We start from the raw sequence: 72,089 nt of genomic DNA, 5'->3' as shown, positions 1-72,089 counted from the left end.
TGAAATTTCTCTATGGCAGTCCTCCAGCTCATTTATCTTTAAGCTCTCGTAGCTCCCCACTGCTCCTCTTGTGTATACCTTAGCTGTACCTTTCCGAATTGATTATTTGGTTCCAGTGGTGTGCGGCCTTGTCTACTGTCCACACGGTTACCGTGCCTGTTGGGTGGGTAAGCAGGGGCCTGGAGGTTCAGGGCAGGGCTCCCCTCTCCTTTGTGGTTGCAGGTTGTCCCCCACTGCTCTGTGGGGCCTCTCTGTCTCTCCCTCAGGGTTATTTTTTTACATTTCTCTGCCATTTCACTTTAGCTGCACAAGCATAGCCCCTCAGTGTCCATTGGTACACTCCTGTTGCAGACCGGGTGTTGTGGCGAGGCCGGCACACGTCCCTCTTCCAGCCGAGGGGGCCCACACCTCACCACCTGATCCCAATATTGGTGTCATCCCTCCTTCCATGGGGCATAGGACCTGGTCGTCCCCAGCAGGCCCCCTTCTGCAGGCCACCCTCCACGTGGGTCTCACCCAGATCACCAATTTTATTTGGGCCGGTGGTGCACTCATCCCCTCGGGATGGGGGCTCTGAAATCCCTCTGCTCCGCTTGATCATCGCCTCTCCCCCTCTCTCCATGCCCTCAACACACGGTGTGTGGGGCCACAGGGGGGGCAAGTCCTACATTACTCCCAGCCTCACTGGTGGCTTCTCCTGGGTTCCAGGCATCTTGGGTGGACTCTCCTTCTTGACACCGTGCCCTCTTTCCCTTCAGAAGCTCAATCTCTACCTGTGGGGGCTTGTGGGCTGCCCTGCTCACTCCCGTCATCTATGAACCCCCTGGCGGGGGGCACACCTCACTCCCAAGGTCTGCCCAGGCCGCGGCTGCCTCACGCGCCTCCCTGCTGTTCATCCCACTCTCTCTGCTTCCTCAGGGTGGGGGTATCTGGTGCATCATGGTGCCCCCGCCGAGGGGCAACACTCAGCCGATGTGGGCCATCACCAGGGCCCACTCCATGAAGGGCCGACTTAGGCTCCTCTGCCCATGTCTCCTCTCTTTTGTGTGGCCTATGAGCCATCTCCTCTGCCTGGCTCTTCACATGGCTATCTCAACCGTAACAATGCCAATCCTCTCCAGACTTTGGTTGGAGGTCCCCCAGGCCATCAGTAGTGGGGGGCTATTCTCCTAACTGCTCAGAGGGACTAATGGTGGGGCTCAGTACCCCTTTCTATGTCCGGGCTCGGGAGCTGATGAGGCAGCTAGCCGTCCGCCACGCACCCCTGGTGGCCTCTCCGAGTAATAATATTTCAACGTCCTTAAGTATTGACAGTCTATTTCACCCATGACTGAGGCTGATGTACCTTCTGAGTTGGATCCAACCAAACACGTGACACAAAACTCTGTAGTAAAGACACTATTAGCTCTGTCAGGATGGGACTTGAATACACTCCTATGCAGGCTAGGAGTTTATTCACAACTATAAGGGATATTTATCTCCTCGAACAATCTACATAATTTCATAATGTCAGGATTGCTTAAACTATATGGAGCCAGGGTCCCTATTCTAATTGGGATATCAGTTTCCCTTAAATTATCTTGGGCCTCATCACGAGTCTGGCGATAACCCTTAAATGCGGCGGTAGTGCTATTACCACCGCACTTAAGGATCTGCCAGACCATGGTCTTGTTGGATTTCCCCCCAGCTCTAAACTGGAGGGAAATCCGCTGCTAATTTGCTGATTTTCAGCGCTATTACCGCCAGCGGAAAATCCACCGGCGGTAATAGCGTGAAATTTCCCCATTGGTCCCAATGGGGAATGAGGAATTCCCGAATGGGCCCAATGGGGAATGGGCACTAACCGATCCGCCAAACCCGTGATCCGGCACTAATAGCGCCGGGGTTTGGCGGTAGGGCTAATAGCGCTGGCGGTAATACCACCGGCATTACTGTCCAACTCGTGATGAGGCCCCTAATCTAATACAGAACCTCTGGGTACAGTTCCCAGCATGCTTCCTTCTCAAATTTATCGTCACATGACTATAGCATCAGGCCACTGTTTTGCTTCTTCATATGCAGCCACAGTTCTACATCACTGTGAGGGGGTAGCCATGTGGGCTGCTCAAAGGGGCTAACACAAAGTTAGGTTGCACAAACAGAAAAATATTTAATTTGTTCACTGCAACAACAAGGACATAGATGGAAAGTGCCTTAGTCTAGAAGCAAAAAGAATGCCTCTTCCAAGAGGTCCAGGATCGTAGGACGTCCTCTCCTGCCTGCAAGTCTGCATGATAACCCTGGCCTTTGTCTTTGGATTGTGGGTTTCACAGAGTTCCCATTTGAATTACAGGATCATATTTTCTTTTTTTTGGTGACTTGATGTTTTCTGACATAATAGATGATCGCTCCATTTGCTAATCAGATAAAAATGCCTCAGGACAGTTGCAATCAGTGAATTAATGTAGTTGTCCATCCAACCATCCTCTGAATATTGCAGGGTATACCATATCCTATTTCAGGTGTTTGTTTCTTGCCATTTCTTTCGCTTTATCAAAGGCACGTCTTTTGTCCAAAACATCTTTACTCAAATCAGAAAAAATCATTATCTTGTGGCCTGCCCATGCCAGATCTCTTAATTCCTGTGCTTCCCGCAGGATCTGCTCTTTTTCTGGAAATCTCAGCAATGTCACTCTGAAGTGTCTGGGTCTCTGGCCAAGGGCTGGTTTAGGCCCTAGAGAGTGATGGCCTCTTTCAATCTCTAAAGACAGCTTTGAATCAAGGTTAAGTATTTTACTCAGATTCTTCTATAAGAAATCCACTGGGTTACACTTTTCTACATATTCAGGGAATCCAGCATTGCATAGGTTGTTCCTCCTAGAGAGGTTCTCTTGTTTAAAGATCTTGTTGCTTATTTCTAATGTAATAAAAGCTGTATTTTTTATACACTGTGGCCCTTAGTCATGGAAATATTTGCGTGCAAAACAGGGATTTGCGTGCCATTCTGCCCGCAAATCCCCATTCATCAAACGGGGATTTGTGGGCAGAATGTCACGCACATCCCTGTTTTACACGCAAATATTTCCATGAATCAGGGCCTGTGTTTAGTTTACTTTATTTTCCTGAGAGGGCAGAGTATTGGTGTACGATTCCAATGTTTTGCTTTATCCACAGTAAAGATGATTGTGGAGTGCCTGCATTCTGTTGTCTTTGCTCCTCTCTGTATGAATTAGGGTGCACCAATGGACATGTATGTTGCTGGTCAAGCGAATAGACTAGAGGCTGTAGTTCTGTTCAGTGATGCATAATGGGAAATGTATGAGAGTTTCTCATGGATCGTACATAAAATAAACATGTTGTAAGAGTTGCCATTATATTGGAGTACAGATGTTGAGCAGGCCACCCTGCCAAGTCTGTACTCTGCTGATAAAAGCTTATCCAAAGTTTGCATTTACAGGGGATTCCAGCCCCCACTGGGGGCAGATGTTCACTGGTGGCAAAGCCCTTGCCCACTGTTAGCCCTTATGCAGCAGGTCACCCTACCGATTTGGAAGATGCAAGTCACCTGGTGGCGACACCACTACCTTCGACGTTTGAGATAGGGACGGGCTGCTCCCCATTGGTTGGCCACCCCGCTGCCCTAGTATCACCCTCTCTCAAGCCCTTCTCCTCCCTAAACTAATGTTACGGGTCTGTCCTTCCTCCACTCCCCAACAACTCATTCCCCCTTCATGGCAACCGTCTCTACCCACAACCTCCTCCTAAATCTTTATCTTCCTACAATGGTCCTCCTCTTGCACTTCCTAACTATTCACCTCTTTCTGATGACACTTCTCTTCTTTTTTAATCTCCTCCACTCTCTGAGAACTCTCTACCTTCTGATAACCCCCTCTCTCTCTAATATCCATCCTCCAGACTTTCCCTCCAGCCTCTACCTGTCAGGGCTGGGACAATTGGCAGTGTTTTGGGGGTTTTGGGAGGAGGTAAAAGGGCCCTGGGGAGTCCCATCACCTTGTCCAGGCGTGTTCTCCTTCCGTTTTGCAGGTCAAAGGCCTTTTCGGGAAGGAGAACCGCCCAGGGACGACATTACCCAGCAGGCCGAGCACATCACGAGCCTGCTAGGAGGAAAAGGATCACACGCGCGCTAATGCGCATGCGCGAGCCGCACCCAGGGAGCAGCGCTCGCAATCCTGGCCATCGGCGAGAGAGGACGTGTTTCCCTCGAGCTCCTGCAGGCACGCCTACGCGGGGCACCGCCCGCCAGCTCTACCCCCGGCCCCGCGTACATGAAAGAGCTAAGTACAAGTCTTTTACTTAGACAGCTGATTTCTCCCGTGGGGAGTGAACGTGTTGCACGCTGAGGAATTATACTGTTGACGTTTTCGGAAGCACGACTTTATTGCATGCAAAGCATGATACTAACCCAGAGTTGGAGTTAGCTTGGCGGTGAAGCAACCGCACCGTTAACAGATCTTTAACCCTTTAGGGAACGTTCCGTTGGAACGGCAATTTCGCACGCACGTGCACTGACTTTGTTTTGCTATTTTCAGCTCATTTGTTTGATCGGATCGGTGAGACATATCACGCCTATCAACCCGAAAAGGCCGAAGGACCTAGAACTCCACAGAACATTGAGCTAAGTGCTTTAGCACCTCGTGTGCATGTTATTTGTCTGTTGCTACTTTTGCACAGGGTGTGGTGGGAAACACGTAATCTGCATATTGGTGTGCCTTCATGAAGTAATGAGGGCATAGTTCATGTTTGAGAAGGCAGTGTGAAAATCAGTCATCACTAGAGAACACTGTTCTAGGTGCAAGCTGGTCAGAGGCTCCAGTACAAAGGCCTCCAAGGAGAATTTCCGTGAGAGTGATGTGAGTGAGAAAGTGTGTGTGCGAAGTCAACGCCTACAACCATCCGCAAGAGGAGCCTTGGAGCCGAGGAGCATGTTTCCCTGAAACCCCCTTTCCCATCCATTGTGATACCCTAAACCTCTCTCCGGTTATCCTGAACTTCCTCTACCCATCCATTCAACGAACCCTAACCCTCTTTCCCCAGAGGGTTGCGGTGGCCTGCGGTTTTCATTTCCCAGGTGCCAAGACCCAATGGGGAGGGAGGAGTTTGTGCTGCCTCTGCGCCTGTCAAGAGGAGTGAGGATCTGACATTACCTCTTTCCTTCTGTTCTCCTCCCAGTACTCTTCTCTGTTACCACTCTACACCAAACGTCTTCCTCCAACACCCACTCAACCTCCCTACACTTCCAGACTGAACTGACTGCATGTTGCAGTAGGATTTCCCCTCCCCAGGGTGCTATGGTAGGAGTCACAATGGAGACTAATTACTTTGACATCCATGTCGAAGGAAAAAAATGTATTTCCTTGCTCGTCAGGGATTATGAAGTATTGTAACATTGTTCCTTAAAGTGAGAGGCCCTCCTTCCAACGTGGGAGTCTTGGGTATGAGTAGGATGCTTGAATGGCTCCCGAGGACATTCTCTTTATAACCAGGACTTTCTCGGATGGTTATGAACGTCTGCCTCTCCCTGTTCTGGTCACTGGTAAGATCAGGGGTGGGGAAGGGATTGTGGGTGCTTCCGTGAGTACCCTCTTCTCAGTCTGGTTTACAGGTAAGGTTTATGGAGGCTTTACTTCCCTGTGGCTGTCCCTGTCTTAGTGTAGCAACCCAGGGAGCAGGGTCTGGAGTCTGTATACCACCTTTGGGCCCAGCTTCCATTAGCTCAGGTGACACCCAGCCCCATTGAACATCCCACTATTGGTTCCCAAGGTGAGGGAAGGGACTTCGTCACAAGCACCCAGGTGTTTCTTGATTCTTAATAATATCTAAAGGTTATAGCACCTACCTGCATCACCAATTCACCTTTGAAAAGATGTAGCGTCAGCTCATCATTTGTAATCTGTCCAGGAAGATAGTGCACGGCCCACTGCTTTCTGCTCCAGGGTTACACTGACCCCATACATTCTAAGGGTACAGTTCCTGATGTACTTCTAAGGGGTATGGAGTGACGCTCCCTTTTAAGGAATATAGTGCCCTTCCCAATTCTAAGGGGTGTAGGACTCTTCTCACTTGGTCATAGGGCCTCATTGCATGTTTGCAGGTATCCCGCCGGTACCGGCATTTACCGTCAGATTCCAAGTGGTGGACACGCTGGTAAATCCCTTTTCCATGGAGTCCCTATTCCATGGAGTCCCACAGGACTCCATGGGGGGATTTGCTGGTATTACCAGCACTGGTATTATCAGCCCAGTAATACTGGCAGCTTTATGCTGGTAGGGTGGTGGATATACACCCAGCTCAGCACTGGAGGTAAATCAGCCACCCTACAGGCAAACTTGGATATATTAACTCATCTATTTTCATATATGTTATTGTTCATTTATAGCAAGCTTAATACCAGCGCGGGATCGGGATTCGAACCTGTGTTGCACATGTTGTCTTACATCAAAGACAAATGCTCTGCCCCTGAGCTATCCTTCTTAAATTATGTTAATGTGCTGCACAAATTTCGAATGCGCTGATTCAGCACCCATAGCAGAACATACGCATATCGAGAGAGATCTGGCATAATATAAGTGTGTTTAATTAATATTATGTTTAATGAGGTATTGCGATCACCAGAAACTTCATGGCTGTTAGATGTTTAGTCACAGTGTGCGATATTAAGGCGTGATAGCACAGCTCCCTAGAGCGGGTCTGCAGGAAGGCAGGGCACATGGTCAGAAGAACAGGAGATGTTAAGTCACAGTAATGCAGCTCTCAAGGAAGTGAGGGCACATGGGGAGAAGCGAGGGAAGGGTCAACATTATGGCCATGAGTGGACATGAGAGTGTCTAAGGCCTGGGGCTCTCGACTACGACTCCCAGGATACCTCACTATTGATTGTGCTGGCCAGGGTTGATGAGAGTTGTAGTTTAAAACATCTATAGAGAAGTATCCTTTGGGAATGCTGGGGTCTTCAACAGATTGCTGAATGGACGCCGTACTGCTGGGTCAAGCTGTGCACCCTCTTAAAAGGTCTTCCTAAAAAGATGGGACTATTGGGCCTTGTTCAATGGTGGCAGCCCCTAAGTCTGTGGTCAATTGAAGACGGAAGCCAACTCCCAGATTCCTTTTTTAGTCTGTGCATGTCGTGTCCAGGAGATTTTGATGGGAGGACGTCAGATTCCATAGAGGTGGTAGAGTTAAGACTCTATTACTAATGTAGGTGAGGTCATTGTAGTGGTATTCATTTCAAACTTGCGTACCAGAAATGTGATCTTTAAATCCATTAGCACTGGCCAATGAGCAGTCGATCAAATCAGGTTTTCCAAAAGACCAAGAATATGCAAGACCTCTCCAGCAAGATTCATTTTTATGATTCTATATCTCATATGTAATCAATGTGTGTCTCCTGAACACCTTGACTGATACGATCCTGTGGTCTACCTACATGGGAAATTGCCACAGAACAGGTGATGCAGGTTGGTGAGGTAGCTCAGCATGTCAGGATCTTACTTTAGAAAGTGCAGGTTTGAATATTGGAGAAAAGACCTCACCCTTATCCCTACTGATTTTGATCAATTAAGTTTCATTTAGCTGAGTAATATGCGAATAAAGGAGCAAGGCTAAAGATCGAGTTCCTTGATAAGGTCATGGGATGCTGAGAAGACTTGCAATATCCTTTTGTATTCACGACTAGCTGGGATACCCGGCGTTGCCCGTGTCCTGATCGAGTGGTGTCTCATGTGCCCTGGAGACCGTCGCTCTTGTCCTCATGTCAGCAAGTCTTGCTTCAGTTTGCTCCGGTATGTCATTTGCCCTGGAGGATGTCGCTCTTGTCCTCATGTTAGCAAGTCTTGCTTCAGTTTGCTCTGGCATCTCATTTGCCCTGGAGGATGTCACTCTTGTCCTCTTGTCGGCTAGTCTTGCTTCAGTTTGCTCTGGCATCTCTTTTGCCCTGGGGGATGTTGCACTTGTCCTTATGTCAGCAAGTCTTGCTTCAGTTTGCTCTTGCATCTCATTTGCCCTGGAGGATGTCGCTCTTGTCCTCTTGTCGGCTAGTCTTGCTTCAGTTTGCTCCGGTATGTCATTTGCCCTGGAGGATGTCGCTCTTGTCCTCATGTTAGCAAGTCTTGCTTCAGTTTGCTCTTGCATCTCATTTGCCCTGGAGGATGTCACTCTTGTCCTCTTGTCGGCTAGTCTTGCTTCAGTTTGCTCTGGCATCTCTTTTGCCCTGGGGGATGTTGCACTTGTCCTTATGTCAGCAAGTCTTGCTTCAGTTTGCTCTTGCATCTCATTTGCCCTGGAGGATGTCGCTCTTGTCCTCTTGTCGGCTAGTCTTGCTTCAGTTTGCTCTTGCATCTCATTTGCCCTGGAGGATGTCGCTCTTGTCCTCTTGTCGGCTAGTCTTGCTTCAGTTTGCTCCGGTATGTCATTTGCCCTGGAGGATGTCGCTCTTGTCCTCATGTTAGCAAGTCTTGCTTCAGTTTGCTCTTGCATCTCATTTGCCCTGGAGGATGTCGCTCTTGTCCTCTTGTCGGCAAGTCTTGCTTCAGTTTGCTCCGGTATCTCATTTGCCCTGGAGGATGTCGCTCTTGTCCTCATGTCAGCAAGTCTTGCTTCAGTTTGCTCTTGCATCTCATTTGCCCTGGAGGATGTCGCTCTTGTCCTCTTGTCGGCTAGTCTTGCTTCAGTTTGTTCCGGTATGTCATTTGCCCTGGAGGATGTCGCTCTTGTCCTCATGTTAGCAAGTCTTGCTTCAGTTTGCTCTTGCATCTCATTTGCCCTGGAGGATGTCACTCTTGTCCTCTTGTCGGCTAGTCTTGCTTCAGTTTGCTCTGGCATCTCTTTTGCCCTGGAGGATGTTGCACTTGTCCTTATGTCAGCAAGTCTTGCTTCAGTTTGCTCTTGCATCTCATTTGCCCTGGAGGATGTCGCTCTTGTCCTCTTGTCGGCTAGTCTTGCTTCAGTTTGCTCCGGTATGTCATTTGCCCTGGAGGATGTTGCTCTTGTCCTCATGTTAGCAAGTCTTGCTTCAGTTTGCTCTTGCATCTCATTTGCCCTGGAGGATGTCGCTCTTGTCCTCTTGTCGGCAAGTCTTGCTTCAGTTTGCTCCGGTATCTCATTTGCAGTGGAGGATGTCGCTCTTGTCCTCTTGTCGGCTAGTCTTGCTTCAGTTTGCTAAGGTATCTCATTAGCCCTGGGGGATGTTGCACTTGTCCTCATGTTAGCAAGTCTTGCTTCAGTTTGCTCTGGCATCTCATTTGCCCTGGAGGATGTCACTTTTGTCGGCTAGTCTTGCTTCCGTTTGCTCTGACATCTCATTTGCCCTGGAGAACTCTTGTCCTCTGGTCGGCAAGTCGTGCTGCTGTTTGTTGTTGTGTTTCAGAACCTCTTGCTATTGGTTATCGCTTTGCATCAGATGGAACTTTTCCAAGTGATGTTTGTTTTTTGTGCGCCATGTTTCAGCCACTCAATGGCTTCCGCACATTTGAGAAAATGTCCAAGAAAGATTGATTGAGGGTGCTCTCTTCTTGTGAATGAACTTAGGTAAACTATAACCTTGCCATTTTCCATATTTGGAGTGGCGTGATAAAAATAATTTTAAATCTTTTTTCTATTCTCTTAAAAAAATGCTTCAATAAACACTTCCGAACTGTATACAGTAGTAATACATTTTAAAGAAATAACCAACATATTGAACATTTTCCTTCAGACACTTTTCCCAAATTGTGCCTCCTTCTAGTACCTACTCTAGTGAATCGGGGTGTGCATCAGTAAATAAGGGTGTCTACGGAGTACATTTTTTGCATCCAAACATAGACTACCATCTTGCCCAGACAAAAGAGGAATCCATGCAAGATTTGGTAGCAGTGGGTTCAACGGCGTGGATTTGTATAGCCGAAAAAACATCTCACATACATACATTCAGCTTTATATATAAAGAAGAGAGAGGACCGTTCATTCCTTAAAGTATGTGGATGCCCCACCATACCCTCTAATACCTGATCGCTGGCTTACTCTAGGGCAAGAGTTCCTTCAGTTGGTTACACGTCTGATCAATGTAGAAGCTAGAGAAATAAAAACGCACTTCTGTGTGCAACTTTTAATGTGTTGCACCCATGTGCGTTGTGCAGTTTAATACATTTCTTTAAAAATATGTTTTGTGTTTTTGAAATAAGGGATGATACGCAGATCATTGCTCTTGTTATCCTGAATTAAGAGGTTCAGCACTGGATAGGATTAACATACTACCGCCAACATTTCCTTATAAACTTGTAAATGAGTGTCACAGAATGAATCTGAAAAGCTCGCCACAGCTCTTTAATGAAGTGGGCTCGCGGCAGCTTCTATGCTTCTCTGGTGGCTCTAGCAGCAGACATTGGGATGTCATAGTGCAACTGTAATGAGTTATTACAGTTATGGTAGTGAGTTCACTTCCTCATGACAGTTGAGTAGTGATGTAATTACTTAACTGCAATATACATGATAAAGTGTTCCCACCGTACATGACAATGAAATTGCAAGTCGCAGAGGAATATTGTCCCCAAATAGAGGAACACATTCCTTTATAAATTCCCAGGGAGGTGACTCGCAATATCCTTTTTACGTATGGGAGGGGCTATAGTATTGCTTATAATACAAGGCCACCCTTTTTCCCCCCCATACTATTTTGTCTCCTGTTTTAGTTGTTGATAGTTCTCATCAATACAAAACCAGTACGCATAAAAAAAAATAATTAAAAAACACACTAACATGTGACTAATACAGAGTTCCAGTAAATATTGTCTGCATTCCATTCCAATGCATTTGAAAGCTGTTTTGTAGTTCAAAAGAAGTGATTGCATGGAGGTTGATTTGAGCTCTCCTCTGTTGAATTCCAGTAGTGCACAAAAGAAACAGCTGGGTAGACAGTTGCTTGACATTGAATGGCTGTACATTGTCAGGGGAAGGCCCTTTACAGCAATGGAATCTGGAAAGCTAGTCGCTACTTTCATTAACAGCTCCAAGAGCTGCGGTAGCAGCTGGGACTAGTTCAAACAGCAGGCACTGCGACCACAGAGACATCTGTAATAACCTTTTACAGTTGTGGTAGCAATGTCATTTTCGTATTGAGGACAGTAGTGATATGACTACTATATTTAAATATGGAAAAAATGTACAGGCTTGTATACAGATTTTACCTGCTGTAATGTTTTACATACGTTATAGGGTGGTGGTCACCACCCTATGGTTAAGGTAAAACCTATGAACCATTGACTTTTGCAAATTTTCCATTGCTAACAGGTTTGACTCGCTGGATGGATATGGATGAATATTTTGGAAAAGAATGCCTGGCTCAGCCCTCCCCAGACCAAAAGATTTGGGGAAAATTCAATTAATTGTAGAAAAGGAAGCGGTTAAGCCCATTCATTTTTCCCATAGAGAAAAAAGGTCATTCTATAGACACGTGCAGAGCGAGAACAGTGGGATGGATTTGTGGGAAATACAAAACAAGTTGGGCACAAAATGGTAGGGATGTTCTCTTTGGTTGTTTTGCTTTAAGTAGCCTTTTCAACATTGGATGGAAAAGGGAGTGCACCGGTTCCACACAAATGTATATATTTCCCACGAGGCATTGCTTGAAGCAAACTTCTCGTCTCACCTTTGATGTGCACAAGGATTTGCTTTTGAAAAAATGGGAAAAGGAACTACAGCAGAGAATGTATGTTATTTTGAAATCTAAAATCAGTGGTGTGCTGAGGGAGAAGTGGCAGGCGGCTGTGTATTTCACAAAGCAGCTAAAACCACAGTTGCAATAGTGTTTTCTTCTAACGTGTTGATTGTTCAAGAGGCCATGTCTCGTCTTATTACACAAGTCCTTTCACAACAGATGGCTGCACAACCTCCGAGTTGTATATTAACTAGTCCAACATACTATTTAATGTCGAGATTTGTATGCTGCTCTTTGGAATGATGTGCAGGTATTTCATTTCTTACATTATATATATTGTACACATAGAAGCAATTGTTTCCAGGATGGATACACTATACGGAACTCCTTTCAGTGTGATGTGTGTTCCACAGGAAGTGTTATGGGAAGTCCCCCGATTACCCCATCCTCCCTCTTCCTCATCTCTGTCCACCATTACCCCCTCCTCATCCTCCCTTATTCCCTCATTCATTACCCCACCTCCCTCTTCCTCGTCCCATGCCCCATTAGTAATCCATTACCCCCACCTCGCTCTTCCTCGTCCCATGCCCCATTAGTAATCCATTACCCCCACCTCGCTTTCCTCGTCCCATGCCCCATTAGTAATCCATTACCCCCACCTCGCTCTTCCTCATCCCATGCCCCATTAGTAATCCATTACCCCACCTCCCTCTTCCTCGTCCCATGCCCCATTAGTAATCCATTACCCCCTCCTTCTTCCTCGTCCCATACCCCATTAGTAATCCATTACCCCCACCTCGCTCTTCCTCGTCCCATACCCCATTAGTAATCCATTACCCCCACCGCTCTCTTTCTCATTCTCGTTCTCCATTATTAATCCATTACTATTCTCATACGGTATTCTCGTTAGATAGTAATTACCCCCACCTCCTCATCCCGGTCCCCAATTAGTAATCCATTTGTTACAATTCCATCTTCATCCCAAAAAGCCATTAGCAATCCATTATCCCCAACTCCCTCTTCCTCGTCCCAACACCCCAGCAATAAGATATTACCCCCCAACTTCCTCTTCATTGTCCTGGATCCCTAGGAGTAATCCATTACAGCTGAGTACCTCTTCCTTGTCACGGTACCCCATTAGTAATCCATTAAGCTTCTTTGCTCTACCTTCCACTGGTCCCCAATTAGTAATCCTTCCCCCCTGCCTCTGTATTCCTCATCCTAGCCCCACAGTAGTAACACCCCCTGCCTATTCCTCAGTGCATTACTCTATTATTACTTCACCAACCCTAGCTCCATCTTCCTTGTACTGTACCCCATTAGTAATCCATGACCCTATCTGTCTCTTACTCGTTCTGGTACTCAACTACTAATACAGTATTACAAGCTCCTTCTTCCTCATCCACTAGCCCAATTGGAAATCCAGTACCCCCACTTCCATTTCCCTTGCCTGGTACTCGATTAGTAATCCATTACCCCCACATCCCTCTTCCTTGTCCCGATACCTCATTAGTAACCCAATTACCTCTTCCCACTTCCAATACCTCATGAGTAATCCCATACCCCCACCTCCCTCTTCCTCGTCCCACATTCTTGTTCCGATATCCTATTAATACTCCATTACTCCACCTTGTGCACATCTCTGTCACTGATGCATCCCCGGCATAGACCCTTGCACACATTCCCCATTACAGTACCTCTTGCACATCCCCCTTCACAGCCCCTTGAGCACGGCACTGTGACAGACCCTTGTGCACACGCCCGTCACAGTCCCTCGTGTGCATCCGCTGGCATTGTCACTCAATCGCAAACATTGCTGCGGTCCCCCGCATGCATCTTCGTCACAGTTCCTCATATGCACCCCTCCTCTTAGCCCTCACACACATCTCCATCACAGTCCCTCAGGGGCATCCCCATCACAGTCCCAATGCTCCTCCCCCTTCATGGTCCCTTACACGCACCCTTGTCACAGTCTCTCCTGTAGATTCTCATCACAGTCCCTCTTCCTTGTCCCATTCTCTTCTCCTTTGCATGATCAGGTGGCAGTTCAAGGGACGGGGCATGGTGAAAGGCTTGGATCCTGGAAGTTACTACCGGCCACAGCTGTAAGCCATATCTCCAGGTCCCTGCACCATCAATGGGGTGATCAGATACGTGGCTTCCAAAAATAGTTACATTTGTGTATGACATTAAGTGTGGTAGCGGCATGGAAACCCTTAGTGTTGCAGGTGGACTCACACATAGCATAGCAGAATGCCTGAAAATCAGTGAAAACACATTAGTTATGCAACAGTTAAGGTGAATCAGCTCAACACAACACAACCCATGAAAGCCATGAAAAACCTTGTGTTAAAGTCGTGTTAAGGTGTCAGTGTAATGCAACAAAACACCAGAAATTCAGCAGGTGGTGGATGATGACATCACTGGAATCCATGACACACTGATGGCGCGGCCCTAGGACGTGTGCAACTGAACATGTAGGCAGAGAGACAGACAGGGAGAGCCAGAGGGAAACGGCGGGTGTCAGGCAGCGAGACAAAGGACAGGAGACAGGAAGAAAGAAGGAGAGTCGGTGAGACATGGGGAGAGACAGAGTGAAAGAGAGAGACAGAGAGAGAAACAGAGAGCCAAGTAAAGAAACAGAGGGAAAGAAAAGCCTGCACAGAGAAAGACACACACAGAGACCAGAGGGACAGGGAGAGGGGGGGGGGAGAGAGGGAGAGAGACAGAGACAGCCAGCGGGAGTCAGACAGTGGGAAACAGAGGGTGTCAGACAGAGAGACAAACAATAGGAGACAGAAGAAAGAAGGAGAGTCGGTTAGACATGGGGAGAGACAGAGTGAAAGAGAGGGACAGGGAGAGAAACAGAGAGGCAAGTAAAGAAACAGAGGGAAAGAAAAGCATGCTCAGAGAAAGACACACACAGAGACCAGAGAGACAGTGAGAGGGGGGGAGAGACAGGGAGAGAGACATGGAGACAGTGACAGCCAGCGGGAGTCAGACAGTGGCAAACAGAGGGTGTCAGAGAGACAAAAAATAGGAGACAGGAAGAAAGAAGGAGAGTCGGTGAGGCATGGAGAGAGACAGAGTGAAAGAGAGAGACTGGGAGAGAAACAGAGAGGCAAGTAAAGAAACAGAGGGAAAGAAAAGCATGCACAGAGAAAGACAGACATCGAGACCAGAGAGATAGGGAGAAGGGGGGGGGACAGGGAGAGAGACAGAGAGACAGTGTCAGCCAGCGGGAGTCAGACAGTGGGAAACCGAGGGTGTCAAACAGTGAGACAAAGGACAGGAGACGGGAAGAAAGAAGTAGAGTCAGTGAGACATGGAGAGAGACAGAGTGAAAGAGAGGCAGAGAGAGAAACAGAGAGCCAAGTAAAGAAACAGAGGGAAACAAAAGCATGCACAGAGAAAGTCACACACACACAGACCAGAGAGACAGGGAGAGGGGGGAGAGACAGGGAGAGAGACAGAGAGACAGTGACAGCCAGCGGGAGTCAGACAGTGGGAAACAGAGGGTGCGAGACAGAGAGACAATGAATAGGAGACGGGAAGAAAGAAGGAGAGTCGGTGAGACATGGAGAGAGACAGAGTCAAAGAGAGCGACAGGGAGAGAAACAGAGAGCCAAGTACAGAAACAGAGGGAAACAAAAGCATGCACAGAGAAAGACACACACAGAGACCAGAGAGACAGAGAGAGGGGGGAGAGACTGGGAGAGAGACAGAGAGACAGTGACAGCCAGAGGGAGTCAGAGAGTGGTAAACAGAGGGTGTCAGACAGAGAGACAAAGAATAGGGGACAGGAAAGAAGAAAGAGAGTCTGCGAGACATGGAGAGAGACAGAGTGAAAGAGAGAGACAGGGAGAGAAACAGAGAGCCAAGTAAAGAAACAGAGGGAAAGAAAAGCATGCAGAGAGAAAGACACACACAGAGACCAGAGAGACAGGGAGAGGGGGGGAGAGACAGGGAGAGAGACAGAGAGACAGTGACAGCCAGAGGAAGTCAGACAGTGGGAAACAGAGGGTGTCAGACAGAGAGACAAAGAATATGAGACAGAAAGAAGGAGAGTCGGTGAGACATGGAGAGAGACAGTGAAAGAGAGACACGGAGAGAAACAGAGAGCCAAGTAAAGGAACAGAGGGAAACAAAAGCCTGCACAGAGAAAGACACACACAGAGACCAGAGAGACAGGGAGGGGGGAGAGACAGGGAGAGAGTCAGAGAGACAGTGACAGCCAGCAGGAGTCAGTCAGTGGGAAACAGAGGGTGTCAGACAGAGAGACAAAGAATAGGAGACAAGAAGAAAGAAGGAGAGTTGGTGAGACACAGAGAGAGACAGAGTGAAAGAGAGAGACGGAGAGAAAAAGAGAGCCACGTAAAGAAACATAGTGAAAGAAAAGCATGCAGAGAGAAAGACACACACACAGACCAGAGAGACAGGGAGAGGGGTGGAGAGACAGGGAGATAGACACAGAGACAGTGACAGCCAGAGAGAGTCAGACAGTGGGAAACAGAGGGTGTCAGACAGAGAGACAAAGAATAGGAGACAGGAAGAGAGAATGAGAGTCAGCGAGACTTGGAGACAGAGTGAAAGAGAGAGATAGGGGGAGAAAAAGAGAGCCAAGTAAAGAAGCTGAAGGAAAGAAAATCATGCAGAGAGAAAGACACATAGAGAGACCAGAGAGACCGGGAGAGGGGTGGACAGACAGGGTGACAGAGAGAGAAGGAGCCAGCGGGAGTCTGACAGTGGGAGAGACAGACAAAGGGAGACAGAGTGAAAGAAGGAGAGCCAGTGAGACATGGAGAGAGACAGCGTGAAAGAGAGACCAGGGAGAGAGATACAGAGAGACCAGAGGTGCGGGAGAGAGATAGGGAGAGAGACAGAGACCACCAGAGGGAGTCAGGCAGAGGGAAGCAGATGGTATCAGACAGAGGAAGGGAGACAGAGAGAAAGAAGGAGATTCAGTGAGGCATGAAGAGAGATACAGGGAGACACAGAAAAAGAGTGGGAAACGGTGAGAACTGGAGAGAGACAGTGACCGGGAGAGGCAGGGAGAGAAAAAAAAGAGAGCCAAGTAAAGAAACAGAGGGAAAGAAAAGCATGCAGAGAGAAAGACACACACAGAGACCAGAGAGAGACAGGGAGAGGGGTGGAGAGACAGGGAGAGAGACAGAGAGAGACAGTGACAGCCAGAGGGAGTAAGACAGTGGGAAAACAGAGGGTGTCAGACAGAGAGACAAAGAATAGGAGACAGGAAGAGAGAAGGAGAGTCATCGAGACTTGGAGGAAGAGTGAAAGAGAGAGACAGGGGGAGAAAAAGAGAGCCAAGTAAAGAAACAGAGGGAAAGAAAATCATGCAGAGAGAAAGACACACACAGAGACCAGAGAGACAGGGATAGGGGTGGACAGACAGGGAGAAAGAGAGAGAAGGAGCCAGCGGGAGTCCGACAGTGGGAAACCGAGAGTGTCAGACAGAGAGACCGCGAAAGGGAGAGAGAAAGAATAGGAGACGGTGAGACATGGAGACAGACAGAGGAAGGGGCACGGGAGGAGAGAAACAGAGAGAGGGTCTGAGAGCCAACTGAAGAAACAGAGAGTAAGAGAAGGAGAGAGAGAGAGAAAGACATGTTGAGAAACGGGGAGAGAGACAGGGAGGAAGGGAGAGAGACAGCCAGAGGGAGTCAGAAAGAGGGCATGAAGACATGGAGACATGGAGAGAGACAGAGTGAGAGAGACAGGGAGAGAGACACAGATAGACCAGAGGTGCGGGAGAGAGATAGGGAGAGAGACAGAGACCACCATAGGGAGTCAGACAGAGGGGAGCAGAGGGTATCAGACAGAGACAGAGGAAGGGAGACAGAGAGAAAGAAGGAGAGTCAGTGAGGCATGAAGAGAGACACAAGGAGACACAGAGAAATAGTGGGAAACGGTGAGACATAGAGCGAGACAGAGTGAAAGAGAGAGGCAGGGAGAGAAAAAGAGAGCCAAGAAACTGAGGGAAAGAAAATGAGACAGAGAGGGACACAGAGGGAGGGAGAGAGACAGAGAGAGAGAGAGAGGGGGGGCAGGTACACAGCTAGTGACATCTACCATTATTGTCTTTAGGAGTGGGAGCAGGTGGGCTATTAAAACCGTGTTCCTATGAAAATATGAGCCCAGGGCTTTTTGTCCATGGTTGACCGAGCTGATTTGTAATTGGGTATTCATTTACCACATTCGCTCATGCACATGGACACGCGCGCGCGTGCGCGCGCTCGCGTGGACACACACACACACACACACACACATTTCTAGTATTGGCTCATAGCTGTAAATAACCCAACGCATTGTTTGCAAGGACAGCTTTCACACAGTACTTTTTGTTCTAAGGTAATTGCGTAATATTTGCAGAGCCGAGTGCCAAGGACTTTTTCCTCTGTCCAAATAAGATTACAGCGCGGTACTGTAAAAAGGGGTTTAGCGAGGGCGGGGGTCAGAGCGAAAATATCAGGCCATGAACAATGGCCGATCCCATCCGATAAACATGATTTGTGCTCCGAGACTGCAGTCTGCACCTCAGCAGTCTACTCCGCTTTTGCACATCTTCTTCCCAAACTCCAAGCACCAAAGAGTGTCCCTGGAGATCTCTCTGTGACCTTGGATATGTCACGGCACGAGAAGCTCGTCCACTCCACATGTCACCCACTCCTCAGCAGGGCAGCCTCCGATCTGATGGCGAGGACTGCCAGCCCGAGCCCCGACAGATAAACCTTAGCGCTGCCCCTGACTTCATCCTCTGAAGCACTTTCCAGGACTGCTGCATACTCTGCGCCGCTCATCTTTTGAGCCGGTGAAAAACATGAGGATCTTAAACATTGTTTTTTGTTTACGTTATGGATTTTGTGTTTTTTTGTTGTTTCTGACTACGCAGTGGGTGGGGTCGCATGTCAGAGGGCCTTTGTCAGTGCTTCATTTTAATAAATGAAGCAAGGGACCCTACATGCTTCTTAGGAGGGCACTGCGCATCACATGGCATGTTCACAGTACTAGTACAGTGGTATGGGGGAAATACTCTAAATGAAGCGAGGGACCCTAAACGCTTCCTAGGAGGCTGCCTGTGCATCACATGATGCAGCCAGCACTACTGGTCCAGTGGTCAGGAGAACAGAGCGCTAAATGAAGTGCAACACCATGAATGTTTCTTGGGAAGGTACCCGTGCATCACATGATGCAGCCAGCGCTACTGGTCCAGTGGTCAGGAGGGCAGAGCGCTAAATGAAGTGCAACACCATGAATGTTTCTTAGGAGGCTGCCTGTGCATCACATGATGCAGCCAGCGCTACTGGTCCAGTGGTCAGGAGGGCAGAGCGCTAAATGAAGTGCAACACCATGAATGTTTCTTAGGAAGCTGCCTGTGCATCACATGATGCAGCCAGCGCTACTGGTCCAGTGGTCAGGAGAACAGAGCGCTAAATGAAGTGCAACACCATGAATGTTTCTTGGGAAGCTACCCGTGCATCACATGATGCAGCCAGCGCTACTGGTCCAGTGATCAGGAGAACAGAGCGCTAAATGAAGTGCAACACCATGAATGTTTCTTGGGAAGGTACCCGTGCATCACATGATGCAGCCAGCACTACTGGTCCAGTGGTCAGGAGAAGAGAGCGCTAAATGAAGTGCAACACCATGAATGTTTCTTGGGAAGGTACCCGTGCATCACATGATGCAGCCAGCACTACTGGTCCAGTGGTCAGGAGGGCAGAGCGCTAAATGAAGTGCAACACCCTTAATATTTCTTAGGAAGCTGCCTGTGCATCACATGATGCAGCCAGCGCTACTGGTCCAGTAGTCAGGAGAACAGAGCGCTAAATGAAGTGCAACACCATGAATGTTTCTTGGGAAGCTACCTGTGCATCACATGATGCAGCCAGCGCTACTGGTCCAGTGGTCAGGAGGGCAGAGCGCTAAATGAAGTGCAACACCCTTAATATTTCTTAGGAAGCTGCCTGTGCATCACATGATGCAGCCAGCGCTACTGGTCCAGTGGTCAGGAGAACAGAGCGCTAAATGAAGTGCAACACCATGAATGTTTCTTGGGAAGGTACCCGTGCATCACATGATGCAGCCAGCACTACTGGTCCAGTGGTCAGGAGAACAGAGCGCTAAATGAAGTGCAACACCATGAATGTTTCTTGGGAAGGTACCCGTGCATCACATGATGCAGCCAGCGCTACTGGTCCAGTGGTCAGGAGGGCAGAGCGCTAAATGAAGTGCAACACCCTTAATATTTCTTAGGAAGCTGCCTGTGCATCACATGATGCAGCCAGCGCTACTGGTCCAGTGGTCAGGAGAACAGAGCGCTAAATGAAGTGCAACACCATGAATGTTTCTTGGGAAGCTACCTGTGCATCACATGATGCAGCCAGCGCTACTGGTCCAGTGGTCAGGGAGGTAGAGCTGCAAATGAAGTGCAACACCCTAAATGTTTCTTAGGAGGCTGCATATGCGTCACCTGGCGCGGCCACCGCTACTCATCTATAGCTCTGAGGGACAACACTCCCTGTTCATTTCTAGCTCATAATCGAATGTCTCGATTACACTGTGTTTAATAGTTACATATAGATTTAAATGTCCTTATTGCTTTCAGATAAGCAGAAATGAAAACATTTGGGAGAAACAATTGATGATGGGGGTTTGTTGGCTCCCTCCAATGCATTGTTTGGAAACGTTGCAAGTTTAACACGCGTTATCCCTCTTTGCCTGCCAAGATAGACGTGGCACGAAAGGGAACGGAGATCCGAATTAGTGGTGGCACAGGCAAATGCCCTCTATCGGAATGACATTAAAATGATGAAAGAAACTCACGAAATGACCCAAAGTATTAGTGAATATTCGGCATATTTCCAATAAAATTCGCCAAATATAAACATCAAATGCCCATTAATACATTCTGTTTCACACTTGGTCACCATTCAATGTACCCCCAATAATCCACGCTTACCACAAATCGTACGTTTTAAATGTCCACCAGAAAGAAGGACCCCGCTCAGAACATCGGCATAGACTTGAGCAATCCTTCTCGATTCCTCACTGAAAGAAGGACCCCGCTCAGAACATCGGCATAGACTTGAGCAATCCTTCTCGATTCCTTACTGTCGCGGTCTATAGCTATCTCTCTCTACGTCTGTTACCGTCCAGTCCCTCCCGCCAAGCCTTTCTCTCTCTTTGCCTTACTCTCCCTTCCAAATACAAATAGTGGACTATTGATTGGGGCCTGGACCTATATAGGCTGCTCATGCAATGACGCAAGAAAGCATTTAGATGGGATTTTTGCACTAACCTAGAATTATTGAAAAGATAATCCTTGACTCAGGAAACAGTTAAAGAAACGTATGCACCTGGCAAACCTCAGCTGTATTTACTGCAATGTCCAGGTCCCAGAGTGAGAAGGTTCTTCATGTTGGCTAGGATTCACAAGCTACCCAGCTTGAGGGTAATGGGGGCTCGCTTGAACATACCTGGGGAGTCGAGAGCATGTCGTTTATGTGTAGATGCTAATAAAGCAGAAACACTCAGACATATCCTTACTCAAAGCCCAAGGTTTGGAAAGAAACGTGCAGAAAGAATTGGTCCTTTTGTCCACAGTAGTTCCACTATGGCGTCTCCTTATTTTTAGGGTAGATGCATGTTTGGGACCGCTCTACCCTTGATACTTGCTATTAGCACCTTGGTGGTAGGAGGCAGCCAATCAGGTGGCTAGGAATGCGGGCTTGAACAGCCGGTGCAAGCCTGCGTTCCATGCCACCTGATAGCCGGGTAAGCTGCTGCCATCTTCCCCTACTCTCCGTCCCATTATTTATTTATTTATTTTTAATACCCCCACCCCTCTTACCTTATTTCAGCTGCGGCGGCACTTGCCGCCGCAGCCGCAACTTCCACTCTGCTTCCCACGGCCACCATCGAAAAGGAAGAGGGCTCCTTACGGATTCCTGCCTTCCCTTTCCATGGTGGCCATCTTGGAACCATCTTTTTGCTCCATGAATGGGGCGCCACAGGGCCCCCTATTCACAGTGATCAAAAATGCTGTAAATTAGCTCTGCCCCATGGATGGGATGGGTGCTAATGGCCTTATGGACCCATTTCACTGGAATCACCGGGGGTTAACTTGCTGCCCAGGCCGTTACCCCCTGGCGATGTGCGTGGAACGGTACATAACGCTACATTATGAACTTGTGGGCGGAAGCTAATTCAATGATTACTGCCTCCCTTGATTAGTTAAGTATACATTTTCTAGGATTGTAAGTGGGTATAAGGAAATTAGTTAAAGGATATAATTTTAGTTTTTCTTAACTTTTTAATGGTGTAATATTGATTGTTTTTCGCTTGAATATATGAATACGGTGTTAAATGAAATTGAACCTCTACATTGATGAGATATGATGTGAAAAGCAATTGTAACTTTTATTGATTTGTTATACATTTTATACTGGTGTGAAAAGTATTTTACCGTAACATGCCAAAAAATAAAAAATACAAATAGTGACAGTGTTTGTCATATTTTGGTTAGAATGGGTGCAACAAGTAATCCAAGAAAATCAGGGAGATGGTGGAGGAGATTTTGTAACAGGGGTCTGCAAAGTTACAGCCCCAAGCAATCTGCAAATTGTGTGTAAGATCATCAAAAACGATGAAGACAAATGATCTATAGAGCATTATAAGAAATAAAAGTTTGAGAAGCCACAATGGGATCCTCCACAGCAGTGATTCAGGTCAGGAATGGTTATAGTCTAGAATTTCTAGACTAGCTCATTGGTCTGGTTGAGAATGGGGACCTGGGAAGGTCTGTGTAGGGTTTGGATCATTAGGTTGCCATTGATTCCTAAGTACAACATTCCTTAAGAGTAGGGCTTCAGTGTTAGAGCACGCCATTCCAAGATGGAGCTGATATTCCCGTAGGTGATGTTCAGTTATAAGGAGTTCTAAACGGAACGCTTGCATAGTTCTCGACTTCCTTTATTCTCCACCTTCCATCATGTGCCGATGTGTTTGAGAGTGCTTCTCAGTTTTTGGGTCCCAAAAACTCGTGTAGAAGACGTATATAAGAAGATCCTAACTTTAAACTACCATGAATCAAGCTCTGGAAGGAGGGGTGAGAGCGCTCACTGTTTGAGACTGAAAAATATTAGAGAGATTGCAAGTGCGTGCTCTCTGCACAAGCCCCTCTCCTTAGACACTGCCTCCAGCCGAGGCAGAATGATCCTATTGTTGGTATTGCAGTGTACTCTTCCTGAGAGTGCACTCTGTTTGATCTTTCTCTCCCCAGCGCTACGTCAACTAGGGCAGAAGTGAGGACAGGTCCGAAAGGGAGAGTAGCGTCTCAGCACTTTCAGAGTAGTGTCTGACCGGTTTGGAGGCCCCCAGGATTAGATTGGAGAGAAATCCAGCATTAAATTCTTTCATTCCACAAGACTAATGTATACACACAGCTTCTTTCCAGATAAGAAGTGAAAAACAAACTGTTTAATTCAATATCTCAGGAATCAGAGAATGTTTGGAAAGGGAGAGCATTCAGATTTGTGGTTCTAGTTAGCTAGCTTTAGCTAAAGAGTTGGGGAATCCTGTATCTTAAAAGTTAGCCTCGCAGCCTTACGTATTTAGGAGAGAAAAAAGAAGAAACTTACACAGAATAGTAGGGACATTCCGGCATGCAAGAAAAGATTATTTAGCAGAATCTCAAGCAACGAAGACAATTTAAGAGCAGAATATTTGTGAACAATCATTAAGACAAAGACACAGTCTTCCAGTTGGCGTGCCCACGGCATCCCTTTCGGTCTTGGAGGTTTTCAACCCTCTAGCTCTTTGTGAGGATTTCCAGGTAAAGAAGTGGGGGGTGGTTATTGGGAATCGAGAAGGATTGCCCAAGGATGAACCTTCTTCATTTTCGTCTGCTCCCCTTTTCTTCTTTTGATTTCCCTAGAAGATTTCAGGGAAGGAGAACAGGAGTTTCTTATTTTGTCCCATTCCCCTTTTCCTTTCAGGGTTTTGTGGATTCCCAAGTTGCTATTTGAGGATAGATGCAAATTTCGTGGCGGTGACGGCGAGGGGGAGGGTCTATTGGATCCAATAGGGACACCTATAGAAATCTGGACATCCAAACCTGAGAGCCGCTGAGCTGAAGGGAGCCGGGGAATCTATAACAGGGAGCGGACATCACTTTCACATGAGATCTTCAGAGACGTCAGCTTCAAAATCAGCAATATCAAATATTATTCATATTTAAGGGAATGGTAAAACAAAAGCTGTAGTTAACCATGAAAATAATCATTAAAAATATACACTATATGAAATGTACACTATATGAAATGTACACCATAAACATTGGTTTTTGGCACTTAAATAGCAGGATCTGTTACAGGTTGATAGGGTTATTACCCAGAATAGGTGCTGTTATTACCCAACTCACTGGTATACATTGTATCATCCATGGACATCTGCCACTGAACCCTGCAGCTCCAGGCGTATTAACACACTGAGTTACCTAACGCACGCACGCACGCACGCACGCACACACACACGCACACACACACACTGCCCAAAATAAGCCCTGGCTGTACTGTGGATGGGACCCTTACATCGCAGGTAGGTATTACGGTGGCAATGCAGGGTGTATTATTAAGATCCAAATATATCTTCAAAATCACCAGCACCATAATCCTTAAAAAATAAATAGAGAAGTATTTTGAGTTCACTTCATAACAGAGGATATTTTGACTCAACTCCCTTCTGCCGCAACCACCCATATATTTGCCAGCTCTCTCGCCCCTTGCATCCCACCGCCTTGGGACTTATCATTTTTGTGGCTTCTTTCTCTGTGATTCCTAACAGAACAGTCATTTTTCGGTATGAAAGAACCTTGGAATTTACACACAAGTATAACACTTCTCAGGTTGTTGTTTTCTTCTGTAAGTAAAGTTAGCCTTTTGTTGCAGCATTTGCAGCTTGAGTCTGGACCGGCATTGTACCTTGTGATAAGTGCAGCTTGTTGGCTATTCTTTTAGCCTTTGGATTTCAACACCATTCGAGATGGCTTAAGTCATGGGTCTTCATCCTGCGACTATCCAGATGTATTAAACTACACCTCCCATAATCCTGCGCCATTCAGTTTGCTGGCTGGGGTGGCTGGGAGTTGTAGTCTAAAACATTTGGAGGACCAAAGGTTGCAGACCCTGTGTTTAAATGGTGAATGCTGTCAGCTCATTGTCACTCTATCATGTACATCCTCGGTCTGTCACATGGGCGTGTGTTGCTGGTGGTAGGATGAAGGGGTATTGCAAGTCACCTGCTTCTATGCGCTCTTGTCAGTTACCTCACCCGTGAGGTCCTGATCTTGAGGACTCTGGAATTTTTGCTGAGTTTGATCAAAATCCTTTAATTTTTTAATGACTCCTCCAGTGTCGAACATTTGCTGTGAAGGGCTTCTTTTTCTCTTTGGTTAAGTATTGCCCCAAACATTGGACTAAGAGAGGCAGTGCAGAGCTGGTACACATGGACGCTGCCAGCCCTGCCAAAGGCAGAATCGCAAGCAACTTGAAGAGAGCTATCCCCGGAAACTCTCTCACACATGAAGAGCACACCTTACTGAATGCAGAAACAGCCAAAGCTTCACATCCTGTTCAGGGGTACAACTAGCTGGGATATATGTCTTGCCAGTTACAGACTTTGTTTGTTAGGGTGAGTAATGTGACGAACAATAAGAACATGGTCCAACTTCCATTACTCTCTCAAAAGGGTTCCTTCCTGAATTGCTACCACAGACGTTCCAAATGTATAATTCTGGGCATTTGTTCCCAAAAAGCTCTCTGCGTTTATGCAAATCGCCAGGCTCGGGTTCCATGATGAGACACTGATTTGCTTGACCTGTATTGGGGTCACGCCATTCAGCCCACCCCCCTTCTCGTCCTTGAACTCTCTAGAGTGCATCAGGGTTTGAATGAAGATATCAAAAAGGCCTGAATCATTCCCGGCAAAAATGTGCGGAAGGCCAGGAACTGCCCTTCCTACCAGTGTTCCCCTTTGAATATCCCCTTTCTCCTATAATGTATGCCATCGTTATAACACTGATGCCCCATCCTTACCTAGTCTTCCTGCAACCTCTGCATTCCACTCCTCTTGCCTCCCTCATTTTGTCTTCTCTACCGCCTCTGGCCCACTTTCCACCTCCTGCGTCTTCGTTGATCCCTCAAATCTTGGTGCTAAGCTGGGCATTCCCATCATTGTAATGTGAGATCCTTACTTTCCCCTCCTACTACCCAAGAGAGTCAATCACTCAACACCAGAAACTGACTGGGCAATCCCTTAACCGGCATGCTAGACCCAAGGGGAAAGGTGATTCTCTGCGATCGCTCCGCACCGCTGGAATAACCTCCCAGAAGACATAAAACTTGTACCCAACCTGTTGTCTTTCATGGCAAAGACTTGATGTTTTTCAGGGCAAAGATTCCACCAGCGGTTCCCCCGGGGTACTACAAGACACCCCAGGGGGAGAACCATTGGTGAAATCTGCCAAAGTGCCAGGAAGCAAATAGCTGTGCACTGAGCGCCCTACAATAAAAAATAAAAACAATTAGCGCTACACTTTTAACCCTTTCCTCTGCAGTATCCCTTCTACTTCTATTCAACATGGCAGCCAATAGGTGCCTTTGAATTGTTTCCACCCGTGGGTATTCTCGCAAAGAAGAACCCAATTCATTCAAAACCAGGGATCCACCACAAAAACCTTCACTGCTGCAATTTATTGGAATTAGTCAAATGAAGCACCTGAGGATGAGGAAGGAGGTGATAACCAACTGAAACCTCAAAATAATGTAGCTTTCCATGATATAACCAGTGAGGTTGAACTGCTCATTGGCTTCAATTAGAAGTGGTGCTGTAGTGGGAGTGTGTAAAGTGTGAGCCCGAGCACCGGGTCAACAGCACCGGTTGAGCAGTGAGCTCCTGGAAGTCCTATCCGCACAGTGATATGATAAGATAGGTTATTTATAACGCACTTAATACCCAGAGGTTTCTCAGCGCGGACCCGGGGATCATACCTGTGTTGCTTCGCGTCGTCTTGTTTCCAAGGTGAGCACGTTGCCCCTGAGCTATCCTCCCGAGACAGTGGATAACTTCTCACCTCCTAACCGTTGGCCGGACTCTTTTCATTGCGGACACGTGCGCACTGGGAAAGCCAGGGTTAAATGCCTGCGGAAGCATGTTCTCACAGTACACAAAACCCCATTATAATTGTAGGCACACCTCCTTTAGACATTCTCTTTGAATTAAATCTGCACAGCACTTCCCCTCAGGGGATCTCTGTACTAATACCCTTCTTAAGTTGCTGTTTTTTTCAAGCAATAATGTTCCTGCATTATTTGGGACGCGCAGGGCAAGTAATGTAATTTTAAATGGCAGCCAGTCATGCAGCGAGTGTGGCGGCAGACTCTGCTTTCTACGGCAGCTGCCCGAATAGAGCGGGCCTTCACCAGGCCATCCCGCCTGGAACTGAAGGTATTGCTTTAAAATATATATCTATGTGTATTTAGAAGTTACTGGCATGTTAAGGTGAGCAATACATTGTAGCAAAACCTTTGAATTTCAAGGAAAAAACTTTAGTTTAGTTGCAGGGACGTTGAGGTGAGAACTTAACGCAACAAAACCCCTGAAATTCAGCGGAAGCCGCCTTAACTTCACGCTCCATGTTGTAGGCTATGACCACAATAATGACATCACAGATCACATCACTGATGACATCCCTAATTACATTAAAACAATAGCTGGCAGTAAGCATGGCCTTCAGCCATGGTCAGTGTGCATGGACAAATATATTTTAACACATGAATGGGTACTAGTCATGGCCTTCAGTTTTGGACAGTGTTCACAATCTTCTCCCATGTGCACTGAATATTTTAAAACACTAACAGGCTACCAACCATAGGTTCCAGCCTTAACCTGTGGATACAGCTTTCAACCGTGTTCACTGTATATTATATACACTGATCAGGCACTAGCCATGGTCTTAAGCGCAATACTTGCCAGTGGCCACAATCATTGGCTGTGCCCCCTATATATTCTAACATATAAATGAGCCACTAGCCAGGGCCTTTGACCTTGAGCAGTTTGTACATCTTTTGGCCATGTTCACTGTATATTTTCAATTATAAAATGCAAGAAGCAATGACCTTCGGCCATGCCCACTGTGTATTATACAACACTAACCAGCCACTAGCTATGGCCTTTTGACTGTGCCGATTGTATATTATATTCACTAACTAGCCACTAGCCATGGTCTTCAACACAATGCTAGCTAGTGGCCACAGCCTTTGGCTGTGCCGAATGTATATTCTAACATATTAATGTGCCCTAGCTATGGCCTTTAGCCCTGGCCACTGACTACAGCTTTCAACATTGCCCACTTTACATTTTAAAACAGTAGTGGGCTACTAGGCATGACTTTTAAACATGCACATTGGTATTTTTGAAAACTAACCAACCACTAGCTATGACCTCTGGTGCTGGCGAGTGACCCCAGCCTTTGTTATGGCCAAGTCCACGTCCTAAATTGTTATTAATTTAATCAAGGTTTTCATGAGCTAACTTATCAATGACGTGATGTCTAATTCCACTATTGATGTTATCAGTTATATTCAATGCAATTAGTGCTGTCACCCATGAGGGCATCAGTGATGTGATTTGTACTGTCATCAGTGTTCTCATACAGCATGTAATTAGTGATGTCATCAGAGATGGGTTCTATGATGTCATGATTGTGGTTATAGGCTGATCAACAGGTCAGGTGGCTTTAGCTGAATTTCAGGGGTTTTGGTGCATTAAGTTCTCACCTCAATGTCCCTGAAACTAAAGGTTTTTCCTTGAATTTCAAAGGGTTTGTTACAATGTATTGCTCACGTTAACGTCCCTGCAACTAAAGTCTGTTTCCTTGGATTTCCATAGATTTTTAGAATGCTTCCAGACCACCAGCACGGTTTTCGCCTATGGTCAGTGGGCACAGCGTCTGACTGTGCCCACTTTCTCTTTTGAAACACTACCAGACCACTAGTCTTGCTTTCCAGGACATTAGTATGTTCCGTTTGGCAACCAAGCCCACCACCGAGACGAGCCTGCACACTTTAATTGGAGCATTGCCGATGTCCCCAAGGAGATACTTCAATGGCACATCCGTGGTATATCCAGAATTTCACTGAGTGTTTTGGAGACTTCCTCCCAGAATTGTCTGATTGGGGGTCATGACCAGTACATGTGTTGTGAGTCTGCGTGCGGGGGATTGCATTTTGGACAGAGAGTCTGTTTGGAGGCGTCAAATTTGTTAATCCGGCTAGGTATAATGTGTACGTGATTCAACATCTTGAATTGTATCAGCTTGAATTTGGCACAGAAAGATATATCCTGGGTAAAGTGGCAGTACTTCGCCAACTTAGAGTCATCGATGGTTATATTCAAGTCCTTTTCCCATTTGCCCTTCATATCGTTTTTGGATGGGGTGTGTGTTTGCACAGCTTTATATAGTGTTGTAATACTACCTTGAAACCCCTTTTGTGACATGGTACTGGTCAGAAACGGATAGATGGTTGGGGCACTGGGAACGTTGGCCACTTACTTTTGAGTGCAGCCCTCAGGTAATGGGGGGGACAATTGCATTGTCGTGGTTAGACCTCCCCCACCTTCGCCAGCACTTCTTCTAAATGGACAAACCTCCCATCTGGGAATAGGTCTCCTATACACATTTCTTTATTTCAGTCCCAGTTTTTCTGCAGTGTAGTGTCAAACATGGGTGCCATGTCCGGGTGGTGCCATAACGGGGTATGTGGCCAATACGGCTCAGTGCATCCTACTCTGCAGAAGAGAGACACCCAGGCTCATGTAGTGCAAGCAACAGGGTCCACCCCCCCAATCTGTCCTAGCCCTTGCAAATATCATAGATTGAAGGGACGTCAGAGAGGCTGCACATTTTACTGCCTGGATATGTGCATAAGGTTCTGGGCTGTGTGACCAGAATTTCACAAAATGTGCCTGTGCGGCGAGGTAGTATAGTAGAATGTCTGGGGCTGCAAGGCTGCCTGTGTCAAATGGTTTGAAAAGCTTGGGCCAGCTGAGTCTCACTATGCCCCCACTCCATACAAAGTTGGAAGCAAGTTTCTGTACTCTTTCAAAGAATAGGTGACCCGGCCAAATCGGGATATTACCGAATAAGTAGAACAGTTTGGGTACCACCACCATTTTCAATAGGGCCACTCTGCCATACATAGCGATCGGGAGCTTACCCCATACACTCAGTTTGGACGCGAGTAACATAATGTAGGGTTCATAATTTTTAGCGTATAGGGTATTCCTGTCTGTAGATAGAATGATCCATAGATAGCGGGCTGTGTTTGGGGACCACTTGAATAATGCAGTGGCTTCAGATCTGGTTGTGCCGGTGTTAGAGGGATGACTTCCGTTTTGGTATGATTCTCTTGTATCCGGAGAATTTAGCAAATTCGTCTATCTCCTGCATTATGGGGGGTAGATTATTCCCGGGTTACGCAGATACAGCATGGTATTGTCGGCGTAAAGAGATGTGAATTGGGGGGAACGCTGTAGAGGAGGTCCCAAGCACGACCCGCACTCAAAGCGCCCATTTTGAAGTGCTGGGAATCTTCACGCCGAGATACGTGACGTACGATGAGCAAATAAACCAGCAGAGAGCCGGTAGTGGGGCTCTGCCTGGTACCGATCAGACCGACAGCACCTATTGAAGTACCAACATCAAAGAAAATATGGACAGTAAAGTACCCATTGAGGAAACCATATCAACAAATAAAACGGAATGAAGATCGTCTGAGTACAGTCCCTGAAGAGGCCAAGAAAGTCTGGAAAGAAGATGAATGGTGATGTCACAAGAACTCGGACTGACTCGCAGATAAAGAAAATGACAACCTGTGAATAACGAAAAGAGATGAAACACCATGGATAAGCGACATCCTGAGGTGAAGTAAAAGGACAATGTCAAGTATAAGAAGCTTATGCCATAAAAGCGATGAAGATATGCAACCAGTTTACACATGTACATATGCTTGGAAACGTAAGAAAGCTGAGGAAATTGTGCGGCTTGCTACGCTTAGTAGGAACGTAGATGCGGCAAGCGCCACATATACATATCTACCTCAAAAGGAGCACCTTATATAAGGTACATGTCCACTTTGCAAAAGAGCAGAACCGACCACAACTTACCAGAGGCCCCAGGAAAGAAGGCCTTCAAACACGGGAATCGAAAGCCAAGTCAGAAATGAAACTCAGAGGCACGAGGCCCGTGCAACGAAACCAAGGACATCTTAGCTGACGCAGGCTAATACAATTTATGACACCAAGAGCGGAGTATCCTGTTCAAAGGAATCGAGATAAGCAGCAGAAGGCATTTTGGTGGACAGAAAGCTAAAATCAAATGCACGAATTACATGGATACGAGACAATTTCACGGTGCCTAAGACACGTGACCTGCCAAGCAAGAAGAGTTGGGGCCTTCACAGGGAGTTAGTGACCTGGAAGCCTGCGCGCTGGTGAATAATGGTTGTACCCCCTAGCTTGTGATGAATAGTCAGTGCCTATGCGTTTCAAGCCCCAGTCCCGGGCAAACAAATGTATTACTTTCTTTGTAGCGTGGATCTCCTGTAGGAGAAGGATATCAATCTGGTGTCTTTTGGCGTATGCCAGGAGTTTCCTTGCTTTGATAGTGTTGGCCAGCCCTCTAATGGTCCACGTTAGAAGTCTAATCCCCTGTGTTGCCCTGTTTTGAGCCATATTCTCCAGCGCTCATAACTTTGACCTGCATATGTACCTGCGCCTTCATATCACTACATACTTTACCATCAGTTTTCCTAATTAAACAATCATCCCCTCAACCCCCCAAACATAATTCCCTTAGGAAACCAGCCTCTTTATCCATGTTCCCCCCATCCTCAACATCACCCCAACTGGATGATTTATGCCCAAAACAAATACATAAACGCTGCAACTGTGGGATCCACTATGTGGCCAGATCTGATTGCGGTGGGTCAGGCCATTCCTAGGGAGCTGCTGCGCTGAGATCTGTCAGTTTGGATAAACTTCAACTGTAATAACTTCATTGGCTTGTGGTTTACAATCATGTGTCCCCTTGGGATGTAGTGCCCCATTGTTCCGCCGGTGTCGGTATGTTTCTTTCGATATATGCCATAGCCTCTTCAGGAGACTCAAACAAGTGGGACTTTCTGGCGTGCTGCAAGTGGAGCCTAGCTGTAAACAACATGGCGTACGGGATGGACCTCACTCTGAGTGCTTTCTTGGCCTGATCAAAGGTGCATCTGGCTGCCTGCACCCTAGTAGAGAAATCCGGGTAAATAAGCATTCGGACTGAGTCGTAGGTGAGGGTGTCTTTCTCACAGGATAAGCAGAGGATTTGGTCTCTGTCCTGATCATTGAGGAGACGGGCTATGACTTTGCGTGGCAGGGCACCAGGCCTAGGATGGGGGGGCAAGGGATCTGTGTGCGCGTTCCACCAGGAACTGTTGGAAGAAATGCGCTTCTGGCAGCATAGTGCGGAGTGCCTCCTCCAAAAAGACCTCCATCGTTGTATTTAGGGATTTCTCTGGTAAGCCCACCACACATATATTTTTACGGCGTGACCTGGATTCCAAATCCTCACACTTGGACTGGACAGCTTTGCGACTTTTTTTGATGGATTGAATGTCTTTGCCGTGTGCCACCATGGGGTCCTCAAGGGTACTCACCCTAGTCTCTGTCTCGGTCACGCTGTGATTAACATTCTAGCGGTCCGCTCTGATGGAGGCTATGTTGCCACCTATATCGTCATGTCTGCTGTTGACCGCAGCAAACGCGGCCTGCAGTACCACCAAGTCCCTGATGAGGTAGACCCAGCCTCACTCTCCTGTATTTGTGAAAGCGTCCATGGGCCCTTATTTAGTGCCCCTTAGCGCCTCATGTCAGGCCACCTACCTGCTTGGCCAGTTTAATGTTCGGATGCAATATGGTGGGCCCACCCCGTCTGGCTCCCTCTGCACTGTGACATTGACCCGCCCGGTCAGATCATTGCGTGTACACCGGTGTATGTGTGATTTGCACACTTGGGGGCCAGACAGGATATTTATGTCCAGGTTTCTCTGCTTATAGTAGGCTTCTCAGTTGGGGTTGTAGTGGAATGGTACTGCTTGGCTACTTGGGCCCAGGGAACGCTAATTAGTCTCGGCTGTCCGGAACTTATCTGTTCACCCACACTCCCCAATGCTCTCTTGGGCTCTTATTGATCGTAGCAGGGGGCTAGGCACCAGAAACTACCCTGGTCGAGTGCTGATGGTCAGATTGTGCCGTGAGAGGGCCACCCTCAACAGTCCGCCTCCTTGGGCAGCTCCATACCTAGGGCCAAGAGATTGGGCATGCAATTCACTCTTACTTTGTCATAAATGTAGTATTGCTCTTGCAGCCTGCCCTAAACCGTACGTGCTAGTGCACTGCTGTTCCCTCCTGCTTCGTTGTCGGATTGTGTGTTCAGACAGCAGCTACCTTGTCAGCCTCCTTTAATGCCCTTCCAAATGCATTCAGGCTGTAGTGGCTGAGGGCCGCCTGTTAAACACTGTCTGTGCGGAGCCGTCCACTCACAGCTGTCAGGTTATGCGGCCACCGTTGGGTCTCTGGTGCATGCCCTCTCCTTCTCCCTTCAAGGCTTGGGCACTGTCCGCTCCCCTGTGTCCCTTTTGCGGAGCCACTCCGATTCAGGTTCCTATAACCTGTGCACGTTATCTGTCACCCGGGGGCTGCAGAATATTGTGGGGCCACACTCCTGAGTATTGGGCTGCAGCTCTTCATATAAGGCTCCTTCCACGGCGCCTCATGCCACCAGTACACAGGAGAGCTCCGACCCACGATATAACCTTGTGGTGGTCTCCTCCTCTCCGCACGGAGTCTCCGCTGCTGCCACCGCATTGCTGAAGCCCCACGGTTATCAGCGCAGTGATGCCTCAGGGGTCGTCGTCTTCTTCTAACGGTCGGGCCGGAATCAGGATAGCGCTTAACACGTCCCAGGGGAAAACTGCATGCACCATGTTGCGTTTTCGCTCAGGACTGGAGCTGCCTGCACCAGGAGTGCTCCGCTGTCCAAATCCATCTGCACCAGCCGTTATATATGCTCCAAGCTGCAGGATAACAAGAAGGATTTTGGTTCAGCACAGCTCACATCACCTAAGCGGCCATTTCCCACGGCACACAACAGTGCCGGCGGCCACTTTATATTTTAAAACATTTGCAACCCATTGCTCAAAGACGTTTTGTTTGACTGTGGTATTGTTATGTATCAAAAATTGCAGGCACAAGGTTTTTTTTTTATTGGTTTATACAAACCTTTAAAAAACACATCAAAATTACTCCATACTCGATACAAATCAAAACATAAGCATGAGATTGAATTCCAATGTTTTTAGGCAATGCACAGTCAGATTCCATTATTTGCTATGGACCACACACTTTGGTTAAGCAGCACAGAAATGGGAAAAGAATGACCAGCTGCAAGAATAAGCTATGCCTAAGTACGTTCTGCAGCAATAGTTAAAATCAAAAGCTGGCCGTTATGAATATACGCACAGTAAGTGAACACATTAAAGTGAAATGTACAAATGAAGTTAATTTGACCTTGCCCTTGCCCTAAGAAAAAAGGGCGCATGACAAAATCGCACTGGACTTTTAAAAAGAATTAATGAACACCAGAAAAATAACCTGCGAGAGGAAAAGTTCCAATACATATGCTGGCAAAGTATAAAAGGTGCTCACATTTAAACCCAGCAATCTGTCGTGAAATATTCCCTGGAAACGAAATCCCAATACAAAACAAGTACTTGTGGTCTTGTGAATAAGCATCTGCACTAGGAACATAACAACCTGAGTAGATGTTTTCACATGCTTTAATGGTGGCTATTTTCACTGCCGCTATTTTAACCGCAGTGTTCCCACAGGCCATTTTTGGTGGGTTTTTTTTAATGGGGGTTCGCCTAATTCCCCAACTAGCTCACCCTGACGACCACACCCTGACACCCACCACCCCCAGATCCTCATCTCCAACACACAACACATATATTTCAAAAATATAAAATCACCAGAAACAGCTGGGGTGCAAACACCACAGTTATAATAGCTGCAGTAAAGATGTTGGTGATTAAAACACGGTAATCGGTCGAAGATATAGCTAGAAATCAGACCACTGGGGCGCATGAGGCTATGTGTGCACAGTGACAGATCACCACTGATCATTTATTAATTTGGAGCAGCACTAAAGTAATGGCTGCAGGAATGAAGTTTGGAAAACGATGACCACTCACTCTTTCAGGTATGCGCTGCATCAGAGACTACGGAAACATGGATGTCGAACAAAAAGAGGAAGATTGCTCTATACCCGACGTGTAGCTTCCACAACAGTTACCAAGGAGAGCCCCAAATCCTAGTAGCAGCTAAACATGGGGTGCTGCGGAGGAACTGGTTGCCAGGAGGGGAACGCTGGGGAAACAAACCGACCACAAAAGTGATGGGTGGAAGGTTTCAAATGAATCTAAACCACTGGCAATTGCTCTGGGCAACCTTCCACACCACCGTTTTTTAGCCCGTCTGTGCCATTGCAAAAGGGGACCAGCCATGTGCAAATCAGTCAGCTGCCGCCACCAATGGTAGCAGCCCAGCCCGAACTGCTAGGCCAGGTCCCCTCTGCACAGAAAACCAAGCAATCCCAGACATGTTTCGGCCTTGTTGGACCTCCTCAGTGAGGTGCAGCCTGGTTCCCTGTGGCGCAGCGAGCAAGGGACCCACGTCTGGGCATACCCTCTCTCACAAGGAGAAACAAACTGACCACAAAATTGATGGGTGGAAGGTTTTGAATTGACCCCTCCCTTCCAGTTCCCCCACTTTGTAATTTTGAGTGGAAGCAATTATTGCTTTTAGCAGATGCAGGCCTTCAGAACTGCACAGGCAAATTGGATATATGAGTGAAGATCTTCCGAAATGGCTGAAAATGTTTCCCCTTCAGTTGCCCGCTGTGAATTCTGGCCAACTGTTTTTGGTGTAAATGAAGAGCGTACACTGGCGAAATCCCATCACTTGCACCGAAAACAGTCTTTGAGGGTCAGACCCAATAAGTATTGTGCAAAGAGAAGTTTTAATGAAACACGCTTCGGCCATAGGCCTTTGCTGCATTGGCACTGCAAGCACAAATCATGAAACACATTATTAAGACATGAAATCCGAAACAAATTCATCGTGTCTATGGGTGCAATAGTCACAGTTTTTCTTATGTTGTCTGCGCTCTATACGTGCTAAGAACCAGTGCTATACATTTCTGGACCACAAAATTCTAGAGAGGATGTGTGTAATACACTGGAAATCTGGAAAAGGAATTTGGTTTACTTGGTTGGACCTTCAAACTTAAACTTCAAAGATTGCATTAGCCTCAACTGGGTTTGGCCACCTAAGTTTAGACCACCACAATGTTCAAGTTACAAACAGAAGACACATTTCACAGGCTCTCACAGATACTCAGAGACAAAGGGAGATTGCTTTGACCACAACCCACAACAGTTCAATCGCTATTAGCAGAGGGACACAATTCGTCAATCTGTGTCCTCTGGTATAATTTTCAGGTCGTATGATTTTAGAAGTCCATTCCTGACTTTCTGATGTAATCAGGCTAAAACTTTATTTCACAAAGCAAAGCTTCTCTTGGTTCGCTCCTCGCAAGCTTCTCTATGTTAGTGATGGCCACAGTCCTCATGCGCTGGTTTGGTTGGCTTCTCTTGTTGCTTACAATCAGTGGCATTTGATTTTTCCTGAAACGAAAACCCCTTGGTGTGCACGTTGGTGAGTACGTTCTTTGCTTCGAACTAGCGGCTTAAGCTGGTCCTGGAAGGGGCTGTACACGACCCCATGGATGGCCTATCAAAGTTAACAGGATTACTGATGAGGAAGCCTAAGTTGGGAGTGGGCATTTACCTAGTCTATCCCTTCCAGTCTCACCTCCAACCTCATTTCTACTTCTCGCTGCTGTTAGGGTGGTTTGACAGTATTTTTCTTCTGTTGTCTGAGGCACCTCATCCTCCCCGTCTTTAACAGTCTCAAGCCATTTTCAGAACTCCTCTGGATTGTCCTATGGGTTGAGTTTAGAGTTAAGGATCTCTTATAGATTGAGGTCAGAGGCTCTAGGCCTGCCTTCTTCCATCTTGAACTAACTTGACACGGGTGGGGCGAGTGAGAATGAGTTGGGACGCTTTCTGCCACAGACATTGAAGGCTGTAGAAAGGAGTTCTTGGCTGATGTTATGACATCAGCTAAGGACTTTTGACCCCTGTTACTGTGTGCTGTGGCAGGTGAATCTCTGTTTCAGATGTGACAGATATGGCGGCTATAGCTCCTTCTAGTGAGGGGAACTTTTGATCAACCGGATCAACCAGACCGCAGTTATTTTCCCCGAATTTCTCGGGGTTTCTATTTGCTTTCCTGGAGAGCTTGATGGCTCCTTTTTTGATGGATATATTTGTAGTCACTTACTGTGGTGCTGTTAGAGATAACAGATTTTCTGAAACCATGGGATGATTATGGGATATTCCAGCTTCCTCCTCTGTGACTCTTACTCCCCTCTCTCTCAGTGTCTTCTTCTTGCAGTCCTCACTAGGACTTCCGAGAGCCGAATCGCACTAGGCGATAAAGGCATGAGTGTTGAACTAGATGCAGCAATAGACTGAAAAGGAGGATTGTTGGCTGATCTAAAATCTTGGAAATGACTTTGCAGTGCAAATAAATGAAAATACTTATGCAGTGTTCATGTTGCGTGGATTATCACTTGCTTTAATATGGGCAGTTGTGCATACAGATCACCTTTGAATGGCTGGACCTTGTAATAGGCATTTTCAATTGAAAATTTGGAGCACAGGAAAGAAAAGAGACACAAGAATGCTGGAAGCCACGCATAGCATACTCAGTGTTTGCCCGTACAAACATAAACGTTCCGACTGTAACTAGGCTTACCCATAAGATGAACATGGGTAGTACGGCATGCCGCCTGCCTAATCCTATCAGTATCTTTGATTAGACTCTCTGCTCTCAGCTCTTCATCTCATCTCCTCTTCTTGATGTCTCGTCCCAGGCTAGTAGTCAGCTCCGACCGGTCCGCCAGAGGAAATACAGACGCTACGTGGCAACCGGTGCTGGCCACCGCGAGCAGGAGAAGGCAATGGGTCCCCACAGAGAATGAATGTATACATGACCGGTCGCATGTGGTGGGTGCAGGCAAGTCGCCAAGCCGCTCCGTGGAGTGTTCACGCCACTACTGTGTGTGCATTCCCACCAAGGCCGCTTCCACTGGACCGTCGATTCTGAGCAGAGAGAAGCCAACTGGATTCTGTTCTTCTCGCTCTTCAATTAATATATATAGTAATGAATATGCCTTCAGGAAACTTGGTTGTCCCTCTGTCCAATGTCAGACGACTATGATATAGCCATGAATCCTGCCATATCAAGAAAAAGAGGTCGCCCATCCGCTGGTTTAATAACGATGGTGGAAAAAAACTCGGGATGGAAATTGATAAGCACAACAAATCATACACCATATATTCAACACACAATTGTTGAAGCTACAACTATGGCTGCTAAAAGCAGAAGCCAAATCAATATTTTCAATCTTTATTGGCATCATAAAGAAGCTGGCACAAATAAATTCATGAAAGCAGTCATGGATTTAATTGATGATATCAACAGTGCGCAACATTCCCCCAACATAATCTGTTGCGGCGATTTGCACTTGCCTTGCATAATTGATGAGAAAGACCATTCTCCATTGATCACAGGACGAAAATTGGCTGCGAAATTAAGCCTCGCTATGCAAGAAAGAAATATAACAATAGCAAACGGCAACTTACCTGGAGACATTCCTGCACAAAAGACCTGGAAATGTAGAAATGTATCCTCCACTATAGACTATTTCTTCATTTCGGAAAATCTAAATCAACTTCCAGTTTCACTGTCAATAACGGATGACTTCAACAGTGACCAGAGAAGGTTAATACTCACTCTTCTCTCTCCCACCATAGAAAAACCAAAAACATGGCGAAATCAAGTTCACGTTGAGCCCAACAGAACACGTTTGAAAATAAAACCAGCTGAGGTTAAACTGGTCACGGAATCATACCATGACTTTTTAAGCAACTCGATAGACAATAAACCTGAATATACCACCTTATTACAACAGTTTCTGATTGTGCAGAAGGGTTTAAAAAGACCGGAATTTAAGCCCAAACATTGTTATAATTCTGAAATTGTAACAAGAAAGAGACAACTTCGCAAAGAATTACGACAACATGCACAACTTGAGTTCGAACAGCGACAACCAGCAAAAAAAGCGTCAAAACAACAATACAGAAATTGGCTAATTTCATACAAAGCTATCCAATACCAACAGGACAGCGGAACCATGCCGGTGTCCCTGAACAACAAAAACTCATCTGATTTCTGGAAAATAATAAATAACATGAATTGCCAGCAAAGTGCAGTCCAAACAAATATGGTGACTCGAGCTGAATGATTTTCACACTTTGAATCTGTTTACAGAAAAAACAGCACAACCATCGAACGCAATCTACCGCAACTCACCAAATGGGAACTAAACTTTGACAAGGAGACTATAGATCAGAGTATCCAGCGGTCTTCACCTTCAAGAGCTCCTGGTCCAGATGGACTAACAAACTTCTTGATCAGGCAAAATCCTGAAGATTGGTCTGAATTTCTTATTTTATTATTTGCAAGGATTGCACAGGAAGCCAGCATACCATCCAGCTGGAAATCGGCGATTGTAATTCCAATATTCAAGAAGGGCAACAGAGCAGATCTGAAGAACTATAGGCCCATTGCGCTCCTAGATGTCCTCGGCAAAATATTTGCTATCCAGCTCCAAAAACAACTAATGGAGTGGATTGAATCATCTAAACATCTGGACTGCCGACAAACAGGATTTGTCCAAGGCGTGGGCTGTGGCCTGAACCTGCTAATATTGAACATAATCAAAATGAATGCAATAAGATCGAACAAGAAAATCTACCTCGCCTTTGTAGATCTTTCCCAAGCGTTTGATAGCATCGACAGGGAATTACTATGGGAAAAAATGTTGAAGTGGAAATGTCCACTCAGTCTCCTTATGGCCATTAAAGACTTGCATACAGATACCACCATTAGGATCAGGTTGAATCAACAGGGCCTGCTATCTGACCCAATAAAAACATGCCGAGGGCGGCGGCTTGGTCCCGAAAGCGTGCTTTCCTAAATTTGATGTACATCTGTCCGGCAGTTTTAAAACAACCAAAAAGTAGGTAAACAATTATTTGTGATATTTGCGTACGGTCTGCTGACTCACTTCCCTGTTCGGTCTGTGGGCGGGCCTCCGATTGGCCCAGAAGCTGATTGGGTGGCGAAAAGCATGAGGTGCGTCATATTTTTGGAAACGCCCACTATGTTGGATTCTCAGACAGCCCTGTTGTCCGCAAACATTGTGGTAAAAACATATTAAAAAATACAAAATTGCACTTGCCAAACTAATTAAACAATCTCTGGAGAGGTGCAAAAGATAAATGCAAACAATTAACAGCTCAGGCATGTATTCTCAATAGAAGATATGGTAAACATTCTCTAAAACCAGTCATGGACTTCTATAAAATGAAATTAATTCCTGCAATAACACATGGGGCAAATAGTGCCCTAGGATGTCCAGACAAACTGTGGTCTTCTTTAGAACATTACTTCTGGTCCAAAGTTTTGCGACTTCCAATTGGTGTACCAACTGCTTGTATAAGATATGAGCTAAGTCTCTTGTCTATCAATGCAACAATTATGTGGTCTACACTAAATGAATACAGAAAGATGACCATTGAACCAACTGTGCCACAATATCACATCTTGTCCAAGATTCAAACAGACAACACAGACAGTGTCCTGTTTCAATGGACATTACGCTGTAAAGACATCGTAAGTGATATAAGTGCCAGTGGAAGTCTACTCCATGCCAAGCCGACCAAAGTTAAATCACTATTATGGCACCAAGATTGGATTGATACATGTGATACGCGAGAGACCCATAGAATCATGAGAACATGTCCTAGTGAAGCAAAAAAACTAAACAACCCACACGCTTATTTGCTTACATTTTCAGACCCAACACGCAGATTCCTCTTTATGAAATATCGACTGAACCAATTTGCAACGAGAGAAATGCTTTCGATTTGACAAAATGATCTGTCGCTTATGTGGGGAAACGAATGAAACATTAAAACACCTCACACTTCATTGCACGACCTTGAGTCAGGAACGTAGCACTCATCTGGGAAGGTTTATCTTGGCAAGACCAACAATGTCGGTCGATGATTGGTGGAGTGAGATGCATCAAGATGTCGATTGCAGACTAACAATTGAATTGACTTTCCTTTTAGAAAAAATAGTTGAAAAACTGGAAAAAAAGGAAAACGAACTCAAATCTGTCATGAATTTGGCACGAGATGTGAATAGATAATATGTAATAAGATGTCTAAGCCTCTACACATTAAGCCATGGTCCTTCCCTGAGTAGTTGTGGTATATTGAATTTTTCTCCTCTCTCAGCTCCTTCTGAGGAATCTGTCTTTCCCTTTTTAGAATCATATGTATTGTGATTTTCTTATGTACACATTTTTTTAAAGGTTTGTAACAAACCAATAAAAATGTTGTAGGAATGCCAATTACCTTTTTTTTACTAGGGTCAGAGATGAATCAAAAACTAGATCCAGCAAGATCCAAGATCCCTGATTGCCCTGTGACCTGCTGAAGAGGCAGACTACAGGATCTGGCACCTTTAGTTGCAGAACTCTTCATTGATCTAGGATAGTCTATAGGAATGTTGGACTGGATTAGTAAGGGACTTAACAGGTAGCACATTCAGAACAGAGTTATTGGGAGAGGCCCAGGCAGATGTTTCATCCTCTGGGCAAGGTGTGGCAACCTGGTAAACTTTGACTGTGGCTTTTTGGTGTTTCACCCATGAAAACAAAAATCTAACTATTTGCTTTTTTGCTAGTTCGTTCGGCCTGCCAAGAATAAAGAGATCAAAGAGCATGTCAAAACTCTGCTGGCCAGCCTCCATGCAAGCAACAAGGCCCCTGCTATGTCCACACCATCACCCTCTCCTTCCCATCCCTTAGTTAGTTCATTGCTTGGCTCTCTGCCTGCAGTAGGGGGGGGGGCAGGAGCCAGCCCTGCTATTGGAAGCAGCACGTGGGGTCTTTACGCCATCCAGGAGTCTCGTGGATGGAACTAGTAGCATATGCGTTGTAGGCAGCAGACACTACATTCCAGAAACCAAGACTGGGGGGTGCCTCTCTCTGCTCTATTGGTGCACTTTAAAAGGAAGTAGAGGGGAGGGGCACAGCCCACACAACTCTGGCTGCTTCCTCCTCTCTTTGCACCTCTAGAGGTTCGTTAGCATGGCAACTGCATACTGGGAGATTAGCTCAAGCATAACAGGCTATGTTATGTGACAGGGGTTATATGCCCTGTTGTGGATGACTTAGGACTTCACCACTCAACCTTTCCCAGGGGGCGATACATTGAGTATCATGACTGGGCATTATTCCATGATAATGTTGTTTCCTATCTACACTCCTTATCGTGTGGTCTCCTGCAGTAATGATTTTGTTACACTCGGTCTGTATTTTGTATTTTGCTTATTGATTATTCCAGAACCAGGAAGATGGCAGAATCTGCTGCGAGGCGCTATATAAATCACAAAGATTATTCTCACTATAACAAATAGGCTTCTTATGTGTCAGGGCTCAAGTAAAGGCTGCAGAGACACGCCCACACACATACACCCCTCCCCCACTATCTCTGGTGCTGTCTAGAGAAGCACCCAGGCTTGCCAGAAAGATAGTATCTGCTGGTTGATGTGGCACCTAAGGTGCCATAGAGGCATGAGCCAGGTTGCCACAATGGAAGCATTCAGAAGCCTCAAAAGCCAGCTTGGCCACAGTGTGTTTAGTGCCCAGAGAAGGAGCCACACGACTCGTTGGCCGCGCTGCTCTAGCAGCGCCCCACGCTGGAAGGTCCTGTTGAGCTGAAGCTACGCCTGGCTCTAAAGATACAAGATCCAGGCCTTTGTGTTTTCATTGGTTGGCACCGGCTTCGTTGCCGTCTTTGTCAGGTGGTCCGAGGGACGTCATTTCACCGAAATGCCAGGGGTAGCAGAAGTGACATAACATGACCCTTGGCCTCTGAAGACATCGCAGGAATTGATGGAACGCGACCTTTCACCCTTTGACAAAACAACAAGTGGCACATTGCATTGTTCCGAAGTACGCTACAAAAAATATGGTTAAGAAATCACTATAATGTGATACATTTCAGACAAGAATGGATCAACATATGTATCATTAAAGGGATGGTCTAGTAAAAATTTTTATTTAAAAAATAGATAGGCCACAAAAAAAATACTAGCATCCTCTGTTTTAAAACTTCCTATGTAAAATTTTGAGCTATTCAAGCTCAAAATTCGAAAAAGCAAGCACAGGGCGCAGCCATTTTGTGAAATGGAGGCCCTCCTGTGCTGGCTTTTGCTTTTGCGGCACTAATGAAGGAAAAGCCAGCCAGCTGTAGTAAACAAAGTCTACCGCTGGGTGGCTTTCCCTTCATTAGTGCCGGGACTCGAAGGACGCTGACCGGAGACCAGAGCAGGAAAGCTGCAGCTGAATCTCGGTAAGTGCTATTTATTTTTTTTACAAAAAATAAGCACTAGCTGCGGTTTGTTTTCTAAGTTTTCCGGGCTGGAGGAGCCCGGAAAACTTAGAAATAAAACCGCAGCTTTAAAAACGTTGTATTTATGTTTGCGGTCGCTTTTGAAGCGACCGCAAACATAAATACAACGTTATTGTGTTGGAAAACGCTGCGGTTTTTCTTTAAAAGTTTCTCAGGCTCCTCCGGCTCGGAGGAGCCTGAGAAACTCGGAAAGAAAAACTGCAGCGTTTTCCAACACAACCGCGTTGTGTCTGCCTGAATCTGCTTTCCCATTTGGTGCTCTCGGGCTCCCCACGCGGAGCCCGAGAGCCCCAAATGGGAAAGCAGATTTAGGCAGACATCAACTGCAGGTAGAAACACTACGCGGCATGTAAACATAACCGCGTGTGTTTCTGCCTGCTGTGGCTTTCACTTTGGGTCTCCGGTGCTCCCCTGGGAGCACCGGAGACCCAAAGTGATAGCCACAGCAGGCAGAAACACACGCGGTTGTGTTGGAAAACGCTGCAGTTTTTCTGTCCAAGTTTCTCAGGCTCCTCCAAGCCGGAGGAGCCTGAGAAACTTGGAAAGAAAAATCGCAGCGTTTTCTAACACAATAACGTTGTGTTTATGTTTGCGGTCGCTTCAAAAGCGACCGCAAACATAAATACAACGTGTTTAAAGCTGCGGTTTTATTTCTAAGTTTTCCGGGCTCCTCCTACTTTTGTAAAAAAAATAAATAGCACTTACCGATATTCAGCTGCAGCTTTCCTGCTCTGGTCTCCGGTCCGCGTCCTCCGAGTCCCGGCACTAATGAAGGGAAAGCCACCCAGCGGTAGACTTTGTTTACTACAGCTGGCTGGCTTTTCCTTCATTAGTGCCGCAAAAGCAAAAGCCAGCACAGGAGGGCCTCCATTTCACAAAATGGCTGCGCCCCTGTGCTTGCTTTTTCGAATTTTGAGCTTGAATAGCTCAAAACTTTACAAAGGAAGTTTTAAAACGGAGGATGCTAGTATTTTTTTTTATGTGGCCTATCTATTTTTTAAATAAAATTTTTTACTAGACCATACCTTTAATATCAGTGTGTATAGGCCCATGTTACCAAATGACTGTGAATTCAAGCAGACGTCCAAGGCCAAATGATAATGATGTGTTATTATATAGCACTTACGCTTACTTACGCTTTATATAGAACAAATATACGTACACTACCACCCACCCCAACTGTGTAGTTACTCATTTATCAACCTCAGAAGGATGAAAGACTAAGTTGGTCGTGCCGGGTTTCAAACCTGCAACCTGCTGATCACACACACACATCACTGCAGTGAGGGATAAACCCACTGGGCTGTCCTAACGGCTATTGCTATCTTACCGGCTATAGTAAAATGTGCAATTACATGTCTGAATGTTCTCAAAGTCATAAAGCATATTACACTCTGTAGTGGATACCATTAAACTGGTAACAGATTTAACAGCAGGCCAGGTCATCTGCAGGTCTGGTGGAAAGTTGGCCACATGTCAAGCCTGCGTGGATCTACTTTTCAGGCTTCAGAGGTTGGCCTCACACGGCATCCCATACTCTGTGCACTCGTTACCTCATACATGCAAACAGACAAGCATGCCAGGGAGATAGGAAAGATAGACACATTACAACGAGGCACAATGAAATCAAGGGCCACTTTGTGTGCTATGTTCAAACATTTCTACACTGTACACAAGCTTTTAGGACACTGAGACGGAATTTCTTCTGATGATCATCACAGAGACAACAGCAGAAAGAAATAAGCCATAATTGCAACTTGCAAAAAGCTAAATATATAGTCTGAAATTGATGCTTATCCTACTCAAAATGTTTTTAGAAGTTTTTGTCTGCATTGTGAATTTGAGGTGTTTAAATACAGACTATCGTGTGCCTGAAATAAACCTTTTGTTGAGTCCAGCAATTATTGTATAGCATTCCAGAAAGACAAATTATTTGTTATTCCTATTTTTCTTATTTAGGGTCATGTCTCAAAGTGGTACACTTGTGGAACCCCTGTTTATATTTTAAGAGGCTGGTACCAGAATGTGAACCACTCCAGAAACAATGAGCCACATGGTGCTGGCCCCAGGCTAGGAGCTTCGATCTAAAAAAAAATATTTAAAAGAAACACTTTTTTTTAGGGGTAGCAAGGGAGTCCACAGGGGTAGCAAGGAAGACAGCAGGCTTGCGACCCCTGGTGGCCCCTAAATGACATCTCTGGGTGGTCAAGTTGGTGCTGTTCCTGTGCGGGCGGTGATGGTCTGGAGGCCGTCTTTCCTCTGTTCTTCTTCGTGGATCTGAGAGAGGACTTTGGTTGATGTTCTGTGCTATGTCTCTCCAGTACCTGACTAGCTAAGGGCTGTATTTAGGTTCTTTGGTGTCATTCGCCCTCCAGGTCCCATTTGTTGATGGACATGCTCATCTCCGGAGATGCCTCTTAGGTTGGTGATGATGATAGTTAAGAGTCCATGTTGCTGAAGCTCTCCTAAGCAAGATCGTTCATATGGGAACGCTTTGAAGATCCATAATAGAGATTCTACCAAGGGTATTTATTGTTCTGTTTCTTCTGGAACACCCTAATAGGAGTCCGCATCCCCCAATCCTGGGCTCTTTGTGCTCTTTATGTTGCGTTGTTCCCCACAACCATCTTCAATTCCACATTCAATCCCGTAAACGCTAACCCTTGTTTTCAGATCCCTAGATGGGACTGAGGGTGCCGAAATAAGGGACTCTTCTGAGTGCTGTTGGGTTGGGATCCAGCACCAACAAGAAGAGTCCACCTCTTATTTTTTCATCATACATCTATGAACGTATATATTTAAACCTAATTATGAATTATGAATTATGATTTATTCCAGGAAATAAGGAAGCATACAAATTCATGTTGAAAACCCAAATACATATTTTAAACCTCAAAAAGGTCCACAATTCATGTCCAGCATCTGCTTTCCAGATTGGTAATACCTAGATAACAACATCCTCCCGAAGAAATATGATTGGCTTCAATGGGATGTCCCCTATGTCATATCTTGGTAATTTGCAAATACACCACTCTGGCGGAGATCAGGTATTTGAGCAAAATTCTATATAAACATGTGTTTTATTTCAAATGAAAAAAAACACACACAGTCACAAAAAGGGTCACCTAAGTAGCAGGGTGTTGGACAATTTCCGCAAATAGTTTATTTGCTTTCAAAATCTGAACATCCCAGTAATATTTATTATAAAAGTTATGGTTAAGTCAACCCATACGAAGAGCACTTTTTGGGCAGCTTATAACTTTGCCACCCAGACAAATCCTTACAAAACTTTGCAAGGAACCTATATGGCCCGTGAGATTGATTCTGCGAAGTTTGGTGAGGTTTCATCAAGGGGCTGCAATGTTATAGTGGGGGTCCCAAAATGAGTGGTTTTTCCAAAAGACGCAATGGAAAAAATATTTGCTCACGCCAACAGACCAAAGCTTTGGATGGGTTTTCACAAAATTTGCAGCAAGAGCGGCGGCTTGGTCCCGAAAGCGTGCTTTCGTAAATTTGATGTACATCTGTCCGGCAGTTTTAAAACAACCAAAAAGTAGGTAAACAATTATTTGTGATATTTGCGTACGGTCTGCTGACTCACTTCCCTGTTCGGTCTGTGGGCGGGCCTCCGATTGGCCCAGAAGCTGATTGGGTGGCGAAAAGCGTGAGGTGCGTCATATTTTTGGAAACGCCCACCATGTTGGATTCTCAGACAGCCCTGTTGTCCGCAAACATTGCGGTAAAAACTTATTAAAAAATACAAAATTGCACTTGCCAAACTAATTAAACAATCTCTGGAGAGGTGCGGTGTGATGAGGATGGGATGGTATATGGCCTAATAAAACGCCCCAAACTCACATTTCTGTTCTCCGATGTCCGCAAACAGTCCAGGGCAGTCTTGATATCTACAGGAACATCTTAGAGATTCAGGGGCATCTATGCTTATTTGTGCATTACAGGGTTGGTGAAAATCAGTTTTTGGATGGCTTATAACTTTGGCGCCACTCAATGAAACTGCATCTCATTTTGAAATTTAATTCTAGACCTGACTCTGAATGGTTCTGCAAAGTATGGCGCTGTTTTGTCACATGGCAACAAAATTAGAGGGGGTCCCAAAACATTTTAAAGGCTTATAAACGTGGTGCCATTTGACAAATGTGCACATCAGTTTGCAAAAAGATTGTAGACCTAGATGTGTATGGTTTTGCAAAGTTTGGAGGGATTTTGTCAAGAGGGGGCAAAATTAGAGGGGGGTCTCAGCATTTTTAGATGGCATTTAACTTTGCTGCTGTTTGGCGAATGTGGACAAAAGCTTTCAGAAAGATCATAGACCCAACCTTCAATGTGTGTGTAAAGACTGAATGTATTTTCTCAAGTGGGGGCTAAGTTATACGACTATTGTATGTACATACATTTTGACACTTTTGAAAAAATTAAACATGGGCGGATCGGCAGCAAACTCATGTAAGGAGCATTGTCAAGGACCTGAAAGCATGGGTTTGCAAATGTGTCCGTATTTTATTTTTGAAAAGTGTCATAATATAGGTACAAAAAATAGTGAAATACCTTTGGTGGCTGAGGTATAGCCTGTGGCCAGGGGCAGTGGCAAGATTGCCTGGGGCATAGCCTAAAGCCATGGACCGGTCAATCTGGCTACTGGCCATGAATACGAGCGACCGGCAATGGAGTTAATGTGAGCATGGCCAGCAGGGACCGGCTAACCTGAGGGTATTTTCCCAAGTAGACCCCAAGAATCCCTTATTTAGGTGGCCAGAGAAGGACTGGCGCTCTCAGATCCCAACCCTGGGGGTGGATGAGCGAGGGAGGATCATCTTGGTAGGCGAACCCGGGGTTATAATGGGGGAATACCCCAGGTGAGACACAATACCCCCTTCCCTATCACACCTTTTCCCGATCCTACCAGGTAGGATATTTAGGAACTCAACCCGCCCTCTTCCTGACACTGACACTTTCTGAAGGACAACTCACTGTGAGCGATAACAAGAATACACCCCCTTTCTCAACAGCATTTATCTGGATTTTTCTAAACACACTAGTGAAAACTGCAATGGCCATAATTCCTCCCCTCTGTTCTTTTCTAATGTTACTGAGAAAAGAGATCGGGAGGATGAAGATTACCAACAGGGAACCACAGACACAGAAAACAAACTCTCCCCTTTCTACAGCAGGCTGTCCCATTAATGAGGCTATGCTATGTCACGCCTCCCTCTTTAATTACTCACACCTGACTCCACTTGTCTCTCCCAGGCAACACAAAAGGCGTAGCAGGAAATCACACTGTGAGCGAGTCAGGGATGCTGGAAGGTGCTGGAGAGAAGGAAAAAGCCTTAGTGAGCTGCAGAAGCCCTGGAAACCACCCAAACAGTGGCCCTGCCAATTGAGAGGAGACTGCAGTGTGGAGGAGGGAGCTGTACTTTCTAAAGGCAGGGGCAGCTTGGGTTGCCTGGCAGTACCTGTAGCAGAACTCCTCCCCTGGGGCCAGAGAGGCGAACCCAAATACATGATGGGCAGGAGGTATGACCCGACCTCATTGAAACATCCCCTTGTGGCTCCTACAGCTCCCAAAACATGGAATGCAATTTTGAGGAGTTGTGAAGTGGGAGCAAAATGATCACAAGTGCATTCTGGGACTGGGAGTCGAAAAACATACTTTTGAAGATTGTGAACTTTATGAGTGGGGTCCGAGCCCAGCAGAGGGAGACCCTTGTGAACTTTGTGAGAGGGGTCTGAGCCCAGCAGGGGGAGACCCTTGTGAACATTGTGAGAAGGGTCCGAGCCCAGCCGAGGAAACCCTTGTGAACTTTGTGAGAAGGGTCCGATCCCAGCAGAGGTGTGCCCTACGAACTTTGTGGGAGGGGTCCGAGCTGGTAGAGGGAGACCTTGTGAACTTTTGTGAGAGACACTGGCACCAGAGATAGAGTGGTCCGGCACCACGTGGGAGCTCATGTAACGCTCACCTGATTCCCGTAGAGGCGCCGGTCTTGACTGGGCGTATACCGTATCTTCAAAGGTGATGTGTAACACACGGCTGGCTCTTTGGGCTGGACCTCTGTGCACTGTATGTCTGACTCGAAGGGTAAGATGTCTGCAGATAGAAAATATGGGATTAAGGAACTGGGTTATTGAATGTCTCTCTCTTCTTCCCTTTCTCTTCTCCTGTAGAACCCCAAAGGTTAACGCTCTCACCTTAGGTAAGTGAACGCTGTGCTCTCCATCTGCCTCGGGGCAGGGTGCTGTAACCAGTTTCTTCACTGGATAAGGGGAGCAGGCCTCTTGACTTCAGAGGACTGCTGTCCGTCGTTTACTGCACGAACGGTAAGTTTCGAGTAATTCTAATGTCTTTAAAGTCTTTAGTAATGATGTCTCTTGTTTTGCAGGGTTCCGGCGATGGCGGATGACGGGCTGAAGTGAGTTGAAGATGGAGCCCGTGGGATGAATAGAAGCGCCTGGAAGCACGTAAGTAAGCGCTTGTTGCCTGCTTCACGATGCGCTCTAACTGTCTTTTTATTTTGCAGGTACAAGTTCGGAGCGGCTGCAGGGTGCCGGAATACCCACTGGGTTAGATGTGGAAAGGAGTAATGGCACGTGAGTATTAAAGTTCCCCAATGTCTTTAAACGCACCTTGTTTTGTCTTTCAGATGCGGGATGCAGCGCCGAAGGCCTCCGGAGCGTGCGAAGAGTTGGTAAGCTTTTGTCTTTCAGATGCCGGAATGCAGTGTGAAGACCTCCGGAGCGCACGAAGAGTAGGTAAGCCTTTGTCTTTCAGATGCCGGAATGCAGCGCGAGGCGTTGGTGACAGCCGATGGACCAGGTAAGTGAAGAGCTGTCACTGAAGACTGTAATGCTAACCTGTTCTTTCTTGTCTTTATAGGTGTTGCTGAAGACTGGATTCAGGATGGTAAGCCTTTTTCCTTAGGCCCAGGATCAGATGCAGAAGACACGATGAGCGTTCTGCTGCAGAGGATGCAGAATAACGCAAAGCAAGATTCATCCATCGGGTGTGGTTTAAATAGCCTCCTGTAGTGCTTAGGTGTCTCCTTCCACAGCCACGCCTAGGTAAGAAAAGAGTTCCTGCTTTCCAGAGGAGTTCCAGTGTTCTGAATCTAGGGAGTGGCTCCTGTCCCACCCAACAGGAAAAGTAGTTCCAAACAGAAGAGGATCAGAGGCTCAACTGGCAGGCAAGTAAGCAGCATGGTCTGCTGCAGGTAAGTCCACCCAAGCATTATGAGCCCGGCGCTTCCAGCGCTGGGACTGGGCATATTTATGAGCCTGGTGCCACTGGCGTCAGGACTGGGTCCAAAAGGTCCCAATTGGGACTGGTTGGCACTCGGAACCTGGGTTATGGATCTGCTTCCAAGGGAGTTGGGAAAACCCTGACCTTTTGGAAGCAGAGATCATGACAGTACCCCCCCTCAAGGCCCCTCCCAAACCGGGCTTCTCCGGGGGTTTTGGCTTGTCAGGAAATGTTCGGTGAAATCTTTTGATTATGCGAGGAGCGTGGACATATTCAGCAGGTTCCCAGGATCTCTCTTGGGGGCCGTAGCCTTTCCAGTCAATTAGGTAAAATAGTTTAGATTTGGAGATCTTGGAGTCCAGAATGCTTTTGACTTCAAACTCGAGTTCTCCATCAACTAGGATAGGTTTTGGAGATTTAGTTAGTCGGGTTTGAGGTTGCACGGGTTTTAATAGAGAGACGTGGAAGACCGGATGTATCTTCATGTGCGGGGGCAAGTCCAACTTGACCGCTACTGGGTTTACTATGGTAGTGATGGAATAGGGACCAAGGTATCTTGGGTTGAATGTGCGTGGCCCTTTTAGAGGTAGATATTTGGTGGATAACCAGACTTGATCCCCTACTTGATATTGAGGGGCTTCCTTCCGATGTTGATCTGCTCCTTTCTTGTATTGTTCTTTAGCACTTTGAAGGTGAGAAACAGCTTCCTTAAAGGCTTGGGTGATTGTAGAATGCAGGTAGTCTACTGCTGGTGTTTCAAGATCTTGGAGGGGATCCAACTCCGAGGTTCGAGGGTGACTGCCGTACAAAAGAAAAAACGGGGTTTTCCCAGTTCCCGAATGGACAGAGTTATTGTAGGCATATTCGGCTATCCAAAGGATGTCTTTCCAAGTTTTTTCAGTTTGTTGCAGCATGCAGCGTAAATACTGTTCCAGAGTTTGATTGGTCCTCTCGGTTTGTCCGTCGGTCTGAGGGTGGTGACTGGTCGATAGTCTCACATCAATTTGAGCCGACCGACAGCAACTTCGCCAAAAATGAGAAATAAATTGACTACCTCGATCCGAAATTAGAACCGAAGGAAAACCGTGCAGTCGGACGATGTTTTCGAGAAATACTCGGGCCAGAGTTGCTGCTGTTGGCAAGCCTTTGAGCGGAATGAAATGTGCCATCTTGGAGAATAAGTCCACGATTACTAGAATCGTATTGTATCCGGAGCATGGAGGTAGATCGGTGATGAAGTCCATAGAAAGCGTATGCCAAGGGCGAGGTGGGATGTCAATAGGGCGTAAGAGGCCTGCTGGTCTTTCCTTTTGACTCTTGTTTTGGGCGCATACTCCACAGGACATTATAAAGTCTCTGATATCTTTTTTCCAAGACGGCCACCAGAAGTAGCGCTTGATCTTTTCTGAGGTCTTGGCCATACCGGGATGTCCTTCCATTAAAGAATCGTGATAACAAGAGATTACTTTTTTCTGGAAATCTGTGCTGGGTAGGTATAATCGTTCTTGGAAATACAATAAGTTGTCCTTTACTGCAAAGTCCTTTCCCTGCAGATGCCAATTCTGTATGTCTGCTGGAGTTACAAGTTGCCTGGCTTTATCCTTAACTTCCTCTATGGATTCTGTGGCGATTACACCCAGAATTCTTTGTTTGGGAATGATTGGTACAGGTTTAGGGTTGATCAAGTGTTCTTCCACTCCCATCCGAGAAAGGGCATCAGCTTTACCGTTCTTTGTACCAGGTCGATAGGTAATTATGAAGTCAAACTTGGCAAAGAATAATGCCCAACGGAGTTGTCTAGAGGTTTGGGCTTTTGCGGTTTTCAAATATTGCAGGTTTCGGTGATCCGTAATCACAGTAACGGTGTGTCGGGCCCCCAGCAGATAATGCCGCCAAGCCTTAAATGCAGACTTGATAGCCAGAAGTTCCTTGTCAGTAATCGTGTAATTGATTTCAGGAGGCGAGAATTTGCGGGACCAAAATGGCACGGGATGCAACTGATTGGTTACCGGGTCCTTTTGTGATAGAACTGCCCCCATGGCAAGGCTTGAAGCATCAGTTTCCACGATGTAGGGGAGTTCGGGGCGAGGGTGTTTTAAGATTGGTGCAGAGATAAATTTAGTCTTCAAATCCTGGAAAGCTTGTTCCGCCTCGGTAGACCATTCAAAACGTTTGTTTTTCTTTAACAAGGCAGTGATGGGCTGGACTATTCGAGAGAATTCGGGGATAAACCTGCGGTAAAAGTTAGCGAAGCCTAACATGCTTTGCACACCTTTTACGGAGGATGGTGATGGCCATTTGAGAACTGCATCGACCTTCTTTGAATCCATACGCACTCCGCCAGGTGATAATATGAATCCCAAGAATTCAACTTCAGTCACGTTGAAAACACATTTTTCCAACTTAGCGAAAAGTTTGTGTTGACGCAATCTTTCGAGGACCATTTTCACGTGTTTCCGATGTTCAGATTCCGATGAAGAATAAACGAGGATGTCGTCAATGTAAACAACAACACACACATCTATGAGCTCTCTGAGGACATCGTTCATAAAATATTGAAAGGCGGCCGGGGCATTGCAAAGTCCGAAGGGCATGACCTGATATTCAAATAGCCCATACTTGGTGCGGAAGGGCGTCTTCCATTCATCGCCCTCTTTTACTCGTACCAAGTGGTAAGCTCCTCTAAGATCCAGCTTTGTATATATGCATGCTTTTCTGACTTGGTCCAGGAGTTCAGGGATCAAAGGTAACGGATATCTATTCTTAACGGTGATCTGGTTCAGGGAGCGATAATCTATACAAGTTCTAAGGTCTCCTTCCTTTTTTGGAACGAAGAACAAAGCTGAAGAAGCAGGGGACTTGGAAGGACGAATAAACCCATTTGCCAGGTATTGATCCAGGTATTGTCGAAGGTGAAGGTTCTCAGGCTCGGTGAGGGCATAAATTCTACTACAAGGAGGAGTAGATCCAGGTATCAGGTCTATCTGGCAGTCATAAGACCTATGAGGAGGTAGAGAGTTAGCCTGATCCTTCCGGAAAACATCTTGGTATTCTAGGTATTCGGGAGGTAACTGGGGAGTCTCTGAAGAAATTGCTGCCAGTGCAACACCAGGTGGAGGGTGACAAGTAGAGACACATTCTGGAAACTGGACCGTTCTTGCTCGCCAATCGATCAGAGGATTGTGTTTCTCTAACCAAGGTATTCCTAGAATAATCTGAAACTGAGGGGCCTTGATCACATCGAACACGATCTTCTCATGGTGTCCATCTTGACTTACTAGCGTCACCTCTTGAGTGGTATGCGTTACTGGCCCGGAGGCTATCTCCGTACCATCCACCGTAGTAATGACGTCCTTTACAGCCTTGGGACAAAGAGTTAGATTCATCCTCAAAACCATTTCATGATCCACATAATTGCCGATGGCACCGCTGTCGACGTAAGCTTCAATTGCATGTAATCGATCCGGATTATCAGGGCTAATGAGGACCATAGGTATCACGAAATGCGAGGTCACGGAACTGGTTTTCACGCTCGGCAAGAGGACCTCTATTCTTGTCGGGCGAGGTTGTTTCCCTGCTCAGAGTTTGTAACTTTGGTAACTGCAGCTCCTACTGCCTTCTTGGCAGGTTTCACCGGACAGTCTCGAATAAAGTGCCCTGAGTTTCCGCAATAGAGGCATAATTGCAACCGCTTTCTCCTTTCCCGCTCCTTTTGTGTTAGAGGACCTTTCAGACCCCCTATTTGCATGGGTTCCCCGGAGTCTACTCCTTTGGAAGGAGTTGGCGGTTTGGAAAATACTCGAGCATCAAACTTGGAACGATCGGCCTTCCTGTTCTGCAGTCTGTGATCTATTTGAACGACTAAGTCTATATAGTCCGAACAATCTTGTGGGGGATTCACTACTTGGGCTAACACATCTTTGAGCTCTCCATGTAGACCTCTATAAAACAGCGTAATCCTTTTGTCCTCAGGCCATTGAGTTTCCACTATCAGTCTGTTGAAAGATGCAATATAAGCCAAAAGGTCTTGATTACCTTGTCGCAATGAAAGAAGCTCATTGTCCAAGGCCTGCCCCTGTGAATGTCTTGCGAACAGTTTTTCCATACTGAGCTGAAAAGCTTGAAAATCATGGAGGACCGGATCATCTTGATTTACTAGAGGGATTGACCAGTCTGCCGCATTGCCACTAAGGTACGAAAGCACGAAAGCTACTTTAGCTTGATCAGTTGGAAAGGCTGCTGGCCGGCATAAGAAATGCAACCGGCACTGATTGATAAATACTGCAAACCTCTTTGGGTCACCAGAAAATCGTTCGGGCGGAGCCAGAGGTACATTCCCAGGTAGGTTGATCTGCACTGGATTCATAGAGGATGTAGAAGGAAGATTTCCCCCAGATGCGGGTAACGGGGTCTGTCCGGCTTGTGACTGTAGCAATTGTCTAGCGAGATCATCTGTTCGCTCCTTGGAAATAATCAGTTCCCTTCTTAGAGCGTTCGTTTCCTGACGGGCTGCATGCACTTCTGCCCTTAGTTCCCCAAGTAACTGGGCTAGCTGGTCGGTATCCGAGGTTTCCATAGCGCCTGGACGGGAGTTTTGTGGTAGGCTTTGCGTTCTGTAACGCTCACCTGATTCCCGTAGAGGCGCCGGTCTTGACTGGGCGTATACCATATCTTCAAAGGTGATGTGTAACACACGGCTGGCTCTTTGGGCTGGACCTCTGTGCACTGTATGTCTGACTCGAAGGGTAAGATGTCTGCAGATAGAAAATATGGGATTAAGGAACTGGGTTATTGAATGTCTCTCTCTTCTTCCCTTTCTCTTCTCCTGTAGAACCCCAAAGGTTAACGCTCTCACCTTAGGTAAGTGAACGCTGTGCTCTCCATCTGCCTCGGGGCAGGGTGCTGTAACCAGTTTCTTCACTGGATAAGGGGAGCAGGCCTCTTGACTTCAGAGGACTGCTGTCCGTCGTTTACTGCACGAACGGTAAGTTTCGAGTAATTCTAATGTCTTTAAAGTCTTTAGTAATGATGTCTCTTGTTTTGCAGGGTTCCGGCGATGGCGGATGACGGGCTGAAGTGAGTTGAAGATGGAGCCCGTGGGATGAATAGAAGCGCCTGGAAGCACGTAAGTAAGCGCTTGTTGCCTGCTTCACGATGCGCTCTAACTGTCTTTTTATTTTGCAGGTACAAGTTCGGAACGGCTGCAGGGTGCCGGAATACCCACTGGGTTAGATGTGGAAAGGAGTAATGGCACGTGAGTATTAAAGTTCCCCAATGTCTTTAAACGCACCTTGTTTTGTCTTTCAGATGCAGGATGCAGCGCCGAAGGCCTCCGGAGCGTGCGAAGAGTTGGTAAGCTTTTGTCTTTCAGATGCCGGATGCAGCGCCGAAGGCCTCCGGAGCGTGCGAAGAGTTGGTAAGCCTTTGTCTTTCAGATGCCGGAATGCAGCGCGAGGCGTTGGTGACAGCCGATGGACCAGGTAAGTGAAGAGCTGTCACTGAAGACCGTAATGCTAACCTGTTCTTTCTTGTCTTTATAGGTGTTGCTGAAGACTGGATTCAGGATGGTAAGCCTTTTTCCTTAGGCCCAGGATCAGATGCAGAAGACACGATGAGCGTTCTGCTGCAGAGGATGCAGAATAACGCAAAGCAAGATTCATCCATCGGGTGTGGTTTAAATAGCCTCCTGTAGTGCTTAGGTGTCTCCTTCCACAGCCACGCCTAGGTAAAAAAAGAGTTCCTGCTTTCCAGAAGAGTTCCAGTGTTCTGAACCTAGGGAGTGGCTCCTGCCCCACCCAACAGGAAAAGTAGTTCCAAACAGAAGAGGATCAGAGGCTCAACTGGCAGGCAAGTAAGCAGCATGGTCTGCTGCAGGTAAGTCCACCCAAGCATTATGAGCCCGGCGCTTCCAGCGCTGGGACTGGGCATATTTATGAGCCTGGTGCCACTGGTGCCAGGACTGGGTCCAAAAGGTCCCAATTGGGACTGGTTGGCACTCGGAACCTCGGTTATGGATCTGCTTCCAAGGGAGTTGGGAAAACCCTGACCTTTTGGAAGCAGAGATCATGACAGCTCATTCCAGTACCAAGAGTACCAAGAGGCCTTAGGGGAGGGCGGTGTGAGGTGTCAAGGTGGTCATAGGAGGGTCAAACCAAACCACTTGTGCAGTCGAAAGTCTATGACATGTTGTGGAGGCAAACATGAACCCAACTAAGGGCTGCCTGTGAATTGGGGTGAACTGTAACACACCCTAGAACATTGTGATTAACGAACTGTGCGAAGCCTGAATGGGGGCTTTAGAGAAAACCTGATTGGGGCTTTAGAGAGAGCCTGACTGGGGGCTTAAGGGAAAGACTGACTGGGGGATGCGACCCAGATTTAGTTAAAGGGAAGAACCTAAGGTGTCTAGAATAACTTTTTGTTGAAATGTGAATGGTGGCAAATGTGAACCCGATGGAGGGATGGCAAGAGAAAGCTAGGGGAAGGGAACTCCTGCTTTTTGATGAGATTTTGAAATTGTGAATGGTGGAAATTGGGACCCCGACTGAGGGAATTGTGAAACTGCCATTTGTGCCCGGCCGAGGGGAATGCCGAGTGAACTGTGATATTGTGAAGCACACAGTTGCCATAGAATAACAGAGTGACCCACCAAGACGTGATCGCCCTTCGTGATCACCCTTTCGGAATCCTCTGTTTAAATTGGCAAGTGCTTTGAGAGGCTAAAGCTGAAAGAAGTATCAGAGCATCGGTGAGGGGGATCCTAGGGTGAAGAGTAATCATCCGACGTGAAGGTTACCAGAAGGAACTGTTTTTTTTGTTGTTTTTGGCATATCAGGCCCTCGGAAGTAAGAGACTCCGCATGGCACAGAAGGCCCTGATATAGAGACAAGGAACTGTAAGCTCATGCCGGAGAAGCCCAGGAGTGTGCTGTGCTCAAGAATCCCGACTTGCCCCGTGCTAGAAACGTGGGGAAGGGAGACGCTGACCATAACATCTTGACTTTTCATTTTGTGAACACTTCTTTCTTTTCTTGTGAACATTATCCCAAAATCTTTTGTAGAATAGTGGTATGGATTGGTCATCGTTTTTTTTTTAGTATAGCCTATGTTTATTTGACTAGACTCCACTAGGACTGTATGATTATTATTTGATGGTCGTAGCTTCCTCCCATCTTAGATTTAGGTTTAGATTAGGCATTTAATTCACCCATTTTTACAGTTTAATAAAAAACTTTGAACTGTGATCACTTGTGTCTGCCTTACGTTAATACCATGTCTTCCTTACAGTAGACAAAAACAACTGGACTAGATATGTCAGTGAACAAAAACAAGTGGCCCACATATGGGATGTCATTAGTGATGTCATCTTTGATGTCCTGGGTGTTAGTCTTAGCAGTGCACGGTGGTGGCACGAGTTATGGTTGCTTAGCTTACCAGTATATAACAGGAATGCCACTGAATACAGCTACCCGCCTCTACACATGCTAGGTGTACCTGGTTGCACTAAGTGTTAGCAGTCATATTGGTCAATTGATCCAAATAGGACAAAGAGAAAATTAGAGATCAACATATTTTAATTAATCCGTAGAAAAAACTAACGTGTTAAAAAAACATAATGCATTCTGTTTACAAAACAAAAACAATTAGTGAAAAACACAATTTTTCTAGTCGAAAAAAACAACAACAACAACTACAACCGTCATCATTTTTTTAAAAACAGTTGAGTGAGGTTAGTATAGGTGTAATATTGACATTGCATATATCCTCAGTTTATATTTTATTGGTCCTTGGCTCTATCGACACAGAGAAATGTGTTTCTGGGTGTCAGCTGATGTAATTTGAGAAGGAACATTCTCTGGCTGGCTTAGTCTGTCATGAGACATGTGCTGAACCCGTCTTCAGGACAATAAGTTTTTAGGGACACAGATGCATAATGATGCAACTAAAAACCAAAAACACAAAGACAACGGCCCTCATTACAAGTCAGGCGTTAAGGGTTTAACGGCGCCGTCAGCGCCGTGAACCCTTAACGCCTGATTCACACTTTAACTATCTATGCTTGGGCTATCTATGCCATCACTTGCCCTTGCGGCCTCATATACATCGGCAAAACAAAGAGACCTATAAAACAAAGAATATGCGAGCATCGTTCATGCGTAAAAAACGCAGTGCCCGAAAAACCATTAGTGGCCCACTTTGTGAAAGCTAAACATACGGTGAAAGACAATTAGTGGGTTATACTGCAAACAGTACCACCACATCCACGTGGCGGTGACAGAGACCGAAAATTAAGACAGCTTGAACAAAAGTGGATTTATAATCTAAATACAGTCCAATCCGGCCTTAACATCGGAATAGAATGGAGTCTGTTTCTTCGAAAATGATTCACCACTTTGCCTTTACATCAGCTGTTTTCCAACATACATTAGTTTGAGATATATTACATCATTGAGTTCATCTCACCACACAGCCCACTTCTGTAAATGTGGCTATGTGCAAGTTAACAAATCCCCCCTTTCTACATTTAGACTGTTTGAGCTCTCCCTGTAAAAGTGTCCTATTTAGTCCCTTCGTTACGGTAATTTGTAAAGACTATTCAATGCTGTCTTTTAACACCGTTTCAAATCTATTAATGAACATTAATAGTACCACAGAAGAATGATGGGGTGGATTGCAGTGATTGGGTCAATTTGCTTCCAAAAAACTGCTCTTCCTCTTTACTCTTATTACGAATCTCATTACTGAGATCGGCCATTTTTTCATCCAAGATGGTGTCCGACTTTTCGCATTCAACAAGCACGCGTATGGTCTAGTAGTCGGTTTTCAAATACAGACCCACTCGATCCGCAGCCTTCAGCGTTTTCATTTAGCGCGGCATTGTAACAGTCTGCACCTTGCTGGCAGTACACGCCTGGTCAAGAACACGTAAGCAGATATAAAAGTTACGCTGCCTTCGGCCAATTAACCACGACCCCTGTGGGTTCAGTCACTCACCAGCACTCTATGTGCGTTTCTCTTTTTGGAAAATAGTCACACGACGTTCCATCTGAGAACTGTGTCAATTAAATGAAAGGCACCCCCTCCAGTCTGGGTTCCTCGGACAGCAAACTTTGGCTTCCCACCAGTAATATCGACAAGACGAACATCGTCTCACTTTACTGCATTCCGTGTTGACCATCGTCCACCCACAGGGCTCGTGTTCGAATGGGTTTAAAGGTAATAATCATCGTTTGTCAAATTTTGGCATATTTCTTTATTAAAAATGTAATGTTTAAAGTCAGCAAGCGCATAGTTTTGCTTGCGCAATCACAATTTAACACTGATATAAGTGGTTCGGAAAATATCAACAGCTAAAAACAAAAATTTCTTTTCATTTTTAGCCCTTTTTCAAACTGTAAGTTTGCACAGTTGATGTTATCGAATTTGGTCTACACAGTCACCATCTTCGACGCCTTACACTGCCACAAAGTAATTGCCAGGGTAGTACCAATGGTTGTACGTGCACATCTATAGAGATCCTTTCTTTAGTTTTTAAAGGTGCCATTAACACGTTGTCTTTGTGTTTTTGGTTTTTAGTTGCATCATTATGCATCTGTGTCCCTAAAAATGTATTGTCCTGAAGACGGGCTCAGCACATGTCTCATGACAGACTAAGCCAGCCAGAGAATGTTCCTTCTCAAATTACTTCAGCTGACACCCAGAAACACATTTCTCTTTGTCGACAGAGCCAAGGACCAATAAAATATAAACTGAGGATATATGCAATGTCAATATTACACCTATACTAACCTCACTCAACTATTTTTAAAAAAATGATGACGGTTGTAGTTGTTGTTGTTTTTTTTTACTAGAAAAATGGTGTTTTTCACTAATTGTTTTTATGTTTTGTAAACCGGATGCATTATGTTTTTTTAACACGTTAGTTTTTTCTACGGATTAATTAAAATATGTTGATCTCTACTTTTCTCTTTGTCCTATTTGTATCAATTGACCAATATGACTGCTAACACTTAGTGCAACCAGGTACACCTAGCATGTGTAGAGGCGGGTAGCTGTATTCAGTGGCATTCCTGTTATATACTCTTACATTTGGTCCTCAGCCACACAGCCCCCTAAAAAAGAGGACTTTTCTAGCTCAATACGCTTGTTTTACTGCTTAGCTTACCATAAATGGTGAATTTCCGGGGGGTATTGGTTTTACTTGTAACCATAAAGTCCCTTTAACAAAGTTTTTTCATTGAATTGCATAGAGTTTTATTAATGCAACTTAACCATAACGCCCCTTTAACAAAGTTTTTTCAGTGAATGTCATAGGTTTTTATTAGTGCAACTTAACCATAACGCCCCTTTAACACCGTTTTTTCTGTGATTATATATGTATTTATATATATATATATATATTGAAAAAAAGAGAAAAGTGCTTTAGCTCATGCTTGGGATAGCACACACAGGAACCCCTCGATAATGCCTGAAATAAGGACCACTGGTGAAAAAAGCTAGAAAAGCCAATTTCAGTTTATTAATGTCATGTCAAGTCTAAGAAGGGATGAAAGAGTTTCAACCCCCTCTCCCGAACCACAGAATCCGAATAGATCGACCCTCCCACCGTGGTTGGCACAGGCGTCTGAATGTATAAACACAGATAACCGCGTGGCAGCCAATGGGGGGAAGACGGAGTTAGGGAAAGGGGGTGGAATGACAAAGGGAAGGTAGGGAATAGAGAACATGCATATATAACACAGAATACTAAATACTGAAACCCCTGTATACCTGTCTACTGCCTAAATGTACTAAAGTAGGAACTTTGGTTCTTAATTACCCTACACCATACCCCTAACCATACCCATGACTCGGACCATGGAGATATCACACATAGCAGAGATAAAGCAACACCAACTGTATGGTACACACCAGGGAATACTCTCTACATGAATTCAGCATGACATATGGTCCCGTGGGCTGGCAATATTACACCTATACTAACCCCACTCAACTGTTTTAAAAAAAATGATGACGGTTGTAGTCGTTGTTGTTGTTTTTTTTTACTAGAAAAATGGTGTTTTTCACTAATTGTTTTTATGTTTTGTAAACAGAATGCATTATGTTTTTTCAACATGTTAGTTTTTTCTACGGATTAATTAAAATATGTTGATCTCTACTTTTCTCTTTGTCCTATTTGGATCAATTGACCAATATGACTGCTAACACTTAGTGCAACCAGGTACACCTAGCATGTGTAGAGGCGGGTAGCTGTATTCAGTGGCATTCCTGTTATATACTCTTACATTTGGTCCTCAGCCACACAGCCCCCTAAAAAAGAGGACTTTTCTAGCTCAATACGCTTGTTTTACTGCTTAGCTTACCATAAATGGTTAATTTCTGGGGGGTTTTGGTTTTACTTGTAACCATAAAGTCCCTTTAACAAAGTTTTTTCATTGAATTGCATAGAGTTTTATTAATGCAACTTAACCATAACGTCCCTTTAACAAAGTTTTTTCAGTGAATTTCACAGGTTACCTGTCTACTGCCTAAATGTACTAAAGTAGGAACTTGGGTTCTTAATTACCCGACACCATACCCCTGACCATACCCATGACTCGGACCACGGAGATATCACATATAGCAGACATAAAGCAACACCAACTGTATGGTACACACCAGGGAATACTCCCTACATGAATTCAGCATGACATATGGTCCCGTGGGCTGGCAATATTACACCTATACTATTTAACATAAGAAAACAGAAGCAAAGCACATAAATCGTGACATTCCTGTCATAATAGGACTGGACCACCTTGCCCCTTCCCATTGATAGAGAATCTTCTCTGCACTGAGAGTATTGCCTCATACTCCCAGTGTAATCCATGTAATTTGCACTGGTTTACATTAACTCATAAGTCTCTCAAACGTAGCACACCCTATAGTGTTCTCAAGATTCACATGAATACTAGAAGGTACTTATCTTAGCGTCTGGGTGCCTCGCAAGAACACCCGGACACCAGGAACTGTCGTCGTGAAGCGCTGTAGCCTCAGCGTTCTACTGCCACGCATAGTCTGCAGGCAGCGATAGGAATGAAGTCACCGCTGCGGCCCGCGTAGAAAATGAACTTGCAGGAGACTGCTGCGGGACTCACGTGAACACTAGAATCAGACGGCAAGGGTCTGCGAGTGCGAACCGGCAACGCTCGCTCTCCCTGTCATGTTGCCTTCCGTTTCGTTCGCCTCCATGAATGCTTCTTCCCCGCTCGCCATCAGCTCATCCAATGCTCCTCAAAACGCTGTCATGACCGCCCGTGCTGCATAACCTTAATTATCGGCACCGGTGGCCGGGCGGTCAACGGCTAAATACTCTCTTAATGGCTCAGCTGTTCAATGGCGCGAAGTGCATAGACTACAACTCGCCCCTTAAGCATGCTCGGAATCGTAGTTTCTTCCTAATTTTCTTGTATACTGTCTCCTGGGCTTGCCCCAGACTCTACTCCTGACATGTCACATGGATCGAGAAAGAAACACGATATAACGCGTTTCATAGCCTACTGGCTACTTGTTAACAAACAATTCATTCAATACAAGAATCAAGTTTTAAAAGCATTACCAAGGACTCTATGGTTCTTTGTGTTTTGTCCTTTCTCTATTTTCTAAAAAAGCATTGGGCAGCCAAAAGAAGAAGTGTGCTGCTGAAACTGTCGGCCATTTTGAGACAGGTAAAGTGTTAACTCTAGACAAAGAAAATGTGTTTCTGCATTTAGTACATGTTGTATCCCTTGTTGCACAATACCATTCAATACCTTCAGTATTTGACAAAGTCATTCCCAATTTGTTCGAGATCACAATTCTAACAAGTAAAACGCACAATTCTTTATCGATTCTACATGAAAAAATATATTAACAACAACATTGGTATTGATGAGCAATAGCATCTACAGCTAAGTCGCATTTGCTAATAAAGTGCCCAGTGCCTTATAAAAACGAGACCTTTCCAAATAACAATGTGCAAATTAAATATGCATATAGAATTACGATAGCAGCTTCCACTAATAAAGTGCAGCGCCAAAGAAGATTGCAGAAAAAGTAGATCTGAAAGCGACAGCAAAGGAAGGAATGGAGAATCTAATTTCATCCAGTGCTTCCAATGTATTTGTGAAGGTTCATAAATCCCTGCATATGGAGTGCTGAATGCCTTAACGAAACCAAACAGTTGATTGGTCAAGAATTCTGAGAATATGCCGCCAACATGAGTATCTGCTTCACTAGCTGCATGTTTAAGCATAAAGTGCATAGCGCATACACATATCCACTTAAAAAAGGGCCCACCTCGAAGATAACTGCTTCTAACGATGGTAATAAGGTACATGCCTGATATTAGGGATAAAGTGCATAGTGCATAAACATTAGCTAGCTGCATATGTAAGCATAAAGTGCATAGTGCACAAAATGTCCACTTAAAAAGGGCCCACCTCGAAGATAACTGCTTCTAATGATGGTAATAAGGTACATGCCTGATATTAGGGATAAAGTGCATAGTGCATAAACATTAGCTAGCTGCATATGTAAGCATAAAGTGCATAGTGCACAAAATGTCCACTTAAAAAGGGCCCACCTCAAATACATCTGCTTTTGAGGATGGTAATAAGGTGCAAGTCTTGTATTACGGATAAGGTGCATAGTGCATAAGCATATTCGTTTAACACATCAGCCTCAAAGATAACTGCATATAAGGAAGGTGATACGGTACACGTCTTGTATTGCACTAGAATGGATTCAAATAACTACTGTGCACTCCATGAAATCGTCCAACATAAAATGCCATACATTCCTCAAACCATTTGGCATGATATTCATTAGTGTACCACACATCAAATGGAATTAAAATAACTGCTAGATGTTTCATGTAATTGACATGATTAGGTCCTACTAAAGGTATGTTTCTTGATGTGTCACAATCTGAGGTAGTTGAACTCGTAGTGAAGTAAATTAGTTCTTCCTCCCAATGTACCCCTCTGGGTACACAAGGTAAACCCCAGAGGAGCCAATTAGTCGAAAGATGGAACACCAGACGAAGAACCAGGCTCTGTAAGGGAACAATGGCAAATTAGTGTGCAGGTCAATGAAATCAAACTGTGCAAGGACTAGCAGGACATAAACTATTAGACAGTAACTAGCCAGATACTAACCTAATTAGATGTTATCTTCTATTCTGGTTTATCAGGCTTCAAGTAATTGGAAACGACCCCAATAACCATACTACAAATAACCAGATGCAGGATTAAGCCCGGGCAGTTTCCAGAAAACAAGATAGAAAGAAAGATGCCAAGGACAATGACTTACTAGAATGGATTCTTGTTGTACTTGGATATCCCCACGGAGCAACCAGTGTATTGTCTAACCTGACGGCACGAGGACGCTGGACGGGAACGAGAGTCTCAAGTCCCAGGACTAGCCCACCGGCACGAGGACTCCTAAAGGCCTGGGCACCGAGTGATGAGCAGTCTCTAGTTTGTGGCGCCTTTAAGAAATACACTGGTGCGGTGTGGAGAAGGTGTCACTGAAGTCACCCAAAAGTGAAGATACAATGTACACTATTCAACAGTTCCAGTTCTTGGAGCAGATGGAAGGATGATCAAAGGCGTTTCGGGTCTGTTTTAACTTGTGGACGACAAGGTATCAAAGCAGCAGGAAGAAGGTTAGTCAGATGGCGTTCCGGGGTCTGTTTTACCTTGCAGACGACGAGGTATCAATGCGGCAGGCAGAAGGTTAGTCAGATGGCGTTCCGAGTCTGTTTTACATGCGGGCAGCGAGGTATCAAAATCAGCAGGCAAAAGCAGTTCCGTAACAGCGGTCATGGTCCGATATGGGTCTGTAGAAAACAATAAAAGGTACAAGGCACAAGGATACAATACAGGGTAGCAAAGAGTTCAAAGCCGTGATATTTAGCAAAATCAGAAGCAGGGATCTGCGCAACCCGGAAGTATTTATGGGTTGACATGGTAACAAAACCCCTCCCTGAAAACGTCACACGTTTGAACGGGAATGTATCGGACGCCAAAGTCACCAGGGCAACCTATGTCCAACACACCGAGGAAATAGAGGATGGTGAAAGCGAGATAAAACCATAGGAGGCTTTTTAAACATATCTTTCTTTCTGCACATAGCTTGTCCCGTAACACAGCAAGTGTCCTTAACTTTAGACTGTATGTGAGTGCGCAACAGGATCCTGACATGATGCCACTCAAAAGAACCTGCCTGTCTTTGTTCTGGCCTCTGCTCTGCAAAGAAAAGAACCAATATTATCACTACATAATCCTGCAAAACAATCTAAACAAACAAAGAATGCTGTAAATCTTTTGAAAGAATTTTAGAATAGAAAAAACAACAAACAAAGGAGAAAAGAAATGAAGGAGAAAAGGAATCAGGAAAAGGAAAAAGGAAAAGGAGATAGCATGATGGAATAAACCAAATGTAAACTCCTATCAATGTTGCAATTCAAGTTCCAAAAAATGTATTAAGTTCGTTGTCTAGATTATATCCTTGGGGCTTCTTTGTCTCTAAATCCAATATGAATTTAGTCTCCATTAGGTGTATCTCAAGTTCACGATTACCTCCTCTGCAATGTTGCTTGACATTGTGTATTGCAAAGAACCTGAGACCCTCTACTTTACCATTTTGTTTATCCCAGACATGTGTTGTGTGTGTGTGTATATATATATATATATATATATATTACATGGCCATGTAGTTATGGATAAGTTGCTGTTTTCATAGGAAGAGCACTTTTTGGGCAGCTTATAACTTCGCTCCCCCTGGACGAATCCTCACCAAACTTTGCAAAAAAAGTATATGGCCCACTCTGAAATTTTTTGCTCGCGCCTACATCCCAAACCGCTGGACGGATTTTCATCAAATTTGGACCAGGAGCAGCGGGTGGGTCCCGAAATCGTGCTTTTTCAAATTTGGTGAAAATCCGTCCAGTAGTTTTTAAAAAAATGACCAAAAAGTAGGTAAAAAAAAATGTGTGATATCTGTGTTCGCTTCGCGGACACACTTCCCTGTTCGCTCCGCGGACAGGACAGGGATTGGGCAAGCGGGTTGCGTCGTGTCCGTGGACATGTTACGTGCTTTCCCTTTGGCTGCACTGCAGCGTGCAGTGCGTCGTATTTTCAAGACGCCCGCCATCTTTGTTTGTGGTTTGCGGTGAGAGCCCGGCTAGTAAGTGTCTTCCTTCCATTCCCCCCACCCCCGCTCATGCCGTGTCTTCCTCCCGTTCCCCCACCCCCCGCTCATGTCTGTGTCTCCTTCCTGTCCCCCCGCCCCCACCCCCGTGTCTCCCCTGTTCCTCCAGCCCCCGCTCACGCCATCGGCACACGGTGGCCTGCGGAGGGCCGAGGAGTGGGATCTGCCACCTGCACAGTTAGCTCAGGCCCCGTGTCTCCCCTGTTCCACCCCACCCCGCTCATGTCTCTGCTCATCCCCATGTCTCCTCTGTTCCCCCCCACCCTCCGCTCATCCCCCGGGTCTCCCTCACGATCACCCCACCCCCCGTTCATGCCCCGTGTCTCCCCTGTCCCCCCCACCCCCCACTCATGCCCTGTGTGTCTCTCCCCTCCCCCCCACCCCCCGCTTATGCCCCGTGTGTCTCTCCCCTCCCCCCACCCCCCCCCCTCATGCCCCATCTGTCCATCTGTCTCCCCTACCCCCCACCCCCCGCTCACGACCCGTGTGTCTCTCCCCTTCCCCCCACCCCCCGCTCATGCCCCGTGTCTCTCCCCTCCCCCCACCCCCCGCTCATGCCCCATGTCTCTCCCCCCCACCCCCCGCTCATGCCCCGTGTTTCTCTCCCCTCCACCCCCCGCTCATGCCCCGTGTGTCTCTCCCCTTCCCCCCCACCCTCCGCTCATGCCCCGTGTGTCTCTCCCCTTCCCCCCTACCCTCCGCTCATGCCCCGTATGTCTCTCCCCTCCACCCCCGCTCATGCCCCGTGTGTCTCTCCCCTCCCCTCCACCCCCGCTCATGCCCCGTGTGTCCTCTCCCCTCCCCCCACCCCCTCTCATGACCTGTCTCCCCTGTTACCCCCCCCACACCCGCTCATGCCCCGTGTGTCTCTCCCCTTCCCCCCCACCCCCCGCTCATGCCCCGTGTGTCTCTCCCCTTCCCCCCCACCCTCCGCTCATGCCCCGTGTGTCTCTCCCCTCCACCCCCCGCTCATGCCCCGTGTGTCTCTCCCCTCCCTCCCCCCCGCACATGCCGCGTGTGTCTCTCCCCTCTCCCCCATCCCCCGCTCATGACCTGTTTCCCCTGTTACCCCCCACACCCGCTCATGCCCCGTGTGTCTCTCCCCTTCCCCCACCCCCCGCTCATGCCCCATGTGTCTCTCCCCTCCCCCCTCATGCCCCATGTGTCTCTCCCCTTCCCCCACCCCCGCTCAAGCCCCGTGTGTCTCTCCACTCCCCCCCACCCCCCGCTCATGCCCCATGTGTCTCTCCCCCATCCCCGCTCATGCCCTGTGTGTCTCTCCCACTCCCCCCACCCCCCGCTCGTGCCCCGTGTTTCTCTCCCCTTCCCCCCACCCTCCGCTCATGCCCCGTGTGTCTCTCCCCTCCACCCCCCGCTCATGCCCCGTGTGTCTCTCCCCTGCCTCCCCCCGCTCATGCCCCGTGTGTCTCTCCCCTCCCCCCCACCCCCGCTCATGACCTGTCTCCCCTTCCCCCCACCCTCCGCTCATGCCCCGTGTGTCTCTCCCCTCCACCCCCCGCTCATGCCCCGTGTGTCTCTCCCCTGCCTCCCCCCGCTCATGCCCCGTGTGTCTCTCCCCTTCCCCCACCCCCCGCTCATGCCCCATGTGTCTCTCCCCTCCCCCCTCATGCCCCATGTGTCTCTCCCCTTCCCCGACCCCCGCTCAAGCCCCGTGTGTCTCTCCACTCCCCCCCACCCCCCGCTCATGCCCCATGTGTCTCTCCCCATCCCCGCTCATGCCCTGTGTGTCTCTCCCACTCCCCCCACCCCCCGCTCGTGCCCTGTGTTTCTCTCCCCTTCCCCCCACCCTCCGCTCATGCCCCGTGTGTCTCTCCCCTCCACCCCCCGCTCATGCCCCGTGTGTCTCTCCCCTGCCTCCCCCCGCTCATGCCCCGTGTGTCTCTCCCCTCCCCCCCACCCCCCGCTCATGACCTGTCTCCCCTGTTACCCCCCACACCCGCTCATGCCCTGTGTGTCTCTCCCCTTCCCCCCACCCCCCTGCTCATGCCCCGTGTGTCTCTCCCCTTCCCCCCACCCTCTGCTCATGCCCCGTGTCTCTCCCCTCCCCCCCGCTCATGCCCCGTGTGTCTCTCCCCTTCCCCCCACCCCCGCTCAAGCCCCGTGTGTCTCTACCCTACCCCCCACCCCCCGCTCATGCCCCGTGTGTCTCTCCCCCTTCCCCCACCCCCTGCTCATGCCCTGTGTGTCTCTCCCACTCCCCCCACCCCCCGCTCGTGCCCCGTGTGTCTCTCCCCCTCCCCCTCCCCCCGCTCATGCCCCGTGTGTCTCTCCCCTGTTCCCCCCACCCCCTGCTCATGCTCCGTGTTTGCCCTGTTCCCCCACCCCCTCCTCATGCCCCGTGTCTGCCCTGTTCCCCACCCCCGCTCATGCCCCGTGTCTCCCCTGTTCCCCCCCACCCCCCGCTCATGCCCCGTGTGTCTCCCCTTCCCTCCACCCCCTGCTCATGCCCCATGTGTCTCTCCTTTCCCCCAACCCCCCGCTCATGCCCCGTGTGTCTCTCCCCTTCCCCCCACTCCCCGCTCATGCCCCGTGCGTCTCTCCCCTCTCCTCCATTCCCCGCTCATGGCCCGTGTGTCTCTCCCCGCCCCCTGCTTATGCCCCGTGTGTCTGTCCCCTTCTGCCCCACCCCCCGCTCATGCCCCGTGTCTCCCTACTGTTCCCCCCACCCCCGCTGATGCCTTGTGTGTCTCTCCCCTCCTCCCACCCCCTGCTCATGCCCCATGTCCCCGTGTCTCTCCCCTTCCCCCCCGCTCATGCCTGTGTCTCTCTCCCCTTCCCCCTAACCCCCCGTTCATGCCCTATGTGTCTCCCCTTTCCCCCCACCCCCTGCTCATACCCCATGTGTCTCTCCCCTTCCCCCTACCCCCGCTCATGCCCCGTGTGTCTCTCCCCTTCCCCCCACCCCGCTCATGCCCCGTGTGTCTCTCCCCCTCCCCCCACCCCCCGCTCATGACCTGTCTCCCCTGTTACCCCCCACACCCGCTCATGCCCCGTGTCTCTCCCCTTCCCCCCACCCCCGCTCATGCCCCGTGTGTCTCTCCCCTTCCCCACCACCCTCTGCTCATGCCCCGTGTTTCTCTCCCCTTCCCCCCCACCCTCCGCTCATGCCCCGTGTGTCTCTCCCCTCCCCCCCACCCGCCCTCATGACCTGTCTCCCCTGTTACCCGCCACACCCGCTCATGCCCCGTGCGTCTCTCCCCTCCCCCCACCCCCCGCTCATGACCCGTGTGTCTCTCCCCTTCCCCCCCACCCTCTGCTCATGCCCCGTTTGTCTCTCCCCTCCCCCCGCTCATGCCCCGTGTGTCTCTTCCCTTCCCCCCACCCCCCGCTTATGCCCCGTGTGTCTCTCCCCTTCCCCCCCACCCTCTGCTCATGCCCCGTTTGTCTCTCCCCTCCCCCCGCTCATGCCCCGTGTGTCTCTCCCCTTCCCCCCACCCCCGCTCAAGCCCTGTGTGTCTCTCCCTTCCCCCCACCCCCCGCTCATGCCCAGTGTGTCTCTCCCCCTCCCCCACCCCCGCTCATGCCCTGTGTGTCTCTCCCACTCCCCCCCACCCCCGCTCATGCCCGTGTCCCTGTGTCTCTCCCCTTTCCCCTGACCCCCAGCTCATGCCCCGTGTGTCTCTCCCCTCCCCTCACCCCCCACTCATGCCCCGTGTGTCTCTCCCCCTCCCCCCTAACCCCTGCTCATGCCCCGTGTGTCTCTCCCCCCACCCCACGCTCATGCCCCGTGTGTCTCTCCCCTTCCGCCCACCCCCGCTCATGCCCTGTGTCTCCTCTGTTCCCCCCTTCCCCCGCTCATGCTCTGTGCCTCCCTCCTTCCCCCCCACCCCCTGCTCATGTTCCGTGTCTCCCTCCTTTCCCACCCCCACCCCCCACTCATGCCCCGTGTGTGCCCTGTTCCTCCCCACCCCCCTCATGCCCCGTGTGTGCCCTGTTTCCTCCCCACCCCCCCACTCATGCCCTGTGTCTCCCCTGTTCCCCCCACCCCCTGCTAATGCTCCGTGTTTTCCTGTCGTTCCCCCCACCCCCCGCTCATGCCCCGTGTGTGCCCTGTTCCCCCCCACCCCCCGCTCATGCCCCGTGTGTGCCCTGTTCCCCTCTACCCCCAGCCCATGTCCCTTGTGTTCCCCCAACCCCCGCTCATGCCTTGTGTCTCCCTCCTTTCCCTCCCACCCACGCTCATGCCCTGTGTCGCTCATGCCCCGTGTCTCCCTTCTCCCTCCCACCCCCTGCTCATGCCCTGTGTCTCCCTTCTTCCCCCCCACCTCCCGCTCATGCCCCGTGTCTTCCTTCTTCCCCCCCACCCCCCGCTCATGCCCCGTGTCTCCCTTAATCTCCCCCACCCCCCGCTCATGCCCCTTGTCTTCCGTCTTCCCCTTCCCCCACCACCCCCCGCTCATGCCATGTGTCTCTCGTCTTTGTCCCCCACCCCCCCTCATGCCCCGTGCCTCCCTTCTCCCCCCCACCCCCGCTCATGCCCCGTGTCTCCCTTCTTCCCCCACCCCTGTTCATGCTCCGTGTCTCCCTTCTTCCCCCCACCACCGCTCATGCCCCGTGTCTGTCCTGTTGGAACAGGGCAGACACGGGCCATGAGCGGGGGTGGCCGCTCATGCCCCGTGTCTCCCTTCTTCCCCCCCACCCCCTGTTCATGCCCTGTGTCTCCCTTCTTCCCCCCAACCCCCGCTCATGCCCTGTGTCTCCCTTCTTCCCCCCCACCCCCCGCTCATGCCCCGTGTCTCCCTTTTTCCCCCCACCGCTTGCTCATGCCCCGTGTCTCCCTTTTTCCCCCCACCCCCTACTCATGCCGCGTGTCTCCCTTCTCCCCCCCACCCCCCCGTTCATGCCCCGTGTCTCCCTTCTTCCCCCCCACCCCCCGCGTCTCCCATCTCCCCCCACCACCCGCTCATGCCCCGTGTCTCCCTTCTTTCCACCCACCCCCGCTCATTTCCCGTGTCTCCCTTCTTTCCACCCCCACCCCCCGCTCATGCCCCATGTCTCCCTCCTGTACCCCCACCCCCCGCTCATGCCCTGTGTCTTCCTTCTTTCCCCCCACCCCCCACTCATGCCCGGTGTCTCCCTTCTTCCCCCCACCC

The sequence above is a fragment of the Ambystoma mexicanum genome, chromosome 9 (assembly GCF_040938575.1).
Source record: "Ambystoma mexicanum isolate Mex_15411 chromosome 9, UKY_AmexF1_1, whole genome shotgun sequence".
NCBI lineage: Eukaryota > Metazoa > Chordata > Amphibia > Caudata > Ambystomatidae > Ambystoma > Ambystoma mexicanum.
Note: the sequence above shows the minus strand (reverse complement) of the source record.